The following is a 72,089-nucleotide window of genomic DNA, read 5'->3' on the forward strand; positions in this document are numbered from 1 at the left end:
TAACCCTAGCCCTAACCTTAGCCCTAACCCTAACCCTAGCCCTAACCCTAGCCCTAACCCTAGCCCTAACCCTAATGGGAAAATGGAAATAAAAACATTTTTTAAATTTTTTAATTTTTCCCTAACTAAGGGGGTGATGAAGGGGGGTTTGATTTACTTTTCTAGCGGGTTTTTTAGCGGATTTTTATGATTGGCAGCCGTCACACACTGAAAGACGCTTTTTATTGCAAAAAATATTTTTTGCGTTACCACATTTTGAGAGCTATAATTTTTCCATATTTGAGTCCACAGAGTCATGTGAGGTCTTGTTTTTTGTGGGACAAGTTGACGTTTTTATTGGTAACATTTTCGGGCACGTGACATTTTCTGATCGCTTTTTATTCCGATTTTTGTGAGGCAGAATGACCGAAAACCAGCTATTCATAAATTTCTTTTGGGGGAGGCGTTTATACCGTTCCGCGTTTGGTAAAATGGATAAAGCAGTTTTATTCTTCGGGTCAGTACGATTACAGCGATACCTCATTTATATCATTTTTTTATGTTTTGGCGCTTTTGTACGATAAAAACTATTTTACAGAAAAAATAATTATTTTTGCATCGCTTTATTCTGAGGACTATAACTTTTTTATTTTTTCGCTGATGATGCTGTGTGGTGGCTCGTTTTTTCGGGGACAAGACGACGTTTTCAGCGGTATCATGGTTATTTATATTTGTCTTTTTGATCGCGTGTTATTTCACTTTTTGTTCGGCGGTATGATAATAAAGTGTTGTTTTTTGCCTCTTTTTTTTTTTTTACGGTGTTCACTGAAGGGGTTAACTAGTGATATAGTTTTATAGGTGGGGTCGTTATGGACGCGGCGATACTAAATTTGTGTACTTTTATTGTTTTGTTTTTTTTTATTTAGATAAATAAATGTATTTATGGGAATAATATATATATATATTTTTTTTCATTATTTAGGAATTTTTTTTTTTTTTTTACACATTCGGAAATTTTTTTTTTTACTTTTTTACTTTGTCCCGGGGGGGGATATCACATCGGTGATCTGACAGTTTGCACAGCACTCTGTCAGATCACCGATCTGACTTACAGTGCTGCAGGCTTACCAAGCGCCTGCTCTGACAGGCACTTGGTAAGCCACCTCCCTCCCTGCAGGACCCGGATGCCGTGGCCATCTTGGATCCTGGCCTGGAGCAGGGAGGGAGGTAGGCAGACCCTCGCAGCAACGCGATCAAATCGCGTTGCTGCGGCGGCACAGGGAAGCCCGCAGGGAGCCCCCTCCCTGCGCGATGCTTCCCTATACCTCCGGCACACCGCGATCATGTTTGATCGCGGTGTGCCGGGGGTTAATGTGCCGGGGGCGGTCTGTGACCACTCCTGGCACATTGTGCCGGATGTCAGCTGTGATAGTCAGCTGACACCCAGCCGCGATCGGCCGCACTCCCCTCGTGAGCGCGGCCGATCGCTATGACTTACTATCCCGTCGAGGGTCAGATGGGCCCAGGGCACCTCGACGGGATAGTACGTCTAAGGTCAGAGAGGGGTTAAGGGTATGTGCACACGTTGCGGATTTGGCTGCGGATACACAGCGGATATGACGCTGCGAATTCGCAGCAGTTTTCCATGCGTTGTACAATACCATGTAAACCTATGGAAAACCGAATCCGCAGTGCACATGCTGCGGAAAATACTGCGCGGAAACGCTGCGGTTTATTTTCCGCAGCATTTCAATTCTTTGTTCGGATTCCACAGCGTTTTACACCTGTTCCATAATTGGAAACCGCAGGTGTAAAAACGAAGTTGAGATCCGCACATAAAACGCGGAAAAACAGAGGTAAATCTGCAGGTAAAACGCAGGGTGTTTTATCTGCGGATTTTTACAAAATCTGCGTGGAAAAATCAACATATGTACATACCCTCACAGCCTTGTTACCTCTAATTTATGAAGCAGCCAGAGATAATGATACTGATGAGTCACAACTCATGGGCCACTGCTGTGTGCTTGCCCCTATCTAAAATTTGCCAGCCCCTAGGTATTGTCATCATTATCAATTACCGTATATACTCGAGTATAAGCCGACCCGAGTATAAGTCAAGGCACCTAATTTTGCCACGGAAAACTGGATAAGCTTATTGACACGAGTATAAGCCGGGTATGCATTGTCCCCTCAACCCTGTCCTGGTATGTGTGGCACCTCCTGTTGTATGCATGGCTCCTCCATCCTCCCCCTGTTGTGTGCATATCTCCTTCTTCCTCCCCCTGTATTGTGCATGGCTCCTCCGTCCTCCTCCTGTTGTGTGCATGGCTCATCCGTCCTCTCCCTGTTGTGTGCATGGCTCATCCGTCCTCTCCCTGTTGTATGCATGGCTCCTTCCTCCTCCCCCTGTTGTGTGCATGGCTCCTCCGTCCTCCCCCTGTTTTGTGCATGGCTCATCTGTCCTCTCCCTGTTGTATGCATGGCTCCTTCCTCCTCCCCCTGTTGTATGCGTGGCTCCTCCATCCTCCCCCTGTTGTGTGCATGGCTCCTTCGTCCTCCCCCTGTTGTGTGCATGGCTCATCTGTCCTCCCCCTGTTGCGTGCGTGGCTCTTCCATCCTCCCCCTGTTGTGTGCATGGCTCCTCCGTCCTCCCCCTGTTTTGTGCATGGCTCCTCCATCCTTTCCGTTGTGTGCATGGCTCCTCCATCCTCCCCCTGTTGTGTGCGTGGCTCCTCCATCCTCCCCCTGTTGTATGCATGGCTCCTCAGTCCTCCACCTGTTGTATGCATGGCTCCTCCATCCTTCCCGTTGTGTGCATGGCTCCTCCGTCCCCCCCCCCCTGTTTTGTGCATGGCTCCTTTGTCCTCCTCCTGTTGTGTGCATGGCTCCCCAGTTCTCCCCCTGTTGTTTGCATGGCTCCGCTCGGCTCCCCCCATCCTTCTCCTTCTTTCTCTGTCCTCCCCGTCCTCCTCACCCTGCTGCGCTGCCGATGCACATCCCTGCATGTCTCTGTTGTCCCGGCGAGGCAGCTCTTCCTGTGTTCAGCGGTCATGTGGAACCGCTCACTAAAGTAATGAATATGCGCTCCACGCCTATGGGAGTGGAGACGCATCCATATTCATTACTTTAATGACCTGTACCATGTGACCGCTGAACACAGGAAGAGCTGCCTCGCTGGGACAACAGAGAGATGCAGGGAGGACTTGCAGTGATCGCGCAAGGAGTGGGTATGATGTGACAGCCGCCAGCTCCTGCCACTCCCCTCCAACCCTCTGGGGCAATGACTCGTGTATAAACCGAGGGGGCATTTTCAGCACAAAAAAAGTGCTGAAAATCTGGGCTTATGCACGAGTATATACAGTAGTTTATATTGAATAGCAGCCCAATATTAATTATTCATGACATCGCAATGGCTTAGAATGCTGACTGACAGGTGATGATGTCACAATCATCCCCCGCTTATGAAACGGAGGAGGGTTTGGACATAATCAGATTCTCTTGTGTGTTGCAGTCACAACTTGTGTTGCAAAATTTGCTAGAGAGTTTTAAAAAGTGATAGGAATTGTCAGCGCCCTCTGGTGGAGAGAACCAGGTAAGCTTAACCTTATTTTAGTTACTAAACGGTGGTCTACCACTGGATAACCCCTCTCATTAATCTGAGTGTATTATATACAAATAAAACACTCAACACCTTTTGGACGGATGCCGTTCCTGTAATGTAGGCACTGTGTTTCCCAGCAGTCAGAGTGTATAATGACAAATTATATTGTGGTACCATGTTAGCCAGAAAAATCGATATGAATACCTTTACGCCCATTGATGACAAAAGTTTTCTTGGAGTGATACCTTTATTGGCCTTCCAGAAAATAATATCTGTTTGCAGCTTTCAGAGCACAGAGGCTCCTTCTTCAGGCAGGATTACAAATGAGTTAATAAGAAAAAGGCAGAACATTTAAGGCGGGTGCACACGATCTGGAGGTAGCAGCACTTTGGACGTAGCACATGTTCGCTGCATCCAAAGCGCTGACGTCCATTGAGCACAGGTGATTCTGCATGTGTTCACTGAACCGCTGGTGGTACTGCGCAAGAGGCTGCGCGAGTGTGTGAGTGTGAGATTGTGTGAGTGTGAATGTGTGTGAGTGTGTGTGTGAGAGTGTGAGTGTATTTGAATGTGTGAATGTGAGTGTGTGAGTATGAATGTGAGCGTAAGAGTGTGTGTGAGTGTGAATGTGAGTGTATGTGAGTGTGTGTGTGTGTGTGTGTGTGTGGCACGTACGGCGTATAGAGTGCATGTGTGTGGTGCTCCGGTGCTCAACTGGTGGTATCGTGCAATTGGTTGGTACCAGCAGCAGTTTCCATATTGAGACACCCATCACTTGGGTGTCCCAATATTGCGGTCCTCTGCTTGGAATTCTGGGATATGGTGACATCTAGACAGAACAGGAAATTAAAGCATTACAAGGCAATTATACAAGTAGATTGATGTTCATATGGTGTTGTCCTTGATGTGTATGGCCGTGTCCAGAAAATGTATTTGGGGCTTTGAGAAGGTGAGGGTGAGCTTTATGGTTGGGCAGGACTTGTTGAAGTTAATGTGGAAGGTAAGCAGATCATCTTTTGAGCCTGTCCAGATTATTAGCAGATCATCAATGTAGCAGAAGGGTGCAAGAGGTTTAATAGAGCAAGATGACAAAAATTCCTCCTCCAGATCAGCCGTAAGTATGTTAGCATATTGTGGGGATATTTTGCTTTCCCATGGCGCTGCCCATACACTGTTGGTATAAATTGTTACCAAAGGAGAAATAGTTCTGATGGAGCACAATCCTGAAAAATTGTAGTGTTGGTTCTGTGGCTACATAGGTTTTTTTTAAGGAAATATTTGCATGCCGCAATTCCATCCTCATGAGGAATGTTGAAATATAAAAACTCTACATCCATGGTGGCTAGTATTGTGTCCTCCGGAAGAGGGCCCAGGGCTGACAATTTGAAGGGAATATCCATGATTTCATTTTAAGGACAACAGAGAGAAAAACAATTGTGAATTCAAACTTCCAGATGTTACAGCATAGTGGATGGGATTTCAAGAAATCCCATGTCCACTATGCATCCACACACACCTGCGGATCACCTGTGCAGACTGACATGCGGCACGTCTCTCCAGACCGCAGTATGTCAATTTCTCTTGCAAGAGAAATTTCACCAATAGAATGTATTGAACACAGTGAATCCTCATGGTTCAGTGAACCTCTTCTGAGGAAGAGATTATCGAAACGTGTGTCCAGGGGTACACTGGAGCTGTCTGGACCCTGGGTAACCTTCTAGCCTAGATTTATATATGCCTTTATGTGATACTATGCACTTGCCATTGCTTTGAGCTATGGTGTGCAAAAAAACTTCTTTTGTTTCTGGACTCTCCTATAAATTATTATTTTTTTTTACCTAGCTCATTATACCCTTTGTATAACACTTTATAGGAGTTACCAGAGACAAAACCCAGCAGTGTCCAGCTTATTTATTTAGGTCCTTGTCTACATCTAGTCATTTGCACCTTGCACTATATTCCTCTTTATTTGAATACACCTGTCTTTATATACTAATTCCGAGTGTATTTTTGCAAGTTTCTGTGATTTATATATAACTTTGGACATAACTTACTTACTTGCTCAGTGTTGGCTTGTTTTCCATTCCTGTTCTGTGTATTTACATCTCCATTTTTTTATCTTTTCATCATGTGTTCTAATAAAATGATTTACTTTTCATACAAATTATTGAAGGGCTACTTCTTTACATAGGTTGTCCCTTTTGTCACGGTCCTCCGTGTTACTTTGCAGGGCACTCTTGTGTTCTCATTAGGAGAAAGAGACTGATTTCTCTAGGATATATTTCAAATTACATTTTATTATTTTCATTTGCACTATTGATTTATGAGATAAATAATAAATAATTAGGAAAATAGCGCAGTATAACATTCTTACATGACACCAGCTTGTGTAGACCAGTCTGATGATGAGAGTAATTCAATGTTTTTTCTGTTTTCTTTGTCTATCTCCAGTGTTTACAGGGCTCTGTGATCATGGCCTCTGCCCAGAGTTGTACACATACTACCATTCAGATGTTTGATGATGAAGAAGAGGAAAAAGCTATGCTTGAAAGGCAGAACATTGATGACCGGAGTGCAACTTCTTACGTACGCTCCATCATTATTGTACTAATTCTGTCCTACATAAATCTAGTTATCTACATGGATTCCTTTACTGACGAAGGTAGGTAAAAGAGGAGTAAAAGGTTTTATATCTGGCGCAAGATTTTTTAATCCCATAGCTGTGAAGGTGTCTATAATAGCACCACGACTGTCTGACTCTTCATGGCATATGAGAATCCTATTGAAAAAAAAGTACTACAGTTCCTTAATTACAAATGATCATTTGTGCTCTTCTCTTGTTCATGTAGGCGTGATGCCAAATCTGCAAAGCCACTTTAAAATGGAGAGCAGTGGACTTGGATTAAAGAACATAGGTAAATGTCAACTTTAAATCATATTCTGCAAGTCACCATGAAAGCTGGAATCGGGTCTGAAATCCCTTACTCAAATTTGATAACATCTCAGTTTCAAAGAGCGAGAACAGGTGTATGTAGTGGGCTCTTCCCAGCAGATAACATAGTAACATAGTAACATAGTAACATAGTTAGTAAGGCCGAAAAAAGACATTTGTCCATCCAGTTCAGCCTATATTCCATCATAATAAATCCCCAGATCTACGTCCTTCTACAGAACCTAATAATTGTATGATACAATATTGTTCTGCTCCAGGAAGACATCCAGGCCTCTCTTGAACCCCTCGACTGAGTTCGCCATCACCACCTCCTCACAGATAATAGCTGTGACACACAGCCAGATTGTGCCTCTAACACCTGCAATTGGAGAGGGGTCCACCAGCAACTGTGAACCTGTTAAATTCCTGGCATTTTTTGACAGCGGCATTAACAACGCAATGTCATGGTGATGTGTCATTGTATATGTCCATCAGCCTATGGGTTGCTAAAACAGCTTCACGCAGCTGTCTCTAGAACTGGGGACCTAACTATCCCTGCTCCCAAAGGTACCTCTAAAGGTGAGGAGGTTTGGGCCACCAGCCTTACTGTTCTCCTGCTATTCCCTAAGTTGTCCTCTCCCCCAGGAGGCCTAGAATAGAAATATTAGTGTATTAACACATAAGACAGACAGGGATAACAGAAAGCAACAAACATGCAAAAACGCTCACCAACGGTAGAGAAGTGTTTAAAGAGGGATAGGAATGTACCAACCAAATAGGAATAGGACAATGAGGAAAGCATACACCCAAAACAGCATGCAACAATCTCTAGTAGCAACAATGATCTCCAATTCAGCACAGCATCTCCAGAGAGCTATGAAGCAAAGCTTTCACTGGCAAGGAAGAGAGGGTCTGGCCAGATTTTATAGGGAGAGGAAATTATGAGGTCAGGAGCAGCTGTGAGATGGAGCTGCAAGTTTCTGACTGGCATAGAAAGGGTCATAAACCTATTCAGCACCAAAGGAAACTAAATCCATTTAATATGAAACACAAACACATCGGCAAAATGGAAGATCTATGATTCACAATACGTAGTTACTTTCTAACTCCAGATCTCCCATGAGGACGTGACCCACTGGTGACAGACAGTCAGAAGTTGGGGATCTGTTGAAGACCTCGATGTCAATACAGAGCTGGACTTTTTTATTCTGTGTTATTGCTGTATATAGTACAAGTGATGATTGCAGGTTCTAGTTATCTAAGGGGACTTACAAATACAGTGAAAATAAAAAGTTTTAAACCATATGAAAAAAGAAACAAAAGTTTAAATCACTCCCACACCCTCTTTTCCCCCATTAAAAATAATATTAACATATTTTTAAATAAATACACATATGTGGTATCACACATCCATAAAGGTTCGATCTATCAAAATATAAAATAATTAACCCGATCAGTAAATACTGTAAATTAAAAAAAATGCAAAAATGCTGTAAGAAGTGATTAAAATGTCATATCTATCTCAATATGATATCAATGAAAATGTTGTCCCTCCATAAAAAATAAACCCTGCACTGTTCTATCAACTGAAAAATGAAGATGTTGCGGGTCTCGGAAAATATTTTTTCACAATTTTACCGCACTTGGAATTTATTTGCCTTTTTTCAGTACATTATGTGGTAAATTTCATGGTGTTATTCAAAAAGACAACTTGTCCAGACAAAAACAAGGCCCGATAGGTCTATGAATACAGAAAAAAAAGTTATTGCTCTTGGAAAGTGGGGAGGCAAAAGCAAAAACATGAAAGCTGGCCATGTCGAGATGGGGTTAAGTGATAATCTGTTACATTGACATCTTTTTTTTTTCCCCTTGCCATTTCAGTTCCCATATGCAGCCAAGTCCTGGCTGATCAAGTCTTTGGATACCTGGGTGACCGCTTTAATAGGAAGAACATAATGTGTGCAGGGATGTCCTTCTGGGCAATCATGAACCTCTGCATTACCTTCATTCCCAACGAGGTAAGTAGAACATGAACTGTTTTGGTAGAAGCTTATACTCTTCGTAGATCTTTCTTCTACAGATGCAATATTAACATAGTAAATATATTATTTTATGACTGAGGTCATATCCTTTTAGAGCCTTTTTTTGCGGATTCAGTGTTTCTTTGGAGGGAAAAACTGTGTTTCTTACAGCCAACTCAATAATATGTATCATAAGTAGTGTGGTAGACCTCGCCTAGTCCAACATGAGACACGTTTCTGTTTACAATGAAAACTTTGGCACTGATGCGAACAAAACTGGATTGGTATTTCTCTGCCCTTTGTTGGTATTGTCTCACTCAGAAACTTTAACTAATATGGCCACAGTTAAGGAAGGCTTAATTGTAAGGGTGGGCACGGCGCACTGACACTACTGAATGGCAAATCTGCTGTAGGCCTCTCACTTGTCAGCATTTAGATCAGTATTTTGTAAGAAAAAAAGAGGAGTGGGGCAAACGGGGGAAAAGCTAAAAATCTTTCTGTTATATTTTTTCTGCTGTTAAGTTCTAATCCTGATTTTTTTTACAAGTACTGATGCAAAATACTGATGTGTAAAAGTGGCCTTAAAGGGGTTATTCCCCCTTATCTGCTATTGATCACTATGGATCACTTTTGGGTCTGGCATCACAGTTACCACTCTCCGATTACTAAAGATGAGGTTCCAAATTAACTAATACCTCAAAGGCCTCGCTCACACTGCCATATAACAGGACTCTCTGATGTTTTGAAGCATACCGTGAGTGCTTCCGAGAATTGAGGTGCAGTCAGCCATTCAAGTCTATGGGAAGATAAACATTGGACTGCACTTGCACGTCATCACAGTGCAGTTCGATTACCGCTGATGCCAGAAATGGAGGAGATGGAGAAATTACTTTCTCTGTCTCCTCCGCACCTACGTTGGGATGCGATTCTCGCATGCTTTAGAATTGGATCACTGTGCACTGACACTCGGATCCCGCTCGCAGCAGTGTTTTAGCCGAGTGACATTTGCAAAATCAGCCCCATTCTCTTGCACAAGAGAATCAATGGCCGTGTGACCCAAGCCAAAGATTTTTAGATTTTTCATTGGGCAGGGTGCAGCCAAGCCCTTTGTTGTTGGCTTGGGGAATTAAAGTGTCTGTACTTGTGGGGTGCACATATTTAATGCTGAACATCTTGTTTGATCTGTGCACTACATTTATCTGTGTGACTGGCACCTAATATAAGCCTTATCAATGTGCATTCTGCATTTCTCTACATTGCACCTGTGCACACTCCATCATATGGTATTGACCTTGGGGGGTCATTTACATTAGGTCTATTCTTGGGTACTGCCTTTGTTAGGGCAGGATTCTATGCATGGGGCACGACAGGGGACAATAGGGTAACAAGAATTACCTTTTCCCCTTGCTCCAGAGTTCTCATCTATGGGCTACATGCACTACAATGGACACAGGTGAGACCTTTCCTTTTTTAACCTGCAATGTTGTCACTGTGGGCAACCTTATTGTTATTATCATGTATAGACCTGAATCTATGCACATTAGCTTCTATTTCTTTTAATGTTCTTGAGCATGACTCTTTCATGACTCTTTATCATTTTGCATTGAAGGTTAACCCCTTTACCCCCAAGGGTGGTTTGCACGTTAATGACCGAGCCAATTTTTACAATTCTGACCACTGTCCCTTTATGAGGTTATAACTCTGGAACGCTTCAACGGATCCCGTTGATTCTGACAATGTTTTCTCGTGACATATTGTACTTCATGATAGTGGTAAAATTTCTTTGATATTACCTGTGTTTATTTGTGAAAAAAACGGAAATTTGGCGAAAATTTTGAAAATTTCGCAATTTTCCAACTTTGAATTTTTATGCAATTAAATCACAGAGATATGTCACACAAAATACTTAATAAGTAACATTTCCCACATGTCTACTTTACATCAGCACAATTTTGGAACCAAAATTTTTTTTTGTCAGGGAGTTATAAGGGTTAAAAGTTGACCAGCAATTTCTCATTTTTACAACACCATTTTATTTTAGGGACCACATCTCATTTGAAGTCATTTTGAGGGGTCTATATGATAGAAAATACCCAAGTGTGACACCATTCTAAAAACTTCACCCCTCAAGGTTCTCAAAACCACATTCAAGAAGTTTATTAACCCTTCAGGTGCTTCACAGGAATTTTTGGAATGTTTAAATAAAAATTAACATTTAACTTTTTTTCACAAAAAATTTACTTCAGCTCCAATTTGTTTTATTTTACCAAGGGTAACAGGAGAAAATGGACCCCAAAAGTTGTTGTACAATTTTTCCTGAGTACGCTGATACCCCATATGTGGGGGTTAACCACAGTTTGGGCGCATGGCGGAGCTCGGAAGGGAAGGAGCGCCATTTGACTTTTCAATGCAAAATTGACTGGAATTGAGATGGGACGCCATGTTGCGTTTGGAGAGCCACTGATGTGCCTAAACATTGAAACCCCCCACAAGTGACACCAGTTTGGAAAGTAGACCCCCTAAGGAACTTATCTGGAGGTGTGGTGAGCAGTTTGACCCACCAAGTGCTTCACAGAAGTTTATAATGCAGAACCGTAAAAATAAAAAATCATTTTTTTTCACAAAAATTATCTTTTCGCCCCCAATTTTTTATTTTCCAAATGGTAAGAGAAGAAATTGGACCACAAAAGTTGTGGCACAATTTGTCCTGAGTACTCTGATACCCCATATGTGGGGGTAAACCATTGTTTGGGTGCATGGGAGAGCTCGGAAGGGAAGGAGCGCCGTTTGACCTTTCAATGCAAAATTGACAGGAATTGAGATGGGACGCCATGTTGCGTTTGGAGAGCCACTGATGTGCCTAAACATTGAAACCCCCCACAAGTGACACCATTTTGAAAAGTAGACCCCCTAAGGAACTTATCTAGATGTGTGGTGAGCACTTTGACCCAATAAGAGCTTCACAGAAGTTTATAATGCAGAGCCGTAAAAATAAAACAAAAATTTTTTCCCACAAAAATAATTTTTTAGCCCCCGGCCCCCCAGTTTTGTATTTTCCTGAGGGTAACAGGAGAAATTGGACCCCAAAAGTTGTTGTGCAATTTGTCCTGAGTGCGCTGATACCCTATATGTGGGGGAGAACCAGCGTTTGGGCGCATGGGAGGGCTCGGAAGGGAAGGAGCGCCATTTGGAATACAGACTTAGATAGAATGGTCTGCAGGCGTCACATTGTGTTTGCAGAGCCCCTAATGTACCTAAACAGTAGAAACCCCCCACAAGTGACCCCATATTGGAAACTAGACCCCCCAAGGAAGTTATCTAGATGTGTTGTGAGAACTTTGAGCCCCCAAGTATTTCACTACAGTTTATAACGCAGAGCCGTGAAAAAAAAAAATGTCCCCTCAAAATTATTTTTTAGCCCCCAGTTTTGTATTTTCCCAAAGGTAACAGGAGAAATTGGACCCCAAAAGTTGTTGTCCAATTTGTCCTGAGTACGCTGATACCCCATATGTTGGGGTAAACTCCTGTTTGGGCACACGGGAGAGCTCGGAAGGGAAGGAGCACTGTTTTACTTTTTCAATGCAGAATTGGATGGAATTGAGATCGGTCGCCATGTCGCGTTTGGAGAGCCCCTGATGTGCCTAAACAGTGGAAACCCCCCAATTATAACTGAAACCCTAATCCAAACACACCCCTAACCCTAATCCCAACGGTAACCCTAACCACACCTCTAACCCAGACACACCCCTAATCCTAATCCCAACCGCAAATGTAATCCAAACCCTAACCCTAACTTTAGCCCCAACCCTAACTGTAGCCTTAACCCTAACCCTAGCCCCAACCCTAGCCCTAGCCCTAACCCTAGCCCCAACCCTAACCCTAGCCCTAACCCTAGCCCTAACCCTAGCCCCAACCCTAACCCTAGCCCTAACCCTAGCCCTAACCCTAACCCTAGCCCTAACCCTAGCCCTAACCCTAGCCCTAACCCTAACCCTAGCCCTAACCCTAACCCTAGCCCTAACCCTAGCCCTAACCCTAACCCTAGCCCTAACCCTAGCCCTAACCCTAATGGCAAAATGGAAATAAATACATTTTTTTAATTTTTTAATTTTTCCCTAACTAAGGGGGTGATGAAGGGGGGTTTGATTTACTTTTATAGCGGGTTTTTTAGCGGATTTTTATGATTAGCAGCCGTCACACACTGAAAGACGCTTTTTATTGCAAAAAATATTTTTTGCGTTACCACATTTTGAGAGCTATAATTTTTCCATATTTTGGTCCACAGAGTCATGTAGGTCTTGTTTTTTGCGGGACGAGTTGACGTTTTTATTGGTAACATTTTCGGGCACGTGACATTTTTTGATCGCTTTTTATTCCAATTTTTGTGAGGCAGAATGACCGAAAACCAGCTATTCATGAATTTCTTTTGGGGGAGGCGTTTATACCGTTCCGCGTTTGGTAAAATTGATAAAGCAGTTTTATTCTTCGGGTCAGTACGATTACAGCGACACCTCATTTATATCATTTTTTTATGTTTTGGCGCTTTTATACGATAAAAACTATTTTATAGAAAAAATAATTATTTTTGCATTGCTTTATTCTGAGGACTATAACTTTTTAATTTTTTTGCTGATGTTGCTGTATGGCGGCTCGTTATTTGCGGGACAAGATGACGCTTTCAGCGGTATCATGTTTATTTATATCCGTCTTTTTGATCGCGTGTTATTCCACTTTTTGTTTGGCGGTATGATAATAAAGTGTTGTTTTTTGCCTCGTTTTTTTTTTTCTTACGGTGTTTACTGAAGGGGTTAACTAGTGGGACAGCTTTATAGGTCGGGTTGTTACGGACGCGACGATACTAAATATGTGTACTTTTATTGTTTTTTTTTTATTTAGATAAAGAAATTTATTTATGGGAATAATATTTTTTTTTTTCCATTATTTAGGATTTTTTTTTTTTTTTTTTTTTACACACTTGGAAATTTTTTTTTTCACTTTTTTACTTTGTCCCAGGGGGGGACAATACAGATCGGTGATCTGCTAGTTTGCACAGCACTCTGACAGATCACCGATCTGTCTGAGAGCAGTGCAGCGTTACCAAGTGCCTGCTCTGAGCAGGCACTTGGTAAGCCACCTCCTTCCCTGCAGGACCCGGATCCGCGGCCATTTTGGATCCGGGACTTGCTGCAGGAAGTAGGTGGGAGACCCCCGGAGCAACGCGATGTGATCGCGTTGCTGCGGGGGTCTCAGGGAAGCCCGCAGGGAGCCCCCTCCCTGCGCCGTGCTTCCCTGCACCGCCGGCACATCGAGATCATCTTTGATCGCGGTGTGCCGGGGGTTAATGTGCCGGGGGCGGTCCGTGACCGCTCCTGGCACATAGTGCCGGATGTCAGCTGCGATAAGCAGCTGACACCCGGCCGCGATCGGCGGCGCTCCCCCCGTGAGCGCAGCCGATCGCGCTAGACGTAATATTCCGTCCTTGGGAATTAAGGCCCACCCCACATGGACGGAATATTACGTCCAATGGCAGAAAGGGGTTAAAGGGAATCTGTCACCCCAAAATTCGCCTATAAGCTAAGGCGACCTGCATCAGGGGCTTATCTACAGCATTCTGTAATGCTGTAGATAAGCCCCCGATGTAACTTGAAAGATAAGAAAAAGAAGTTAGATTATACTCACCCAGGGGTATTCCCGCTGCGGTCCGGTCTGATGGGCGTCGCGGTCTGGGTCCAGCGCCTCCCATCTTCTTACGATTAAGTCCTCTTCTTTGCTTCTTGCCGTGGCTCCGGTGCAGGTGTACTTTGTCTGCCCTGTTGAGGGCAGAGCAAAGTACTGCAGTGCGCAGGTGCCGGAAAAGGTCAGAGAGTCCCGGTGGACGCCCATCGGATCGGACCGCCCCTGGGTAAGTATAATCTAACTTCTTTTTCTTATCTTTCAGGTTACATAGGGGGCATGTCTACAGCATTACAGAATGCTGTAGATAAGCTCCTGATGCCGGTGGCCTTAGCATATAGGTGAATTTTGGGGTGACAGATTCCCTTTAAGTGTTATTGGTCCTCTCATTGCTTGTTATATACATTAATTCTACGAGAGAGAACCGTGACTACTACTATTGGTGGCCACATTTAGCTGGTCTTATCATTTTATTTTATGAAGCAAAAATTAAAATGATTGTTACTCTTTAAATGATGTGTTGTGGATTTAATGTCTTTTTCAATACATTCCTCAAACACCAACTCTCATACCTCTGCAGAGCCAAGTAGGCAGTTGTCTAAGAAAAGTTCCTAAAAGATTAACTGAATTTTTATTTTCTGTTTTCACAGTATTTTCACCTTTTTTTGGAAATGAGAAGACTGATTGGAGTCCTGAAGGCATGCTGCTCCACATTGGCCCCCAGTATCATTGCTGACCTCCTTGTGGGAAGACAGCGTGGCTGCATGCTTTCCATCTATTACATCACTGAACCTGTAGGCTGGTAAGTATGTTACCTGAAGAGTGAATTCATGTGCGAACAGCTTCTTTTTCAGGCACATTCCTCCTGAAACCTACCTGAAATAGGAAAGAAGGACACTTATTGTAGTGTGCACATTGTTTTTATTTTTCACACACACTTCTGAGCACTGTTCCTACTGAGCCCTTTTACTGTTCCCACATAGTACAACACTATTCTCATGGGCCTCACAGTGTCCCACACACAAAGTGAGGTGCCCACAGTGGTCCCCTCCTCAATATAATGGCCTCCCCATTACATTCCACCACACACGGTATCAGAGGCGTAGCTAGGGTTTAGGTCCAGGGGGCGCAAAGCTTCTGAGTGGGCCCCTAACCAGGTAACCTTGATTACAACTCGATGACGCCCCCTAATAGTGGAGGAGAACCTCAGCAGATTACCGCGCTGTTACTGAAGACAATCTCTATATAACGACCAATATGGATATTACCGCCATATGGTAAGTGGTAAATACCAGCCCTACGGAACATATAAGAGATCACAGCACAGTTATAGATAATGACTTACCATTGATGTTCTTTATGATGGAATTGTCACTTTTCCCGTCTTTTCCATCTGGCCCAGACCGACATGACAACTTCTTCCAGCTACAACTCGTCTACAGAGAAAACAACAAAGACACGTTTCACTTCTCACATTCCAGCCATCATCATCTATTCCTAACCTTCCCAAACCCCTCATCCTGCTGATACCCCAATACCAGCCGCTGCTGCCGTATGTGTCCCTATTACTGCCCCTGATACCCCAATACTGAGCCACTGCTGCTGTATGTGTCCCTATTACTGCACCTGATACCCCAATACTGAGCCGCTGCTGCTATATGTGTCCATATTACTGCACCTGATACACCAATACTGAGCCGCTGCTGCCATGTGTGTCCCTATTACTACACCTGATACCCCAATACTGAGCCACTGCTGCCGTATGTGTCCCTATTACTGCACTTGATATCCCAATACTGAGCCACTGCTGCCATATGTGTCCCTATTACTGCACCTGATACCCCAATACTGAGCCGCTGCTGGCGAATGTGTCCCTATTACTACACCTGATACCCCAATACTGAGCTGCTGCTGGCATATGTGTCCCTATTACTGCACCTGATACCCCAATACTGAGCCGCTGCTGCCGTATGTGTTCCTATTACTGCACCTGATACCCCAATACTGAGCTGCTGCTGCCGTATGTGTCCCTATTACTGCACCTGATACCCCAATACTGAGCCGCTGCTGGCATATGTGTCCCTATTACTACACCTGATACCCCAATACTGAGCCGCTGCTGGCGTATGTGCCCCTATTACTGCACCTGATACCCCAATACTGAGCCGCTGCTGCCGTATGTGACCCTATTACTGCACCTACACTGTGGTTCTCTGTACCCTCTAAATTCTAAAGCACCCCTCTATAATATAGTAATGCCGGGTGCAAGTGCCCTAGAAAACAGAGCCCACATTTTGCCCCCTAGAAAGTAATAATGCCCTCTGTGTGCCCCTTTGATAGTCACAGTAACCTGAGTTCCCCTATTACAATAAGTGCCCACTTTAAATTTAATAATGTCCCGAGTCTCCCCCCCGTACAGCTCCCCTATACACAGTATAATGCCCCCTAACTGTATAGTACCACCCACACAGTATACTGACCCCTTAGTAGCCTTCAAACTGTTTGATGGCTCCAGCACTGTAATCCCCACACTGTATGATGGCCCCATAGATAACCGCCATATAGTATAATGTGCCAGATAGTCCTCAATATAGCACAAGGCAGCACCCCTATAGGCAGACCCTGTAGTTTAAAGCACCCCCATAGGCAGACCCTGTAGTATAAGGCAGCACCCCCCCATAGGCAGATCCTGTAGAATAAGGCAGCACCCCCATAGGCAGATCCTGTAGAATAAGGCAGCACTCCCTCCTATAAGCAGATCCTGTATATAAGGCAGCACTCCCCCCTATAGGTGGATCCTGTATATAAGGCAGCACTCCCCCCCCCTATAGGCAGATCCTGTAAATAAGGCAGCACTCCCTCTCCTATAGGCAGATACTATATATAAGGCAGCACTCCCTCTCCTATAGGCAGATCCTGTATATAAGGCAGCACTCCCCCATAGGCAGATCATGTAGAATAAGGCAGCACCCCCCATAGGCAGATCCTGTAGAATAAGGCAGCACTCCCTCCTATAAGCAGATACTCTATATAAGGCAGCACTCCCTCCCCTATAGGCAGATACTGTATATAAGGCAGCATTCCCTCCCCTATAGGCAGATCCTGTATATAAGGCAGCACTCCCTCCCCTATAGGCTGATCCTGTATATAAGGCAGCACCCCCCCCCATAGGCAGATACTCTATATAAGGCAGCACTCCCTCCCCTATAGGCAGATACTGTATATAAGGCAGCATTCCCTCCCCTATGGGCAGATCCTGTATATAAGGCAGCACTCCCTCCCCTATAGGCTGATCCTGTATATAAGGCAGCACTCCCTCCCCTATAGGCAGATACTCTATATAAGGCAGCACTCCCGACCCTATAGGCAGATCCTGTATATAAGGCAGCATTCCCTCCCCTATGGGCAGATACTGTAGAATAAGGCAGCCCCCATAAAAACACAGCAAATACTCACCTCTCTTCCTCCTTGTTCCAGCGGTGCTTCCTGCTCCTGTTCCCGCTCATCTGACAGCGGGCACTGGGTGTTGACGTCATCGCGCCCGCTTTCAGACGGTGTGGGGGATAATGGGAGGAGCGCAGCGCTCCTTCCCTCATCACTGCGGTGAGCTGTATCGGCTAGATGCCGATACAGCTCACCATGCGTTGACAGGCGGGGGGCCCACTGCTGGCACCGGGCCCCCCGCCTGCTCAGGGGCCCCATAGCGGAAGAGCAGGGAGATCGATTCTCCCTGCTCTGCCGCAGAATGCAACTGCATCGGCGCTGATGCAGTTGCTGTGGCTTAGCTCCCGGTGGGCCCCCTCAGAGCGCGGGGCCCGGGGCTATGGCCCCCTCTGCCCCCCCGGTAGCTACTGCACGGTATGCATCCTCCACAATTAATTTGTCCCTAAACAGTATGACACAATGTTATCCTCGTAATATCTTGCCCTCCACCAACAATATGTGTAATGCCCTCCACCAACAATATGATGCCACTCACTTATTAGTATGATGCCCCCCACTTTCCAGCAGGGACACCTGTGCTGTGCTGCTTAGTGGACTACAAGTTCCAGACACTCAAAGGGAGAGTTGCTGAGCGGAGAGATGGCTGTTAAGTTCGAGGCCGCTGAGAAGTCCATAGCTAAAATCACAGCTGTTTTTTACCACACCTGCCCGAATCTTTTTCACAGTACTATAAATGTATGGTTATATATATATATATATATATATATATATATATATATATATATATATATATATATATGTGTACTGTATAGCAAGAAAAAATGAACTTTGCAAGTTGGTAGGTCTTACCCCTCAAATTTGTACCTTTTGGCATAAGGATTGACCATGTAAAATATGTTGACATTAAATTTAGATATACCACTTGCTCAAGGTATATATATAAATATATATATATATATATATATATATATATATATAGATATAGATATAGATATAGATATATACATTTGGTATTGCCATGTTCAGAAACGTCCGATCTATCAAAATATAAAATCAATTAATCTGATCGGTAAATGGCATAACATACCATACATAACGTGGGATATGCATGACGATAAATACTAATCCAACATTTAAAACTGCAATATGATGTGCCATTGAGCAACTAGTAAATGATAACTAATCTTAAAAAAAGAAAATTATAAAATATCTATGACCAAAAAGGAACAAAATTAGGAGGTAAGACCTTCAAAAACTTGCATTTCCTTGGCACCCTAATATATATATGTATATATATATATATATTTATTTATATATATATAATGTTCAGAAATGATGACCATTTTGCTTCTTGTTTGTATAACAGTGGCCTCGGATTCATTATTGCATCTACAGTGACAAGAGCGGCAGGTGGAGACTGGCACTGGGCCTTTCGGGTAAGTACTAAGCCTAAGATTCTTGTAGATAATCTCTAAAGGTACCGTCACACTGAACGATATCGCTAGCGATCCGTGACGTTGCAGCGTCCTGGCTAGCGATATCGTTCAGTTTGACACACAGCAGCGATCAGAATCCTGCTGTGATGTCGTTTGTCGCTGCAGAAAGTCCAGCACTTTATTTCGTCGCTGGACTTCCTGCTGACATCGCTGAATCGGTGTGTGTGATGCCGATTCAGCGATGTCTTCACTGGTAACTAGGGTAAACATCGGGTTACTAAGCGCAGGGCCGCGCTTAGTAACCCGATGTTTACCCTGGTTACCAGCATTAAAGTAAAAAAAAAAAAAAACACTTCATACTTACCTTCCGCTGTCTGTCCCTCGGCGCTCTGCTTCTCTGCCCTGTGTAAGAACAGCGGCCGGAAAGCACAGCGGTGACGTCAACGCTCTGCTTTCTGGCCGCTGTACTTACACAGGGCAGAGAAGCAGAGCGCCGAGGGACAGACAGCGGAATGTAAGTATGAAGTGGTTTTTTTTTTTTTTACATTTACGCTGGTAACCATGGTAAACATTGGGTTACTAAGCGCGGCCCTGCGCTTAGTAACCCGATGTTTACCCTGGTTACCGGCATCTGTGTGACAGCTCTCCAGCGACCAAACAGCGACGCTGCAGCGATCCGGATCGTTGTCGGTATCGCTGCAGCGTCGCTCAGTGTGACGGTACCTTTAATCTGAAAGCTAATCTCTTAATAGAACTACTTCCATATCCACAGTTTACTAAAGGTAACCTGATACATTGTCCAATCAGTGGACAGCATGGTATAGAGGAGAAGCTGAGCAGAATGATATTGGTTTCTGGGAAAGATTCAGCATAACTTGTAATTTATTCTGTGAAATCCCTGGTGATTGTATGTATAGGAGTCCATTGGGTGGTCCTACTCTGTGACTGACCGCTACCTCTGCATGGGAAGATTATTAATCACTGAGTAGGACCACCCACTGGACTTATATACATACTAGCACCAGGGATTTCAATAAATATAATGCGCATTTTACTGAAACGTTTTGAACAATTATGTATCTCAATCTGCTCAGCTTCTCCTGCTCTAGAACATCCTGCATGGAGATCAGGTTCAATTTTCAGCATTATAAATTCCTTTTAAACTAGACTGTGGACACTTTCTTTATATGGTGATACCACTGTATATTAACTATGCAATGTCTCTTATGTCTCCCTCTTCTTTGACACAGGTTACCCCTGGTCTGGGCCTTATAGCAGTCCTGCTAATTATTAGCTTTGTGAAGGAACCGCAAAGAGAAATCTTTGACAGGAACAACAACAAACTACCAATCTGCAAGAAATGGATGATGGATATGAAACACCTGTTAAAAAAGTGAGTGTTTTCTGTGGAGTGACTGTTTTCGCTGATTTACCTCGTGACTTGTCTTATTGAAATGTTTTTTCCTTTTTCATTCTCTGCAGCAAAAGTTTTATGCTTTCTACATGTGGGATTGTAACTGTAACATTTGTGACAGCTGCCATTACCTTCTGGGCTCCTTCTTTCCTGATGCTTTCTGGGGCTGTCACCAAACAAAAGGAACCATGTCAGACTGACGTGTGCAACTATCATGACAGGTACAAGTTTAGAAAACCTTAATTTGACTTTCACTGGAGGGGTGTTGGTGATATAATATTTTGTCTATGCCAGACTGGGGTGTTGGTGATATAATATTTCCTCTATGCCAGACTGGGGTGTTGGTGATATAATATTTCCTCTATGCCAGACTGGGGTGTTGGTGATATAATATTTCCTCTATGCCAGACCGGGATGTTGGTGATATAACATTTCTTCTATGTCAGACCGGGGTGTTGGTGATATAATATTTCCTCTATGCCAGACCGGGGTGTTGGTGATATAACATTTCCTCTATGCCAGATCGGGGTGAGGGTGATATAATATTTCCTCTATGCCAGACCGGGGTGTTGGTGATATAACATTTCCTCTATGCCAGACCGGAGTGTTGGTGATATAATATTTCCTCTATGCCAGACCGGGGTGTTGGTGATATAACATTTCTTCTATGCCAGACTGGGGTGTTGGTGATATAATATTTCCTCTATGCCAGACCGGGGTGTTGCTGATATAACATTTCTTCTATGCCAGACCGGGGTGTTGGTGATATAATATTTCCTCTATGCCAGACTGGGGTGTTGGTGATATAATATTTCCTCTATGCCAGACTGGGGTGTTGGTGATATAATATTTCCTCTATGCCAGACTGGGGTGTTGGTGATATAATATTTCCTCTATGCCAGACTGGGGTGTTGGTGATATAATATTTCCTCTATGCCAGACCGGGGTGTTGGTGATATAACATTTCCTCTATGCCAGACCGGGGTGTTGGTGATATAACATTTCTTCTATGCCAGACCAGGGTGTTGGTGATATAATATTTCCTCTATGCCAGACCGGGGTGTTGCTGATATAACATTTCTTCTATGCCAGACCGGGGTGTTGGTGATATAATATTTCCTCTATGCCAGACTGGGGTGTTGGTGATATAATATTTCCTCTATGCCAGACTGGGGTGTTGGTGATATAATATTTCCTCTATGCCAGACTGGGGTGTTGGTGATATAACATTTCTTCTATGCCAGACCGGGGTGTTGGTGATATAATATTTCCTCTATGCCAGACCAACTTAATGGTATTAACAAAAAGTTGTATTTTATGGATGATGTCATATTTGCTCAATAATTTTAAATTTTTTCTCTTCTCTGCCGTGAGCAGCTTATTTTCCAAAAATATACACATAGCAAGGGATCATGAACACCCATGACATAACAAATTTACTGTAATTTACACCATAACTTGGCAGGCGTATATTTAATTTTCTGACACACTGACTGCCGTAGATATGGCAAACTTTTAAAAAGTTTTGCTTCTTAATATATTAGCCATAACTTATTTTTTTAAACAGGTTACTTATAAAGACAGGTGTAAAAAATTCCTGTCCTAGTAAATTTTCTCCAATTTGTTACATACCATGTTATAACAAAGTTCAATTGATACTTGCCATCTTCTCAGAATCGCCACTCCAGAGGGGCATTCACAGGTCAAAAAGATTCCCACAGAAATTTTTCTCATGTAGTCATGCCTCCATTTTAGACCACATCTCTCCATCCATTGACACCTTCCTCACCCTCCATGAATTTGCATTTGGCTGTCTCTGAAGCTTTAAGCCACATTAATATCAACTTTTTGGTAGGTTTTGAATGACTTACACTATGCCCTGGAGATTTGTCAACTAATTCAAGAGAACTTACCTTTTTCATATAGTCTCTACTAAAGTTGGCAAATATATCTGAACTAAACATTCAACATATCTCATGCCATTAAAACGTTAAGGTAAAGTTAGGGTACCGTCACACTATACCATTTCGATCGCTACGACGGTACGATTCGTGACGTTCCAGCGATATCGTTACGATATCGCTGTGTCTGACACGCAGCAGCGATCAGGGATCCTGCTGAGAATCGTACGTCGTAGCAGATCGTTTAGAACTTTCTTTCATCGCTGGATCTCCCGCTGTCATCGCTAGATCGGTGTGTGACACCGATCTAGCGATCTAGCGATGCGATCCAGCGATGCGTTCGCTTGTAACCAGGGTAAACATCGGGTTACTAAGCGCAGGGCCGCGCTTAGTAACCTGATGTTTACCCTGGTTACAAGCGTAAAACTAAAAAAAAACAAACAGCACATACTTACATTCTGGTGTCCGTCAGGTCCCTTGCCGTCTGCTTCCCGCACTGTGACTGCCAGCCGTAAAGTGAAAGCAGAGCACAGCGGCTGTGCTTTCACTTTCACTTTACGTCCGCCAGTCAGTGAGTGCGGGAAGCAGACGGCAAGGGACCTGACGGACACCAGAATGTAAGTATGTGCTGTTTGTTTTTTTTTAGTTTTACGCTTGTAACCAGGGTAAACATCGGGTTACTAAGCGCGGTCCTGCGCTTAGTTACCCGATGTTTACCCTGGTTACCCAGGGACCTCGGCATCGTTGGTCGCTGGAGAGCTGTCTGTGTGACAGCTCCCCAGCGACCACACTACGATTTACCTACGATCACGGCCAGATCATATCGCAGGTCGTGATCGTAGGTAAATCGTATAGTGTGACGGTACCCTTAGTTTCCTGTATGTTCCGCAGATTATCACAATGACTTCTGCTACAGTTAGGATCTAGACATAATTAGTAGAGATAAGGCACTGTACCCGTGAAGAATGTTCAATCACCAATTCTCTGAAGAAGCTACATTAGTTGAAGCAATACATCATTTGTAATCCATTACTTGGAGTTCCTTTACTAATCTCTGTAACACATTTCCTTGCAGCCTGATTTTCGGCATACTTGCTGTCTCCTCCAGCGCCTTTGGAATCGTAGCAGGAGTGAAAATTGCTGAGATATACAAAAAATATGACCCTTGTGGAGATCCAAAAGTTTGCGCAGTTAGCTTGCTGATCGGCTCCATTTTCTTGTATTTGGCGCTGTTTCTCGCAAATATCAGTTTCATGGCCTCTTATGTAAGTCCTGAATTACAGATTGCTGTAATACTTTATTGAATCTATATTAAAACCGATGTATTGAGCACTAGCTATCATTGTTACGGTACATAGTGGGGCGGACTAGGAATGTTTGGATTTGATGTGAATGAATAGATTAAAAAGCAAAACAATTAATGTTATTATAGTAATGTGCACATAGAATATCTCATACCCAAATATGGAGAAGCATCTACTATATAATTGTCTACGGGTCACTTCCGTCTTTCTGTCCTTCTGTCTGTCTGTCACGGATATTCATTGGTCGCGGCCTTTGTCTGTCATGGAAATCCAAGTCGCTGATTGGTCGCGGCAAAACAGCCACGACCAATCAGCGACGGGCACAGTCCGGAAGAAAATGGCCGCTCCTTACTCCCCACAGTCAGTGCCCGGCGCTCGCATACTCCCCTCCGGTCACCACTCACACAGGGTTAATGCCGGCGGTAACGGACCGCGTTATGCCGCTGGTAACGCACTCCATTACGCCGCTATTAACCCTGTGTGTCCCCAACTTTTTACTATTGATGCTGCCTATGCGGCATCAATAGTAAAAAATGTAATGTTGCAAATAAAAAACTAAAAACCTGCTATACTCACCCTCCGTTGTCCGCCGAGTTGCTCGCGCCTGCCGCCATCTTCCGTTCCCAGCGATGCATTGCGAAATTACCCAGAAGACTTAGCAGTGGGCTGTGCAATATGCTACATCACTGGGCAATATACTATGTGGCTGGGCAATATACTACGTGGCTGGGCAATATACTACGTGGGCTGTGCAATATACTACGTAGCTGGGCAATATACTACGTGGCTGTGCACTATACCACGTAGCTGGGCAATATACTACGTGGGCTGTGCAATATACTACGTGGCTGGGCAATATACTACGTGGCTGTGCACTATACTACGTGGCTGGGCAATATACTACGTGGCTGGGCAATATACTACGTGGGCTGTGCAATATACTACGTGGCTTGGCAATATACTACGTGGCTGTGCACTATACTACGTAGCTGGGCAGTATGCTACGTGGGCTGTGCAATATACTACGTGGACATGCATATTCTAGAATACCCGATGCATTAGAATCGGGCCACCATCTAGTTTAATACATAAAGTTATATATATCATATTCTTCACTCTTTGCAGGTCTTTATCGTCATCGTAGAGATATTACTTTCCCTGAACTTCGCCATTGCAGCTGACATCCACCTGGTGAGTAAAGGAAAATTCTAAACTATACTTGTAAAGTCCTCTCCTCGCGACTGAGCTGTTTACTTATGTCTCAAAGATTTTCATTTTTCTCTGTGGTCACTTTGTCCAAGTTCTCTTGTTTTGTTGGGTTTTGTGTCTTTCCTCTACTTACTCAGATTATCCTATTGCTTCAGTATGTGGTATCTCCCAGAAGACGTTCTACAGGACAGGCCATAGTTATTATGGTGTCTGGCCTGACGGAGACAGCTGAGAGCAGCAATGTCATCGGAAAGGTAAGTAGATGTTATTGCTTCCAGAATGAAATATGAACATCCGTTTTAGCATGAGGTCTTATTCATACAGTGCCTTGTGTGAAGCTGTATTTTAGTGGTAGCCTCCATTTCTGCATACAGAATCCAGAATATACAGATGTAGCAGGTGTAAAATTAACTTTCAGAGGTGAGCATAGCATGCGCCTGTAGTTACTGTAAAAGAGACTCTCATTTTCTTTGTATTGGGGTTTCCACATTAAAGGGAACCTGTCAGCAGGATTGTTCTCAGAAACCTACAGCCATTGTCAGGTTGGCGCCATTATACTGATTAAAATTATACCTGGTTGGTGAAATCCGTCTTGTGGTTGTTGTTTATTCTTTATTTTCAGGTGTGAGTTAATGATATGCATGTGCCCCAGGGCGGCCTGTTGGGGTCTTCATGTGGTGCTCTAATTACCTAGGTATTCACCAGTATGGCTTCTGACAGGTCACTGATCCCTCAGTGACCTGCCCCCTATTTTACATAATGAATATTATATATTTATCTTAAAAAAATAGCACCACCGAGGTATCATTTTAGTCAGTATAATGGCACCAACCTGACACTGTCTGTAGGTTACTGTGCACAATCCTGCTGTTAGGTTCCCTTTTAAGCAAAATGAACTAATGTTTATAGGAACTTTGTTTCCTATACATGAATGTTTATGGTGTAATAAATGGTTATTTGACTAATGCTACATCTGTAGGCTGCATACATTCAGTACAAACATGCAGACTCAGTACACATCCAGTACAAATCTATTACCCCGACAGAAAACAAATAGAACGTATATACAAGCAAACTATTCTAATCTTGTGGTCAAGAAAGGCCGTACTGGGCCTCTGGCCCTTGAGGGAGGCCGCCATGACAGGGTGACATGGGACAATAGGGAGCTCATAGGAAGGTTGGGGGTTATAGGGTTAATAGGAGCTGATGGGAGGGACAGAGTTTTTTGAATTTGAAAAGGAAGGAGGGGTCGGAGGCAGGGTGGGGGGGACCTTATAAAAGTGGGTGGCCACGTGAGGGGGGAAACCATTTGGGTACTCACCAGCCAGAGAAAGAAGCTCCTTTGTACCCATGCGATGGACGTCGAGGCCTTGCTGCAGCAGCTCCGGGACGCAGCAGACACCCAAGGGACAGACTGGCTGCAGGCTTCGGTGAATAGCCTGCTTCAGGGGTCGGTAGCTGGAGACTCCATCGCCCCTCCAGCAGGACTCCGGCCGTGGAGGTCCCGTCCTCCGGCGCGCCTAAGTCCTGAGGCTACCCCCCGGGTCCGGCGCCGCATTCGGAGCCCCTCCAGGGACCCTCCAGCCAGGGCCGGTGGACGCGTTCCCCCTGCTCCTCGCCCGCAGGCTGGGAGGAATCCACCCCAATGGCAGGACCTATGACAGGGGCCGGGTTCCCCCCCCCCGCGGCACAGAGGCGACGGGATTTGGGACCAGGAGCGGCAGGTGCCAGCGTTCCGGCTGGCCCTGCTCGGCGTGGAGGAGCGCAAGGAGCCAGCGGCCGGCAGCCCGCCAGCCTGTCTCCCAGCACACCGGATGGAGCGGCACACGGAGGATCTTCAGGCCATGGAGCGGTGGGGGCGGCTCCGGTGAGCAGCGGGCAGCGATCGGCTGCCTCGATCGGCAGCGCTGCAGCGTCGCCTGTTATGATCAGGTGGCGTTGGAGCAGCATGAAATGACCTTCGCTGGAGCAGTGGTAACTTTACTGACCGCAAACCCTGATCCTATCACCGCAACTAGAAGTAGCCGTGGGGTGTGCCTAACCAGACCTAGACACCTCGACACAGCCGGAGAACTAAATATCCCTAAAGATGGAAATAGGAAAACTCTCTTGCCTCAGAGTAGACCCCCAAAGGATAGGTAGCCCCCCACAAATAATGACTGTGAGTAGGAGAGGAAAAGACACACGCAGACAGAAAACAGGGATAAGCAAAGGAGGCCACATCTACCTAGATAGGAAAGGATAGTACAGGATACTATGCGGTCAGCATAAAACACTACAAAATATCCACAGCAAGAAAAATACAAAAAAACTCCACCACCTAACTAAAGATGTGGAGAGTATATCTGCGACTCCAGCGAATCCAACTAGACTGAGAAAAACAATAGGCACAGTCTAGCAGGAACAAAATAGAAACAAGATCAGCACAGAAGATAAACACACAGCCGTGTGTCTAAAAAATGAAGCAAACACTTATCTTTGCTGAAATGGCAGCAAGCAGGAGAGGCCAGGCAGGAACCAACACTTCCAAAGGAACATTGACTACTGGCAAGGACTAATGAGTCCTGCACAGCTAAATACCCCAGTCCGAATTGCAATTAGCAGAAACACCTGTGCAAGACTGCTGCTCAGGAATAACTGCATTACCATCAACAACCACCGGAGGGAGCCCAAGAGCAGAATTCACAACAGTCGCCGCTCGGCCAAGATGGCGCCGCTGCAGGGCGCACGGCGCCACGTGACAGAGGACTACGGCAAGATGGCGCCGTATCATGGAGTCCTGCGCCTGCACACCAGGGACCTCCCAAAGATGGCGGCGCCCTGTGGACCACGGTGGCAGCTCCGAGGGGCCCTGCAATTCTTGCCGGTTCGCCTGCTTCTGGCGGCGGGCAGCTGGTAAGGCAGGTTGACCCGGGAGCTGCGGAGCCACCAGCAGACGGAGCCAGCACGGGACCAGCACACCTTCGTCAGGACCCAGGACCTTCGGCTGCTGGGTTCACAGCGCCCAGGCAGCCAGGTGAGAGCCAGCAATTTCCTATATTTAACCCCCGCTTAGCTCCTAATCAGATTAGGGAACGGGAGTCATTTATGGGGGGGCTAGCAGGGGGATGGGCTTAATACTACATGGCCTTAGAGATTTAGCTAGAATATGGTACAGGGGCCCTCAGGGCGGGGGTCACCTGTAGCGGCGTGGTTAGATAGCGCGGAAGGGTCAGCTGGGATAGGGAGGTTAACAAGCTCTGAGGTAGTGTCGCAGTGTGGGGGCCAGGGTACAGCGGTCTCAGCTGCGTCGGGGGGGCGGCAGTGAAGCAGGAAGGGGGACGGGGTCAGCCGACTCAGGAGGTGCGACCCATAATGAAGGGGCTAGCAAAGAAAAGGAAAACGAGGAGACGGTGCGTTTGGATGATTCCGCTAGCAGTGAAGTATATGTATGTTTTGAGGGACCGCTGGGGTCACATTTGAAGGAGGAGGTGAAAGAAAAGATATGGAAAGGGGATTATGTGGATATTTTTTCATTATTACCGTTAGAGAGATTTAATATTGATAGGTTAAGAAGAGACGATTCCAAAAAAGATGACGAGGAGAGGAGGAGCTACCGTCTGATCCCTCGTTCGTTTTCTAACTGGTTGCAGGCATTTGCTATATTGGCGAGTGTGATAGGCGAAAAGGCACCCGAAAATTGTTCGGGACTTTTTTGCTATATGGATGCAATTGGGGAGGCTTACAGGGTATATGGCGGGCTAGGCTGGCTGAGGTACGACGAGCAGTTCAGGCAGCGCAAGGCGGTCCGACCGGGTATACGTTGGGATCATAAGGACATAGCATTATGGATGAGAATTATGGCACCGGTTAGAGCGAATCAGGGAACCCAGCCATTTCAAGGGGGCGCCGGGAGTTCAGGGCAGTCAGGACACTCGGTCGCAATGCAGAAGGGACTGTGTTTCTCCTTTAATGAGGGGACATGTAGGTTTGGGAGCAAGTGTAAATTCAAGCACGAATGCTCAGGTTGTAGGGGCACACATGGGGCGGCTAGATGTTTCAGAGGGAGAAAAACAAGAGGGGGAGACGGTGCTGAAAAAAGGGGAGACACCGGTGCGGCTGGACGCGATGGAGGTGTATCTAAATAGATACCCAGATGTAGCAGCAGCGTCACTTTTGAGGGAAGGTTTTGGTTATGGTTTCAAAATTCCGTTTATTGAGCACGATGTTTGTTTGTCAAAAAAGAACCTAAAATCGGCATTGCAGTTTCCTAGCGTGGTTTCTGAAAAATTGAAAAAAGAGGTTGATCTGGGTAGGATGGCGGGACCTTTTCCAACGGCTCCAATCAGTGATTTGAGGGTGTCACTGCTAGGAGTGGTTCCGAAGAAGGAGCCTAACAAATTTAGGCTTATTCATCATTTATCCTTCCCAAAAGGTCTGTCAGTGAACGACGGTATTGACCCTCAACTGTGTGCAGTTTCTTACATGTCTTTCGATGTGGCAATGAATCTGGTATGGCTGTGTGGTAGGGGGGCTTTGATGGCAAAAACGGATATCGAGGCGGCGTTTCACCTGTTACCAGTGCACCCTGAGAGTATGCACTTGTTAGGTTGTTTCTGGGACGGAGGTTTTTTCATTGATCGTTGTCTTCCCATGGGCTGCTCGCTATCGTGCGCCTATTTTGAGACGTTTAGTACGTTCTTGGAATGGGTTGTTAAGGATGTATCTGGTTTAAATTCTTGTTTACATTACCTTGATGATTTTATGCTTGTAGGCCCGCCACAGTCTGCGGCTTGCTCAATTCTACTGCACACGATGGAGAGGGTAGCAAAAGGTTTCGGAGTTCCGTTAGCGGCTGATAAAACTGTCGGGCCAGTGACGACACTGAGTTTTCTAGGCATAGAGATTGATACCGTGGCAATGGAATGTAGATTGTCTGATGACAAGCTAGTCGCTTTTCGGGAGGAAGTTAGAAAAGCAAGTACACGGCGCAAGATAACGCTACACGATTTACAATCGTTATTGGGCAAGCTGAACTTTGCTTGCAGGATTATGCCGATGGGCCGCGCATTTTGTCGGCGTTTGTCTTTGGCGACGGCGGGAGTAAAGTCTCCCCTACATTTCATCAGATTGACAAAGGACTTGAAACAGGATTTGAAAGTGTGGGCTCTTTTCTTAGAGGAATACAATGGTAAATCCATTTGGATTCAGACAGTTGAAAATGTGGTGGATTTAGGTTTTTTCATTAACGTGATTGAAAAGCGTGGTTTCAATTTGCGGTATCGCGGTCAGGTGTTGGTGGCGGAGTGGCCACTCAAGTGGCGAGAACAGGGTTTGTTACAAAACCGGATTTTACTTCAGTTATTTCCTCGAGTAGTGGCGTTGTCAGTGTGAGGCGAGACGGTGATGAATAAGAAAATCTGTTTTTCTTGCGAGCATGCGGGTGTCGTGGAAGCCATCAATACGTTATCTGCGGCGTCTCCAGAAGTAGTCAGGATACTGCAGCATCTGGTTTTCTTGGGCCCAAAAGCTTAACTTGTGGATTGCAGAGGATTGTAAGTCAACTGAGCCTACTAATGCTGATGATGTCCTTTTCCATTCACAGTGGCATCAGTCTCAGGGGCCGAGGCCTTACTTGGATTCAGCGGGCTGGGAATGTCCAGCAGAGCTGTGGAACCTGCCCTTAGGGCCGTAAGGGAGTTGTTTGCTAGATCGCTGTCAGAAAGGTCTTGGCTGCAGTATGATCAGGCTTGGAGTATATGGGAGAATTGGAAGGTGTCCTACGGGTCTGGTATGGATGATGAGAGCAGGCTGCTGTTGCTAGTAGGGCATGTGTGGGAATCGGGTTGGTCGGTGGCCAAAGTGAGTAAGTTCCTAGCTGGTTTAACATTTGGTTTTAAGGCTAGAGGTTTGCGGGATGAGACAAAATCATTTATGGTGACGCAAATAGTAAAGGGCTGGAAAAAAGGGCAGAAGTCGTTGGACGGCAGACGTCCGGTCTGTTTCAAAGTGCTGTTAAAAATTGGTAGGCAATTACGGGTTGTTTGTTTTTCAGATTGGGAGGTGATTTTATTTCAAGCGGCTTTTTCATTGGCGTTTTTTGGGGCATTCTGCCTGGGGGAGTTGGTCAGCCTTTCAAGATGCAAGGGAGGGGGTTTACGGAGGGAAGACGTGGATGTTATGTCAGATAGGGTGGTTGTGTTCATTAGGTCGTCAAAAACGGACGTAGCCGGGAAAGGTTGTAAATTAGTGTTATTTCAAGTTCCAAATTGTCCATTGTGCCCGGTAACCTGCGTGGGTAAGCTAATGAGAAGAAGGGGTGTATTATCCGACCCATTGTTGGTTCACGCAGATGGTTCTTTCTTGTCGTGCTTTCAATTTGTTTCAGTATTTCGGAAGTGTTTTTTAGACGGGGGGAATTTCACCGGCAAAGTACAGTGGGCATTCATTTCGTATAGGGGCTGCAACGGAAGCAGCCAGGAGAGGATTGGGGGATGAGGTGGTAAAAAGAATTGGGCGGTGGGAGTCAGAGAGATTCCGGTCTTATGTTCGCCCGGGTTTGGTTTAACTTCACGGGTTACGTATTCAGGGTTTTTTTTTCTTGAATTGATCGGTGTTAACCCCTTAATCCCATATGACGTACTATCCCGTCCAGGTGACCTGGGACTTAATTCCCATGGACGGGATAGTACGTCATATGCGATCGGCCGCGCTCACGGGGGGAGCGCGGCCGATCGCGGCCGGGTGTCAGCTGCCTATCGCAGCTGACATCCGGCACTATGTGCCAGGAGCGGTCACGGACCGCTCCCGGCACATTAACCCCCGGCACACCGCGATCAAAGATGATCGCGGTGTGCCGGCGGTGCAGGGAAGCATCGCGCAGGGAGGGGGCTCCCTGCGGGCTTCCCTGAGACGATCGGTACACGGTGATGTGCTCACCGTGTACCGAGCGTCTTCTCCCTGCAGTCCCCGGATCCAAAATGGCCGCCGGGCTGCATTCGGGTCCTGCAGGGAGCACTTCCGGGTCAGGATCAGGCTGCAGCTGCAGCTCTAATCCTGCCCGGCTGTATGTCAGATCACCGATCTAACAGAGTGCTGTGCACACTGTCAGATCGGTGATCTGTATTGTCCCCCCCTGGGACAAAGTGAAAAAGTAAAAAAAAAAATTTCCACACTTGTAAAAAAAAAAATAAAAAAAAAATTCCTAAATAAAGCAGAAAAAAAAAATATTATTCCCATAAATACATTTCTTTACATAAAAAAAAAACAAAAAAACAATAAAAGTACACATATTTAGTATCACCGCGTCCGTAACGACCCGACCTATAAAACTGGCCCACTAGTTAACCCCTTCAGTGAACACCGTAAGAAAAAAAAAAAAAAAACGAGCCAAAAAACAACGCTTTATTATCATAACGCTGAACAAAGAGTGGAATAACACGCGATCAAAAAGACGGATATAAATAACCATGTTACCTCTGAAAACGTCATCTTGTCCCGCAAAAAACGAGCCGCCATATAGCATCATAACCAAAAAAATAAAAAAGTTATAGTCCTCTGAATAAAGCGATGCCAAAATAATTATTTTTTCTATAAAATAGCTTTTATCGTATAAAAGCGCCAAAACATAAAAAAAATGATATAAATGAGGTGTCGCTGTAATCGTACTGACCCGAAGAATAAAACTGCTTCATCAATTTTACCAAACGCGGAACGGTATAAACGCCTCCCCCAAAAGAAATTCATGAATAGCTGGTTTTTGGTCATTCTGCCTCACAAAAAAATCGGAATAAAAAGCGATCAAAAACTGTCACGTGTCCGAAAATGTAACCGATAAAAACGTCAACTCGTCCCGCAAAAAACAAGACCTCACATGACTCTGTGGACCAAAATATAGAAAAATTATAGCTCTCAAAATGTGGTAACGCAAAAAATATTTTTTGCAATAAAAAGCGTCTTTCAGTGTGTGACGGCTGCCAATCATAAAAATCCGCTAAAAAACTCGCTATAAAAGTAAATCAAACCCCCCTTCATCACCCCCTTAGTTAGGCTAGGTTCACATTGCGTTAATGGGTTAACGCTAACGGACAGCGTTGCACGGCGAAAATGTCACAATTAACGCCGTGCAACGGGTCCGTTAGCACAACCATTGACAGCAATGTGATTTTCAGGTGTAGCGCATCGCTAGAGCGTGCCATTTTCGGCTCGCGCTAGCAAGGTGCCATTCTTTTGTGGCGCGCCTCAGACGCTGCTTGCAGCGTCCGCGGCGCGCCCGAGGTCCGATCCCCGATCTTCCAGAGCGGGGACGTTAACGCGACCACTAAACACGACACCTAAAAAGACATTGTGTTAGCGCAATCCGCTAGTGCTAAACGGATTTCCCTAACGCAATGTGAACCTAGCCTTAGGGAAAAATAATAAAATTTAAAAAAATGTATTTATTTCCATTTTCCGGTTAGGGTTAGGGTTAGGGTTAGGGCTAGGGTTGGGGCTAGGGTTAGGGTTTGGATTACATTTACGGTTGGGATTAGGGTTGGGATTAGAATTAGGGGTGTGTCTGGGTTAGGTGTGTGGTTAGGGTTACAGTTGGGATTAGGGTTAGTGGTGCGTTTGGATTAGGGTTTCATTTATAATTGGGGGGTTTCCACTGTTTAGACACATCAGGGGCTCTCCAAACGCGACATGGCGTCCGATCTCAATTCCAGCCAATTCTGCATTGAAAAAGTAAAACAGTGCTCCTTCACTTCCGAGCTCTCCCGTGCGCCCAAACAGGGGTTTACCCCAACATATGGGGTATCAGCGTACTCGAGACAAATTGGACAACAACTTTTTGGGTCCAAGTTCTCTTGTTATCCTTGGGAAAATAAAAATTTGGGGGGCTAAAAATCATTTTTGTGGGAAAAAAAAGGATTTTTATTTTCACGGCTCTGCGTTGTAAACTGTAGTGAAACACTTGGGGGTTCAAAGTTTTCACAACACATCTAGATAAGTTCCATGGGAGGTCTAGTTTCCAATATGGGGTCACTTGTGGGTGGTTTCTACTGTTTGGGTACATCAGGGGCTCTGCAAATGCAACGTGACGCCTGCAGACCAATCCATCTAAGTCTGCATTCCAAATGGCGCTCCTTCCCTTCCGAGCTCTGCCATGAGCCCAAACAGTGGTTCCCCCCCACATATGGGGTATCAGCGTACTCAGGACAAATTGAACAACAACTTTTGGGGTCCAATTTATTCTGTTACCCTTGTAAAAATACAAAGCTGGGGGCTAAAAAATAATTTTTGTGAAAAAAAAAAGAATTTTTATTTTCACGGGTCTGCGTTATAAACTGTAGTGAAACACTTAGGGGTTCAAAGTTCTCACAACACATCTAGATAAGTTCCATGGGAGGTCTAGTTTCTAATATGGGGTCACTTGGGGGGGGTTTGTACTGTTTGGGTACATCAGGGGCTCTGCAAATGCAACGTGACTCCTGCAGACCAATCCATCTAAGTCTGCATTCCAAATGGCGCTCCTTCCCTTCCGAGCTCTGCCATGAGCCCAAACAGTGGTTCCCCCCCACATATGGGGTATCAGCGTACTCAGGACAAATTGAACAACAACTTTTGGGGTCCAATTTATTCTGTTACCCTTGTAAAAATACAAAGCTGGGGGCTAAAAAATAATTTTTGTGAAAAAAAAAAAGAATTTTTATTTTCACGGGTCTGCGTTATAAACTGTAGTGAAACACTTAGGGGTTCAAAGTTCTCACAACACATCTAGATAAGTTCCATGGGAGGTCTAGTTTCTAATATGGGGTCACTTGTGGGGGGTTTGTACTGTTTGGGTACATCAGGGGCTCTGCAAATGCAACGTGACTCCTGCAGACCAATCCATCTAAGTCTGCATTCCAAATGGCGCTCCTTCCCTTCCGAGCTCTGCCATGCGCCCAAACAGTGGTTCCCCCCCACATATGGGGTATCAGCGTACTCAGGACAAATTGGACAACAACTTTTGGGGTCCAATTTATTATGTTACCCTTGTGAAAATACAAAACTGGGGGCGAAAAAATTTTTGCGAAAAAAAAATAAATTTATTTTAACGGCTCTGCGTTATAAACTGTAGTGAAACACTTGGGGGTTCAAAGCTCTCAAAACACATCTAGATAAGTTCCTTAGAGGGTCTAGTTTCCAAAATGGTGTCACTTGTGGGGGTTTTTAATGTTTAGGCACATCAGGGGCTCTCCAAACCAACATGGCGTCCCATCTTAATTCCAGTCAATTTTGCATTGAAAAGTCAAATGGCGCTCCTTCCCTTCCGAGCTCTGCTATGCACCCAAAAAGTGGTTTACCCCCACATATGGGGTATCGTCGCACTCAGGACAAATTGCACAACAACTTTTGTGGTCTAATTTCTTCTCTTACCCTTGGGAAAATAAAAAATTGGGGGCGAAAAGATCATTTTTGTGAAAAAATAAGATTTTTTATTTTTACGGCTCTGCATTATAAACTTCTGTGAAGCACTTGTTGGGTCAAAGTGCTCACCACACATCTAGATAAGTTCCTTAAGGGGTCTACTTTTCAAAATGGTGTCACTTGTGAGGGGTTCCAATGTTTAGGCACATCAGGGGCTCTCCAAACGCAACATGGCGTCCCATCTCAATTCCAGTCAATTTTGCATTGAAAAGTCAAATGGCGCTCCTTTCCTTCCGAGCTCTGCCATGCGCCCAAACAGTGGTTTACCCCCACATATGGGGTATCGTCGCACTCAGGACAAATTGCACAACAACTTTTGTGGTCTAATTTCTTCTCTTACCCTTGGGAAAATAAAAAATTGGTGGCGAAAAGATTATTTTTGTGAAAAAATATGATTTTTTATTTTTACGGCTCTGCATTATAAACTTCTGTGAAGCACTTGTTGGGTCAAAGTGCTCACCACACCTCTAGATAAGTTCCTTAAGGGGTCTACTTTCCAAAATGGTGTCACTTGTGGGGATTTCAATGTTTAGGCACATCAGGGGCTCTCCAAACGCAACATGGCTTCCCATCTCAATTCCAGTCAATTTTGCATTGAAAAGTAAAATGGCGCTCCTTCCCTTCTGAGCTCTGCCATACGCCCAAACAATGGTTTACACCCATATACGGGGTATCAGCGTACTCAGGACAAATTGGCCAACAATTTTTGAGGTTCAATTTCTTCTCTTACTCTTGGGAAAATAAAAAATTGGGGGCGAAAAGATCATTTTTGTGAAAAAATATGATTTTTTATTTTTACGGCTCTGCATTATAAACTTCTGTGAAGCAATTGGTGGGTCAAAGTGGTCACCACACATCTAGATAAGTTCCTTAGGGTGTCTACTTTCCAAAATGGTGTCACTTGTGGGGGGTTTCAATGTTTAGGCACATCAGTGGCTCTCCAAACGCAACATGGTGTCCCATCTCAATTCCTGTCAATTTTGCATTTAAAAGTCAAATGGCGCTCCTTCCCTTCCGAGCTCTGCCATGCGCCCAAACAGTGGTTTACCCCCACATATGGGGTATCAGCGTACTCAGTACAGATTGTACAACAATGTTTGGCATCCATTTTATCCTGTTACCCTTGGTAAAATAAAACAAATTGGAGCTGAAATAAATTTTGTGTGAAAAAAAGTTAAATATTCATTTTTATTTAAACATTCCAAAAATTCCTGTGAAACCCCTGAAGGGTTAATAAACTTCTTGAATGTGGTTTTGAGCACCTTGAGGGGTGCAGTTTTTAGAATGGTGTCACACTTGGGTATTTTCTATCATATAGACCCCTCAAAATGACATCAAATGAGATGTGGTCCCTAAAAAAAAATGGTGTTGTAAAAATGAGAAATTGCTGGTCAACTTTGAACCCTTATAACTCCCTAACAAAAAAAAATTTTGGTTCCAAAATTGTGCTGATGTAAAGGAGACATGTGGGAAATGTTACTTATTAAGTATTTTGCGTGACATATCTCTGTGATTTAAGGGCATAAAAATTTAAAGTTGGAAAATTGCGAAATTTTCAAAATTTTCGCCAAATTTCCGTTTTTTTCACAAATAAACGCAAGTTATATCGAATAAATGTTACTACTAAAATGAAGTACAATATGTCACGAGAAAACAATGTCAGAATCGCCAAGATCCTTTGAAGCGTTCCAGAGTTATAACCTCATAAAGGGACAGTGGTCAGAATTGTAAAAATTGGCCCGGTCATTAACGTGCAAACCACCCTCGGGGCTTAAGGGGTTAATGTTTATTCTCTTACAGAACACGAAAAAAGGCTGGTTTGGACTATGGGACACTCGTTCGTGTTCTGGGCGGCGGAGAGGGCAGCGGTTCGTCCGGATGGCCGGCAGTTGGGTTTTTCGCGTGACGTTGCAACGCTGAGATGGATTGGAAAAAGGGGGATGACTTGGAGTCAATTTTTGCCCGAGTTTCATCGTTTCGTGCGTTGAGATCAGGTCCCACAAATTTTAGTTATTCACCTGGGGGGTAATGACTTGGGGAAAAGGCCGTGTAGGGAACTTATAAAAGACATTAAGTTCGACATGTTGAGGTTGTGGGCAATGTTTCCCAAGGTTTTGGTGGTTTGATCGGACATCGTCCCGCAGAATGTTTGGCGGGGTGCTAGTTCACCAGAAGGGGTGAACAAAGCAAGGATCAAGGTGAACAAAGCTGTTTCGCATTTCATGGCAAGGAACAGAGCGGTAGTGGTGCGGCACATAAATTTGGAGTCCGGCACTGGAGGTTATTGGAGGTTGGATGGGGTGCACTTGAATGCGGTTGGTACCGATATGTGGTGTATGGCGATCCAAGAAGGCATCGAAACAGCTTTGAAAGTGTGGAGGGACATAAATGTCTAAGGGGTTAGAACATTTATGTTTGTGGCAGGGGGTGGTGGTCCTCGAAGTTGGTGGAAGTGGAAAATGGCGGATTGATGTGGGGGGGGGGATCTCAATAGGTCCTGGACTCCCCGGGATGATTTGAAATGGTCAAAGGGGTATAGATAATCCCATGGAGGGGATTATTAGGGGAACCACAAACAGGTGTGCGGTTTTGGCCTGGCGGGTGGAGTTTGCCTCCGAGCTGGTGCATAGCGGCTGGGGGTAAGGCGGATATAAGGCCAAAATAGGTGGGACGGTTGGCTGGAAAATGTTCAATACATGTTTCAGGCTTCGAGGATCATCCACTTCCGGGGTTTATTGTTATAATATTGTGGTATGTTTAAATGTTAATAAACGGCTGCTGTGGCCAATTAATCCAACCTAATTGTCGTGTGTTTTAATAGGGGGTATTCTCTTGCCGCAGGAGAAGGGGGAGGTGGCCGTTATCCTGGGGGTGTTATGAGGTAAGATAAAGGGTCTTACATTAGAGCTCACAGGAGTCACAGATACCCGTTGTCATGACAAAACTCCAAAGACAAGATGACCTGGTGCTCTGCCAGATTATCTGCTGAAGAAGGATGCCACCTGATCTGAGGCTGAGTGTATTATTGGAACCAGTGTTGTTCATGCTCTGGTGGGTGGGAGCTCCTCCACTATCTGTAGTGAGGCACCTTCTCCTTCCATGACCTTTTAGTCACCAAGTATACAGTGGCTGCGGTCCGGGAAAAATCTTTTGGTAAAAATTTGGTGCAATCTTCTTAATGTATTTACATGTATGAAAGTTATTATCCATCCCTTACATAACTATTACTCTATTCATATCTACAGATATCTGAATTTATCAAAGCAGGAAAGGATGATTCTGATCTATCGAAGTTCCACAGTCTGCAGTACGCCCTTGTGAATTGTCCATTTCTGATGGCGATTGGAGGAGGTTTATTTTTGGCAACTTCCCTCTTTCTTGAAAATGATCGCAAGCAAGCAGAGATGGAGTCTGAAGGTGCGTGTAGAAATATGTTCATTATCCTGTCATGTCTCTTGCAGAATTAAAATAAATAATAGCAGAGATTGAAAGTTAGCACTCACCGTCCCGTGTAAAAAAAGAGTTTTATTCTAACTAAGTTCAACCGTACTAGGACACATTGAAGCGTAGTTTGACACGAAACGGCTATCGTCGTCCATGTGGCTGAGATCCTCCTGCATGCATGTTTTCATTTTAGCTTGAATAAAACTTTTATTACAGGATGGTGAGTGCCACCTTTCTATCTGCTACTATTGGATATTTTCATATGGCGTAGCACCCGTGGTTCCTGCGCGTCAGATGGTTCCAGTGAGCGGTCCGGGAGTCAAGGACAGTAGTAAATATTGCTAGATTGCCTCTATTTTCTTTTTTCCCAGAATTAAAATAAAGCCCCACATTGGATTAGAATATGTTCTATTATCTGTAAATGTAGTACCCAGCATCTTCACATCTACATAACCTGTTGCTAGCTAGACACTGATAAACGCAACAGACACTATTAGGACATCATTATGACAATACTATACCTACTTTTATCCAAGATTAACATACTGAATTCTTCGGAATATAAGTTGCACTTTTTTTTCCCCAAATTTGGTCTAAAAATGGGGGTGCATCTTATAATCCGAATGTAGCTTACCAGCTGCGGTAGAGCGGGGTCCCAGGGTCACTGCTGCAGAAAGGTTCTGGTGGTGGTTGCAGGAGTGGGGCGTTGCTACTGGTCCAAGGCTGGTAGGAGGTGATGTTTATCAGTGCAGGGATGGAGAGCTCAGCTCTCGAGATCTCTGCTCCCAATATCTCAATTGCGCATTCACTGCCCCCAGCAGCCATTTTCCAGTAGGTCACTGCATTGAAAAGCATGGAAAGTACGGGGGCTCCCCGCTTTCACAAGATGTTGGTGGGGCTACCTAACTGCTGAACACTACTTCCTACCATCCTAGGGCTCGCAATTGCCCCACTCCTGCCTATGCCGCCACCAGCTTCCTTCACAGGGGACCCCGCTCCACTGTCACTAACCCCGAGGTAAGTTCCAATAAAAGCGAATTATAAGGTTAACCACCATTTTATATAAAAAAAATCTCTTTTCCTCTCCAAAATTTGGGGTGCATCTTATAATCTGCAAAATACGATATTTCCTTATTGGTTGTGAAAACGGTGTTTAACTCTGTAAAAATTGTATTTAAAAGAATAAAAAAGCAAACTAAAATAAGGTTCTGGGTAATTTTTGGTGATATCTTCTTGTAGCCATATAGTTCTGAAGATTAGTAAATACCTTGCTTGCTTTGCACCTCTCACTCCTGCTGTAAATAACACATTACCTCTTATTACTTTAGTTCTCATCACCACAGACTAGCTCCACCATTGCAGGGATTTGAAGACTGTTCTACAAATCAAAACCAAAGTGGCCTCTATGTTATGATCACATGACCTGCGCATAAGAAAAAAATGGACAGATTCCGGGCTCGGTTTCTGTTCTCACTATTGGATATGAGATTTACTGGACTTTCCGCAAGAGACAGATTCCGGGCTCGGTTTCTGTTCTCACTATTGGATATGAGATTTACTGGACTTTCCGCAGTCAGATGTACTCACTCAACAAGTGAGTTTCCTACTGCAAGAGACAGATTCCGGGCTCGGTTTCTGTTCTCACTATTGGATATGAGATTTACTGGACTTTCCGCAAGAGACAGATTCCGGGCTCGGTTTCTGTTCTCACTATTGGATATGAGATTTACTGGACTTTCCGCAGTCAGATGTACTCACTCAACAAGTGAGTTTCCTACTGCAAGAGACAGATTCCGGGCTCGGTTTCTGTTCTCACTATTGGATATGAGATTTACTGGACTTTCCGCAGTCAGATGTACTCACTCAACAAGTGAGTTTCCTACTGCAAGAGACAGATTCCGGGCTCAGTTTCTGTTCTCACTAATGGATATGAGATTTACGGGACTTTCCGCAATCAAATGTACTAACTGAACAAGTGAGTTTCCTAGTGCATCAAAAGCCAGATTCCGGGCTCGGTTCCTGTTCTCACTATTGGATATGACATTTACTGGACTTTCCGCAATCAAATGTACTAACTGAACAAGTGAGTTTCCTAATGCATCCAGAGACAGATTCCGGGCTCGGTTTCTGTTCTCATTACTGGACATTACACTTAAAGACTTTATGCAGTTAGACGTGTTCAAGGATCAACCTATGTCTACGTCACATGGCCTATCATCTTTGGGGCCACACTGAAGACTTTATGGCAGCACGGTAGCACAGTTCTTAGCACTGTTACGTTGCAGTGCTGAGGTCCAAATCTAACCCATAACAACATCTGCATGGAGTTTGTATGTTCTCCCCGTGTTTGCGTGGGTTTCCTCCGGGTACTCCGGTTTCCTCCCACACTCCAAAGACATACTGATAGGGACAAAATAAATTAATTATTTGACACCTTGAATGAAGTTAATAGTCAGTCTATAATGAAATAGCAGTATACCAAGCTTCTGTACATATCTTCACGGGGCTTTGGTTCCCCCAACAAATAGAAGCCTCAGATTGGCCCTTGATTCTAACAGATCCATACATTGCATTCTATGTCATGTGCCCTCGTATATGGCCAGCCTTTATTAAAGGAATTATAATTGTGTGACTTATTATAACTTTTGGTGGTGTGCATACATTATAGTGGCTTTTCTTTTCTTGTTTATTATCTATTATAGGAATTATAGAAGCAACCAATCATAAGGCTGAGTGGGGGTTCCAAGTGGTCAGACATACATTTTCTTAATGGTCATCTGACAGCATAAGAACTTCCCGGCTTACAGATGGGAACAATAGCCTGCACTATGCCTTTTAGGTACAGTGGGGCAAAAAAGTATTTAGTCAGTCAGCAATAGTGCAAGTTCCACCACTTAAAAAGATGAGAGGTGTCTGTAATTTACATCATAGGTAGACCTCAACTATGGGAGACAAACTGAGAAAAAAAAATCCAGAAAATCACATTGTCTGTTTTTTTAACATTTTATTTGCATATTATGGTGGAAAATAAGTATTTGGTCAGAAACAAACAATCAAGATTTCTGGGTCTCACAGACCTGTAACTTCTTCTTTAAGAGTCTCCTCTTTCCTCCACTCATTACCTGTAGTAATGGCATCTGTTTAAACTTGTTATCAGTATAAAAAGACACCTGTGCACACCCTCAAACAGTCTGACTCCAAACTCCACTATGGTGGAGACCAAAGAGCTGTCAAAGGACACCAGAAACAAAATTGTAGCCCTGCACCAGGCTGGGAAGACTGAATCTGCAATAGCCAACCAGCTTGGAGTGAAGAAATCAACAGTGGGAGCAATAATTAGAAAATGGAAGACATACAAGAACACTGATAATCTCCCTCGATCTGGGGCTCCACGCAAAATCCCACCCCGTGGGGTCAGAATGATCACAAGAACGGTGAGCAAAAATCCCAGAACCATGCGGGGGGACCTAGTGAATGAACTGCAGAGAGCTGGGACCAATGTAACAAGGCCTACCATAAGTAACACACTACGCCACCATGGACTCAGATCCTGCAGTGCCAGACGTGTCCCACTGCTTAAGCCAGTACATGTCCGGGCCCGTCTGAAGTTTGCTAGAGAGCATTTAGATGATCCAGAGGAGTTTTGGGAGAATGTCCTATGGTCTGATGAAACCAAACTGGAACTGTTTGGTAGAAACACAACTTGTCGTGTTTGGAGGAAAAAGAATACTGAGTTGCATCCATCAAACACCATACCTACTGTAAAGCATGGTGGTGGAAACATCATGCTTTGGGGCTGTTTCTCTGCAAAGGGGCCAGGACGACTGATCCGGGTACATGAAAGAATGAATGGGGCCATGTATCGTGAGATTTTGAGTGCAAACCTCCTTCCATCAGCAAGGGCATTGAAGATGAAACGTGGCTGGGTCTTTCAACATGACAATGATCCAAAGCACACCGCCAGGGCAACGAAGGAGTGGCTTCGTAAGAAGCATTTCAAGGTCCTGGAGTGGCCTAGCCAGTCTCCAGATCTCAACCCTATAGAAAACCTTTGGAGGGAGTTGAAAGTCGGTGTTGCCAAGCGAAAAGCCAAAAACATCACTGCTCTAGAGGAGATCTGCATGGAGGAATGGGCCAACATACCAACAACAGTGTGTGGCAACCTTGTGAAGACTTACAGAAAACGTTTGACCTCTGTCATTGCAAACAAAGGATATATTACAAAGTATTGAGATAAAATTTTGTTTCTGACCAAATACTTATTTTCCACCATAATATGCAAATAAAATGTTAAAAAAACAGACAATGTGATTTTCTGGATTTTTTTTTCTCAGTTTGTCTCCCATAGTTGAGGTCTACCTATGATGTAAATTACAGACGCCTCTCATCTTTTTAAGTGGTGGAACTTGCACTATTGCTGACTGACTAAATACTTTTTTGCCCCACTGTACATAACATCTAGGACACAGCCGTGCAAACTCTATATACATTGGTAGTAGTATGGGTCAAACTAAATAGCTCACTGGGGCTCGATAAGCATACACATTTACATTGTGAGATTTATTATCTGCTGGAACTGCGTTGGAGAAGTATAAGTGCTGTCATTGTGAAATGGAAACATCTAGGAGTAACAACATAGGCAACATATGTGAGTATACATCTCTGTATGACAAGGTGGGGCCCAAACACAAGTCCTGTACAGGGGCCCTAGGTTGTCAATGTTTTCCCCTGCTCCATTCATAACTGAACACACATCACTGTGTTGGATAGGTTGTATGAAAGATTCCTAAACCCCCCCAGAAAACTGACCAGCACCTCCAAAAAGAATAAAGAATATAGTATGAACAGGTGCAAGCTGCTTTGACTGCATAATATACAAACTAAAGAATACAGCGGCACTCTGTAAGCACTAAGATGTATGTGAGTCGCCTGCCTGGGCTGCGGGGTACTCGGTACAGGGTCCAGTCGCTCTTAAAGGGGATGTTACGGTGGCTGCGACCCGGTCTGTGGCCCTAGGCGCTCACTTAAAGGGGAACGGTCGTTTAAGGGGAATTGTGAATAAAGTCTATTGTTCGTGACGCCATCTGTGGTGTTCGGTCAGTGGGGACCGACACCGCTTAACCCCTTCCCGACCCATGACGCCACGTAGGCGTCATGAAAGTCGGTGCCAATCCGACCCATGACGCCTATGTGGCGTCATGGAAAGATCGCGTCCCTGCAGGCCGGGTGAACGGGTTAACTCCCATTTCACCCGATCTGCAGGGACAGGGGGAGTGGTAGTTTAGCCCAGGGGGGGTGGCTTCACCCCCTCGTGGCTACGATCGCTCTGATTGGCAGTTTCACTTTCAACAGCCAATCAGAGCGATTTGTAATATTTCACCTATTATAACGGGTGAAATATTACAATCCAGCCATGGCCGATGCTGCAATATCATCGGCCATGGCTGGAAATACTAATGTGCCCCCACCCCACCGATCGCCCCCCCAGCCCCCCAATCTGTTTGGTACACTGCTCCGGCTCCCCTCTGTCCTGTGCTCCGCTCCCCCCCGTGCTCTTGTCCGCTCACCCCCGTGCTCCAATCACCCCCCCGTGCTCCGATCACCCCCCCTGCACCCCGATCCCCCCGTGCTCCTTTCCACCCCCCGTGCTCCGTTCCACCCCCGTGCTCCGTTCTACCCCCCCCCCCGTGCTCCCGTTCCACCCCTCCCGCGCTCCGATTCACCCCCCCATGTTCCGATCCCCCCCCCGTGCTCCCCCCCACCCTATCATACTTACCGATCCTGCCGGGGTCCGTCCGTCTTCTCCCCGGGCGCCGCCATCTTTCAAAATGGCGGGCGCATGCGCAGTGCGCCCGCCGAATTTGCCGGCCGGCAGATTCGTTCCAAAGTGCATTTTGATCACTGAGATATAATCTATCTCAGTGATCAAAATAAAAAAAATATTAAATGACCCCCCCCCCCCTTTGTCACCCCCATAGGTAGGGACAATAAAAAAAAAAAAGAATTTTTTTTTTCCACTAATGTTAGAATAGGGTTAGGGTTAGGGGTAGGGTTAGGGTTAGGGCTAGGGTTAGGGTTAGGGCTAGGGTTAGGGGTAGGGGTAGGGTTAGGGTTATGGGTAGGGTTAGGGGTAGGGTTGGGGTTAGGGCTAGGGTTAGGGGTAGGGTTAGGGTTAGGGTTAGGGCTAGGGTTAGTGCTAGGGGTAGGGTTAGGGGTAGGGGTGGGGTTAGGGTTTCGGTATGTGCACACGTATTCTGGTCCTCTGCGGATTTTTCCGCTGCGGATTTGATAAATCCGCAGTGCTAAACCGCTGCGGATTTATGGCGGATTTACCGCGTTTTTTCTGCGCATTTCACTGCGGTTTTACAACTGCGATTTTCTATTTGAGCAGTTGTAAAACCGCTGCGGAATCCGCAGAAAGAAGTGACATGCTGCGGAATGTAAACAGCTGCGTTTCCGTGCAGTTTTTCCGCAGCGTGTGTACAGCGATTTTTGTTTCCCATAAGTTTACATTGAACTGTAAACTCATGGGAAACTGCTGCGGATCCGCAGCGTTTTCCGCAGCGTATGCACATACCTTTAGAATTAGGCCATGTGCACACGGTGCGGATTTGGCTGCGGATCCGCAGTGGATTGGCCGCTGCGGATTCGCAGCAGTGTTCCATCAGGTGTACAGTACCATGTAAACATATGGAAACCAAATCCGCTGTGCCCATGGTGCGGAAAATACCGCGCGGAAACGCTGCGTTGTATTTTCCGCAGCATGTCAATTCTTTGTGCGGATTCTGCAGCGTTTTACACCTGTTCCTCAATAGGAATCCGCAGGTGAAATCCGCACAAAAAACACTGGAAATCCGCGGAAAATCCGCAGGTAAAACGCAGTGCCTTTTACCCGGATTTTTCAAAAATGATGCTGAAAAATCTCACACGAATCCGCAACGTGGGCACATAACCTTAGGGTTAGGGTTGGAATTAGGGTTGTGGTTAGGGTTATGGCTACAGTTGGGATTAGGGTTAGGGGTGTGTTGGGGTTAGGGTTAGGGTTAGGGCTGTGATTAGGGTTATGGCTACAGTTGGGATTAGGGTTAGGGATGTGTTGGGGTTAGGTTTAGGGCTGTGATTAGGGTTATGGCTACAGTTGGAATTAGGGTTGTGGTTAGGGTTAGGGGTGTGTTGGGGTTAGGGTTGTGATTAGGGTTATGGCTACAGTTGGGATTAGGGTTAGGGGTGTGTTGGGGTTAGTGTTGGAGGTAGAATTGAGGGGTTACCACTGTTTAGGCACATCAGGGGTCTCCAAACGCAACATGGCGCCACCATTGATTCCAGCCAATCTCGTATTCAAAAAGTCAAATGGTGCTCCCTCAATTCCGAGCCCTGACGTGTGCCCAAACAGTGGTTTACCCCCACATATGGGGTACCAGCATACTCAGGATAAACTGCGCAACAATTACTGGGGTCCAATTTCTCCTGTTACCCTTGTGAAAATAAAAAAATGCTTGCTAAAACATCATTTTTGAGCAAAGAAAAGTGATTTATTATTTTCACGGCTCTACGTTGTAAACGTCTGTGAAGCACTTGGGGGTTCAAAGTGCTCACCACATATCTAGATAAGTTCCTTGGGGGGTCTAGTTTCTAAAATGGGGTCACTTGTGGGGGGTTTCTACTGTTTAGGCACACCAGGGGCTCTGCAAACGCAACGTGACGCCCGCAGACCATTCCATCAAAGTCTGCATTTCAAAAGTCACTACTTCCCTTCTGAGCCCCGACGTGTGCCCAAACAGTGGTTTACCTCCACACATGGGGTATCAGCGTACTCAGGAGAAACTGAACAACAACTTTTGGGGTCCAATTTCTCCTGTAACCCTTGGGAAAATAAAAAATTCTGGGCTAAATAATTATTTTTGAGGAAAGAAAACGTATTTATTATTTTCACGGCTCTGCATTATATACTTCTATGAAGCACTTGGGGGTTCAAAGTGCTCACCACACATCTAGATAAGTTCCTTTCGGGGTCTAGTTTCCAAAATGGGGTCACTTGTGGGGGGTTTCTACTGTTAAGCCACATCAGGGGCTCTGCAAACGCAACGTGACGCCCACAGAGCATTCCATCAAAGTCTGCATTTCAAAACGTCACCACTTCACTTCTGAGCCCCGGCATGTGCCCAAACAGTGGTTTACCCCCACATATGGGGTATCAGCGTACTCAGGAGAAACTGGACAACAACTTTTGGGGTCAAATTTTTCCTGATACCCTTGGGAAAATAAAAAATTGCAGGCTAAAAGATTATTTTTGAGAAAATATTTTTTATTTTATTTTCATGGCTCTGCGTTATAAACTTCTGTGAAGCACTTGGGGGTTCAAAGTCCTCACCACACATCTAGATTAGTTCCTTTGGTGGACTAGTTTCCAAAATGGGGTCATTTCTGGGGGATCTCCAATGTTTAGGCACGCAGGGGCTCTCCAAACGTGACATGGTGTCCGCTAATGATTGGAGCTAATTTTCCATTTAAAAAGCCAAATGGCGTGCCTTCCCTTCCGAGCCCTGCCGTGCGCCCAAACAGTGGTTTACCCCCACATATGGGGTATCAGCGTACTCGGGACAAACTGGACAACAACATTTGGGGTCCAATTTCTCCTATTACCCTTGGCAAAATAGGAAATTCCAGGCTAAAAAATCATTTTTGAGGAAAGAAAAATTATTTTTTATTTTCATGGCTCTGCATTATAAACTTCTGTGAAGCACCTGGGGGTTTAAAGTGCTCAATATGCATCTAGATAAGTTCCTTGGGGGGTCTAGTTTCCAAAATGGGGTCACTTGTGGGGGAGCTCCAATGTTTAGGCACACAGGGGCTCTCCAAACGCGACATGGTGCCCGCTAACAATTGGAGCTAATATTCCATTCAAAAAGTCAAATGGCGCGCCTTCCCTTCCGAGCCCTGCCGAGTGCCCAAACAGTGGTTTACCCCCACATATGAGGAATCGGCGTACTCGGGAGAAATTGCCCAACAAATTTTATGATCCATTTTATCCTATTGCCCATGTGATAATGAAAAAATTGAGGCGAAAAGAAATTTTTTGTGAAAAAAAAGTACTTTTTCATTTTTACAGATCAATTTTTGAAGCACCTGAGGGTTTAAAGTGCTCACTAGGCATCTAAATAAGTTCCTTGGGGGGTCTAGTTTCCAAAATGGGGTCACTTGTGGGGGAGCGCCAATGTTTAGGCACACAGGAGCTTTCCAAACGCGACATGGTGTCCGCTAAAGAGTGGAGCCAATTTTTGATTCAAAAAGTCAAATGGCGCTCCTTCTCTTCCAAGCCCTGCCGTGCGCCCAAACAGTGGTTTACCCCCACATATGAGGTATCAGCATACTCAGGACAAATTGGACAACAACTTACATGGTTCAGTTTCTCCTTTTACCATTGGGAAAATAAAAAAATTGTTGCTAAAAGATAATTTTTGTGACTAAAAAGTTAAATGTTCATTTTTTCCTTCCATGTTGCTTCTGCTGCTGTGAAGCACCTGAAGGGTTAATAAACTTCTGGAATGTGGTTTTGAGTACCTTGAGGGGTGCAGTTTTTAGAATGGTGTCACTTTTGGGTATTTTCAGCCATATAGACCCCTCAAACTGACTTCAAATGTGAGGTGGTCCCTAAAAAAATGGTTTTGTAAATTTCGTTGTAAAAATGAGAAATCGCTGGTCAAATTTTAACCCTTATAACTTCCTAGCAAAAAAAAATTTTGTTTCCAAAATTGTGCTGATGTAAAGTAAACATGTGGGAAATGTTATTTATTAACTATTTTGTGTCACATAACTCTCTGGTTTAACAGAATAAAAATTCAAAATGTGAAAATTGCGAAATTTTCAAAATTTTCGCCAAATTTCCGTTTTTATCACAAATAAACGCATAATTTATTGACCTAAATTTACCACTAACATGAAGCCCAATATGTCACGAAAAAACAATCTCAGAACCGCTAGGATCCGTTGAAGCGTTCCTGAGTTATTACCTCATAAAGGGACACTTGTCAGAATTGCAAAAAACGGCAAGGTCTTTAAGGTCAAAATAGGCTGGGTCATGAAGGGGTTAAAGGGGTCCTCTGGGGTGATGGTATGGCGGCTAGATGGGGACGCTTCCCACAGGTGAAGCGGGGTCCCCAGGGCTCCCAAGGTGTATGGGCCAGATGGTATAAGCCGACGAATAAGTGGAGGGCACAGAGTGGTAAAGTCTTTACCTGGTTTACTGGTGGTAGAAGTCCACAGTCCAGGGTACCAGGCACAGGTGGTGATGGGGTCCGGCCGGCTTGGAGGCAATAGGGGATCTCTTCCCCAGGTGAGGTCCGTAAGCCTTTCCAACTAGCGCTGTCATATGAGGTCCCTGCTGCCTGAAGATTACAGATTTTATTGAAAACACAGAACACCCGAAACTATCCAAGAATATGATATATATCACAACAATATTACATATAACGAACAGGCAATCGTGGTGTACTGTGAGGGTTGTCAGTGGAAACCACTACAGAGAGGAGACCAAAACCAAAGCAATACAGAACATGAGACCACCAGAAAGTATACAGGCTAGAGTAGAATTAAAATATGCCTTTATTTATAAAAAGTGGCAAATGGTTACATTAAATATAAAATAATACAAAGAGTGCGCAAGAGCAGGACTAGACAGGATATTAAATAGTACAGTATAATTATTCACAGCAACCCCAGAACATCTCAATAAAAGGATTATTATATGTTACTCGGCTGTGCATACCATATTGTGCAAAAGGGCAAATATTAAAACATCATGTGGAATGTGTAAAAAATCAATCAAAAAATCAATCAAAGGGCAAATTATTCACAAAAATAAGGTGCTAGTGTGCATCAAACACCAAGACAAAGCCAAATATAATGTGATATGTGTACCCAAAAATCAATCATTAATTAATTATTAATTAATCATAAGGTAGATAAGTAAAGTGCTAGAGTGCAATGACCGCAAATTAGGGTCAAGCAATGTGCAAGGTATACAAAAGGCATACAAAAATCCACAAGAGTAAAACTAGTGCAAAAAAATATATGTAAGATAGCACAGCGAGATATATGTAATATACCTGGGGGGTAAGCTGGGTCCCGTCCCTACTCTAGCCTGTATACTATCTGGTGGTCTCATGTTCTGTATTGCTTTGGTTTTGGTCTGAAGCTTACTGGCAAAGTCCTCTTTTCCCTTGTCCTGGGACAGGTACCTGCATGGCGGGAAGCTTGAGCCTTTTTACAGGGTCTCTATTACGACCCGTGCTCCCCAGATGCTGCTTTGCCTGAGGTGTGGTGCGGGCAAATCGCATACAGCTCAATGCCCTCCGGTTCTGCTCTGTGTCTTAAGAGTCCCACAAAAGCCTCGGACTCCCGGTACCCGGCCTCCATGGTTCAGCTCTGAGGGCGCCTGGTCACAGTTCCCCTCTGAGCCCTTTTCCACTCCTGTGCTCCTTCCCTAAATGCTCCACTGTAATTCCACCCTTCAGGTTCTCTCTCCTTTCCAGAGGCTGCAGCTCAATTCTGGCTGCCAGCCCCGCTGTCTGCTCTCTCAGACTTCCTTCTCTGTTCAGTGTCTCTCAGCAACTGCCTAACTCCTCTTCTATTCAGAATGTGGTGCATGTGTGTGCTTACCTGGTAAAGAGAATCCTCCTTGCCTCCAAGCGTGATATTACCCTCCCCGAAAGGAAGGCCACATCACTGTAACAATTGGTTCCCTGGGGTGTTACATATGCAAACAAGAATAAGACGGAGGTGTGGTCTAAATTTTCATTATGGGCACTAGGAAGAACTAATTTAATCAAAATAATGTTGATGCGACAAATATCCAATTGGAAAAACAGCAGCTACCAATGGAAGAAGGGTTTTTTTTGTTACCTAAGCCATGTATTTCTCAGCAGCACAACTCATTGCAGAACATAAGAAGTTCGTGGTTGCTAGATAGGGGTCAATTGAAACTGTAATGAAACATTTAGGAGTGGGAATTTTACCATTAGAAGGTGGGAAAGTCATAAGCTAAAAAGTGTGGCAGAAGGTAGCCAACTTTAGTTTTAATGCTTAACTCCTTAACGACCAAGGGTATTTCAGTTCTTGCGTTTCTGTTTTTTGCTCTCCTTCTTCCCAGAGCCATAACTTTTTTATTTTTAGGTCAATATGGCCATGTGAGGGCTTATTTTTGCAGGACAAGTTGTACTTTTGAATGACACCATTGGTTTTAACATATCGTTTACTGGAAAACAGGAAAACAATTCTAAGTGCGGTGAAATTGAAAGAAAAGTGCAATTCAACTGTTTTTTTTACTATGTTCACAAAATGCTAAAAGTGACCTGCTATTATGATTCTCCAGGTCATTACAAGTTCACAGACACCAAATATGTCTAGGTTCTTTTTTATTTAACCCCTTTACCCCCAAGGGTGGTTTGCACGTTAATGACCGGGCCAATTTTTACTATTCTGACCACTGTCCCTTTATGAGGTTATAACTCTGGAACGCTTCAACAGATCCCGATGATTCTGACATTGTTTTTTTCGTGAGATATTGTACTTCATGATAGTAGTAAAATTTCTTTGATATTACTTGCGTTTATTTGTGAAAAAAACGGAAATTTGGCGAAAAGTTTGAAAATTTCGCAATTTTCCAACTTTGAATTTTCATGCCCTTTAATCACAGAGATATGTCACACAAAATACTTAATAAGTAACATTTCCCACATGTCTACTTTACATCAGCACAATTGGGGGCTTATCTACAGGATTACAGAATGCTGTAGATAAGCCCCTGATGCCGGTGGCCGTAGCTCATATACGATTTTTGGGGTGACAGACGCCCTTTAAAAAGGTACTACTGGCCTCTCAGATCCTCAATATTAATCTGACCTGATAGCAAAATGACTATAGTTGCCCATAGGATATGTCCTCCACTTGACCAAGTAAGTCACAATAACATGTATGGGCATAACATCCTTTTCTTATAAGCACCACTTATTTGTACCATATAAATGAGATCATGTATATACTATTCATCCTATGGGCAAATATAGTCATTTTGCTATCAGGTCAGATTAATATTGAGGATCTGAGAGGCCAGTAGTACCTTTTTAACACCCCGCCCCCTTTTTCTGTTCGTTGGTTATAGGGAAAGGAAGAACAGAGAGAGAGAAAGGAGAGAGCAAGAAAGAAAGAACGGAGAAAGAAAGAAAGAAAGAAAGAAAGAAAGAAAGAAAGAAAGAAAGAAAGAAAGAAAGAAAGAAAGAAAGAAAGAAAGAAAGAAGAGAGAAAAAAGAACAGAGAGAGAAAGATAGAGGGGAAAGAAAACAGAGAAAGAAAGAAAGAAAGAAAGAAAGAAAGAAAGAAAGAAAGAAAGAAAGAAAGAAAGAAAGAAAGAAAGAAAGAAAGAAAGAAAGAAAGAAAGAAAAGAAAGAACAGAGAGAGAAAGAAAGAGGGGAAATAAATAGGGGAATGAAAGAAAGAACAGAGAGAGAAAGAAAGAGGGGAAAGAAAGAAAGGAGAGAGAGAAAGAAAGAAAGAAAGAACAGAGAGAGAGAGAAAGAAAGAGAGTAAAGAAAGAAAGAACAGAGAGAAAGAAAGAGGGTAAAGAAAGAAAGAGGGTAAAGAAAGAAAGAACAGAGAGAGAGAAAGAAAGAGGGTAAAGAAAGAAAGAACAGAGAGAGAGAAAGAAAGAGAAAGAACAAAAGAAAGAAAGAAAGAACAGAGAGAGAGAAAGAAAGAAAGAAAGAAAGAAAGAAAGAAAGAGAAAGAACGAAAGAAAGATAGAACAGAGAGAGAGAAAGAAAGAAAAAAAAAGAACAGAGAAAAAAGAAAGGAGAGAGAGAAAGAAAAAAAGATTAGAGAGGGAAAGAAAGAACAAAGAGAGAAAGAAAAAAAGATTAGAGAGGGAAAGAAAGAACAGAGAGAGAAAGAAAGATTCTATAAAGATACTACAGCAGCCCGGCTCCCATTGTAATGCCCACCTGAGCATCCTGCTGCAGGACATATCATGATTCGCTCACATGGCCGACATCCCCTATTCCAAGTTGATCCCGCTGTCCGCGCTGTCGGAAGACACAGTGATGGATCTGAAGCATTCCCTGTAGTGCCTCCATGATTCCGTCACAATCTCCTCCCGAAATTACATAATTTCCGGTCAGCTTCCAGCACGTCACTTCCGGTGGAACGTCATGTGCGAGTTTTAAAGTGCTCCTCGGGGCTCCGCCATGTACTCCTGTGTCCACAGGAAAAGTACGCTCCCAGCCAGGACAGCCTCTCAAAATCGGGACTGTCCCGCTGCATCCGGGACAGTTGGGAGGTATGAAATTTGCTCCCCACCATACACCGACATCGTACACGGCTCCACACACCTCATACACACACTGTTCCGCTTTGTATGCCTCTTACACACACGGCTCCGCTCCGTACACCTTGCGCACACACGGCTCCACTCAGTACACACATGGCTCCACTCCGTAAACCTTGTACACATGCGGCTCTGATCCAAACACCTCATACTCATGCTGCTCCGCTCCGTACACACACGGCTCCACTCCGTACAACAAGTACACACATGGCTCCATACACCAAGTATACACACGGCTCCACTTCATACACCTTGCAAACACACGGCTCCGTTCTGCACAAATCATACACACACGGCTCCACTCCGTACACTAAGTAGACACACAGCTCCACTCTGTACACCAAGTACACACATGGCTCCGCTCCATACACCTCGTAGACACATGGCTCCGCTCCGTACACCTCGTACATACACGGCTCCACTCCATACACATGTACACACGGCTCCACTCCGTACACCAAGTACACACATGGCTCCGCTCCATACACCTCATACACACACGGCTCCACTCTGTACACCAAGTACACACACGGCTCCGCTCCATACACCTCGTACACACATGGCCCCGCTCCATACACCTCGTACACACACGGCTCCGCTCCACACACCTCGTACACACACTGGTCCGCTCCGTACACCTCGTACATACACGGCTCCACTCCGTACACCAACTACACACACGGCTCCGCTCCATACACCTCATACAGACACGGCTCCACTCTGTACACCAAGTACACACACGGCTCCGCTTCATACACCAAGTACACACACGGCTCCGCTCCATACTCCTCGTACACACATGGTTCCGCTCCGTACACCTCATACACACACGGCTCCACTTCGTACACCTTGTACACACACGGCTCCGCTCCATACACCACATACACACACAGCTCTGCTCCGTACACTTCGTACACACACGGCTCCGCTCCAAACACCAAGTACAGTCATGGACAAAAATTTTGAGAATGAGACAAATATTAATTTTTCCAAAGTCTACTGCTTCATTTTTTCTAATGGCAATTTGCATATACTCCTGAATGTCAGAGTGATCAGCTTAACAGCAATTACTGTACTTGCAAAGTCAATATTTGCCCAGAAAATGAACTTTAACCCCCAAAACACATTTCAACATCATTGCAGTCCTGCCTTAAAAGGAGCAGCTAACATCGTTTTAGTGATTGATCCATTAACACAGGTGTGGGTGTTGATGAGGACAGGGCTGGCGATCAATCAGTCATGATTAAGTAAGAATGACATCACTGGACACTTTAAAAGGAGGCTGGTGCTTGGTATTATTGTTTCTCTTGAGTTAACCATGGTTATCTCTAAAGAAACACGTGCAGCCATCATTGCACTGCACAAAAATGGCCTAACAGGGAAGAGTATCGCAGCTACAAAGATTGCACCACAGTCAATAATCTATCGCATCATGAAGAACTTCAAGGAGAGAGCTTCCATTGTTGTCAAAAAGGCTCCAGGGCACCCAAGAAAGACCAGCAAGCGCCAGGACCGTATCTTAAAACTGTTTCAGCTGCGGGATCGGACTACCAGCAGTGCCGAGCTTGCTCAGGAATGGCAGCAGGCTGGTGTGAGTGCTTCTGCACGCACTGTGAGGTGGAGACTCTTTGAGCAAGGCCTGGTTTCAAGGAGGGCAGCAAAGAAGCCACTTCTCTCCAGAAAAAACATCAGGGACCGACTGATATTCTGCAAAAGGTACAGGGAATGGAATGCTGAGGACTGGGGCAAAGTAATTTTCTCTGATGAATCCCCTTTTCGATTGTTTGGGACATCTGGAAAACAGCTTATTCGGAGAAGAAGAGGTGAGCGATACCACCAGTCTTGTCTCATGCCAACTGTAAAGCATCCTGAAACCATTCATGTGTGGGGTTGCTTCTCAGAAAAGGGAATCGGCTCACTCACAGTCTTGCCTAAAAACACAGCCATGAATAAAGAATGGTACCAAAATGTCCTCCAAGAGCAACTTCTCCCAACCGTCCAAGAGCAGTTTGGCGCCCAACAATGCCTTTTCCAGCATGATGGAGCACCTTGCCATAAAGCAAAGGTGATAACTAAATGGCTCATGGAACAAAACATAGAGATTTTGGGTCCATGGTCTGGAAACTCCCCAGATCTTAATCCCATTGAGAACTTGTGGTCAATCATCAAGAGACGGGTGGACAAACAAAAACCAACAAATTCTGGCAAAATGCAAGCATTGATTATGCAAGAATGGACTGCTATCAGTCAGGATTTGGTCCAGAAGTTGATTGAGAGCATGCCAGGGAGAATTGCAGAGGTCTTGAAGAAGAAGGGTCAACACTGCAAATATTGACTTGCTGCATTAACTCATTCTAACTGTCAATATAACATATTGGTACTCATAATATGATTGCAATTATATTTCTGTATGTGATATAAACATCAGACAAACACTAATAAAAACCAGAGGGCAGCAGATCATGTGAAAATATAATTTTGGTGTAATTCTCAAAACTTTTGGCCATGACTGTAAGTACAGATCTCCTGTGAATATTGGCACTTATGGTGATAGTATGGTGCTTTTTTTTGATTACTAATCAGAATTGTAGTATTCAGTCACTATGTGGTGGTAATATGTGGTCTGGACATGGTGTTGCGGTATTTGTTCCTTGTATGTGATATTATTGGTCATTTTAAAAATTGAAAAATAAATAAAAATATACCTAAATTGTATTGCATATTTTAACAAATATTTAATAGGTTACAGAAGAGTAGGGCCCAGCAAAAAGTGTCTACCGTGTTATGGTGGCGGCTTAAAAAATCTTTTGGCCAAAACAAAAGATGCTGGCTATGTATGTGATCTGGTGATGGGAACTGTTAATGTGTGATAGGTGAGAAGTGGAGTTTTTCCAAGAGAGAGCGGTGGGACTGTGGACAGTTCGAGGGGTGGAGCGTGGAGGCGGGGCTGGGGTGGAGCCTGGTTGGAGTCTCAAGGGGGCCCTGAAAATTTTGCCAGTATGGGGCCCCAAAATTTCTAGTGGCAGCCCTGTTGTCTGTAGCAGTAGGACTCCGATACAATCCTCCACTGTCTTTGAGTCAACTACCAGTGTTACTATCTTTTACTAGTGTTACTACATTTTTCTGACATTAGTAACCTACGAAACAGATATGTGTGCCACCTGAGTGTGGCTGAGCATCACTTTAAATTTTTTGGGGGGTTTTACCTCTTATATAGAGCCAATAATTCAACACTCGCTTTACAGACATTTACAGACATTATTGGCACTGTCACCATTGAGACTCACAATCTATATGTATGTCTTTGTAGCATGGGTAGAAAAATAAGAAAAATAATTACTGGGAGTAATTGATTGACTGAGGTGCAATCTTTGTAGCTGAGATACTCTTCCCTGTTAGGCCATTTTTGTGCAGTGCAATGATGGCTTGGCAAATATTGACTTTGCAAGTACAGTAATTGCTGTTAAGCTGATCACTCTGACATTGAGGAGTATATCCAAATTGCCATTAGAAAAAATGAAGCAGTAGACTTTGGAAAAATTAATATTTGTCTCATTCTCATAATTTTTGTCCATGACTGTAGTATGCAGTGTCTGTGTACAGATAATACAGTGATCACTAGTGACATTATACACAGGAACTCTGTATATAGTATACAGTGTATAGTGTCAGTGTATAGGTAACACTGACTCACCAGTGATGTCTCTAGGTGAAGTCCTTCATCTTTCATCCAGCACAGACCGCCATCACTTCATCCAGCCAGGACTTGTCTCTGCAGGAAATGACACAGTTATCTCGAGCTCCGCTTGTAGAACACATTACTTAATTTTTCCCAACTTCTACATTAAACCACATAAAGAAAAAGAGGTGACATAGGGTCACTCTACACAGTCACAGGACCGCCCCCTCATTTAAAACAGTATACTCAAAAAATAAACTAAATACATCACTGCAGTAATAATATCCCTAAATTTGTCCCTATGGTAATAATATTCCCCATCCTGGCCACCGTGTGTCTCATTCCTGGCATCAGCCATATGTTCTCCCATCCTGCCCTCATGAGTATCCATTCTGCCCCATATGATCTCCCCATCCTGACCCATCTGTCTCCATCATATCCATCCTGCCCCATGATCCTGCACGACCTGTCTCCAATTCTGCCCCCAGTGTCTCCAATCATGCCCCATGTCTTTCATCCTGCCCTGTGTCTCCATTCTGCCCCCTATGTCTCTAATCATGCCCCCATGTCTGCAATCCTGCCACTTGTCTCCAATCATGCCCCCCTGTGTCTCCATTCTGCCCCATCTGTCTCCAATCCTGCCCCATCTGTCTCCAGTCATGCCCCCTTTCATCCTGCCCCGTGTCTCCAATCATACCCCGCATCTCCATTCTGCCCCTGTGTCTCGCATTCTGCCCCAGTGTCCAGCATTCTGCCCCTGTGTCCAGCATTCTGCCCCTGTGTCCAGCATTCTGCCCGTGTCCAGCATTCTGCCCGTGTCCAGCATTCTGCCCCTGTGTCCAGCATTCTGCCCATGTCCAGCATTCTGCAACTGTGTCTAGCTTTCTGCCCGTGTCCAGCATACTGCCTCTGTCCAGCATACTGCCCCTGTGTCCAGCATACTGCCCCTGTCCAGCATTCTGCCCCTGTGTCCAGCATACTGCCCCTGTCCAGCATTCTGCCCCTGTGTCAAGCATTCTGCCCCTGTGTCCAGCATACTGAGCCTGTCCAGCATTCTGCCCCTGTGTCCAGCATACTGCCCCTGTGTCCAGCATTCTGCCCGTGTCCAGCATACTGCCCCTGTCCAGCATTCTGCCCCTGTGTCAAGCATACTGCCCCTGTCCAGCATTCTGCCCCTGTGTCCAGCATTCTGCCCTTGTGTCCAGCATACTGCCCCTGTCCAGCATTCTGCCCCTGTGTCCAGCATACTGCCCCTGTATCCAGCATACTGCCCCTGTCCAGCATTCTGCCCCTGGGTGCAGCATACTGCCCCTGTCCAGCATTCTGCCCCTGTGTCCAGCATATTGCCCCTGTCCAGCATTCTGCCCCTGTGTCCAGCATACTGCCCCTGTCCAGCATACTGCCCCTGTCCAGCATTCTGCCCCTGTGTCCAGCATACTGCCCCTGTTTCCAGCATTCTGCCCCTGTGTCCAGCATACTGCCCCTGTCCAGCATTCTGCCCCTGTGTCCAGCATTCTGCCCCTGTGTCCAGCATCTCTGCCCCAGCGTGTCCAGCATTCTGCCCCGGGACCCCCTGCATCGCCGCTCTAAAAAAAAACAAAAAAAACACGAGTTCTTACCTGGCCGTGCTCCTGCGGCAGGCGAAGCTCACTCCCTCCACGCAGGTGAAGGACACACTCGCCGGCGGCTGACAATGACGTCAGACGCCGGCGAAGTGCGCACTGCGGCCGCTCAAGTCAGCTGCCAGCCTCCGACTGGCAGGGGCCCGCACGTCAATAGCGTACCACAGCGCCTGTAGGGGGGGCCCGGTGAGCAGATGAGACGGGGCCCGATGCGGGCCCCCTCTGCCCACCGGGCCCCATACACCAGTCATGGCTGTAATGCCCTGATGGCAGCCCTGACAGACAACACACATGAAGGAAACCCAATGCGCAATCTACACATTTACAAAAATGCATTTGCACACACAAACAAAGTGACATCAATTTCACCACAGTAGAAATAGTCTAATAGGGACCGACAGGTCTTCCACTACACCCAACCCATCAGATGGACTCCCAACCAGGAGTGTTCACATTTAAAAAAATTAGTAGCAGACACCAACAAAGTGGCATCAATTTTAACTCGGCAGAAATATTGTTGCAGAGTGCGTCTTCTTGCAGTCACCGCTGTACTTAGGAAAGCTTCAATCAGCAAGATATCTTGAATAAACAGTATTTACTTCATACTAGATAAACATGAGATACAATTCAGTGTCACACAGTCCGTGCACTGAAGACAACACATTCATGAAGAAAAGCAAAACCGAAAGTAAGAAAAGCAACCAACCACTGAGAGCTTCCCTCCCCACATTACAGCAAGTATATTATTTTACACACTATCGCCATCTGCTGTCTGGTTAATATAAAGTCCTCCTTTTACTTATAATAAGTCCCAATCTGTTGCATATGCCAACACCCTTTCTCAACAGTAAGGACTTATTCAATCAAACCCAACTTTTTTATTAGTCTCTGATGTTTATCAGCATTCAACGCCTTCGTGAAAATGTCTGCTGTCATTTCTTCAGTAGGACAGTACTCTAACTTCAAGACTCCTTGTTCCTGATGATCTCTCAAGAAATGATATTTCACATCAATATGTTTGGTTCTTGGATTGACTCTTTCCATCTGAGCAAGAACAAGACATCCTTGATTGTCCTCTTTTAGTTTTGTTGGTGCCAACTGTGGTTGTCCTAATTCTGTCAACAATTGTCTTAACCACAGTACTTCTTGACTCGCATGCGCTGCGGCAACATATTCTGCTTCTGTTGAAGATAGTGTCACAATTGACTGTTTCTTACTTGTCCAACTTATTGGTCCACCTGAGAGGAAAAAAATATGTCCACTGGTAGATCTTCTGTCAGTTGGATCTCCAGCCCAATCTGCATCAACATATCCTGTTAAAATGCAATCATTGCTTGTGGGTAATTTCAGCTTAACATTGCTAGTTCCTTTCAAATAACGTATTACTCTCTTCACAGCATTCCAATCAGCTTTATTTGGTTTTGATACCTTTCTACTCAGGATTCCTACTGCTGCTGCGATGTCTGGTCTTTTCCTATTGCTGTTCTGTATTCTTCATTATTTGGTAGCATATTTTGTTCACTGTTCATCTCTTTGAGATAATTAGTTTCCATTGGAGACTTTACTGTTTTTGCATCCTTTAATTCAAATTTTTCTGTTATGTCTTGAATCATATGATTTTGATTCAGTAGGAAACTTCCATCTTCTTCTCTTTCTACTTGTATTCCTAGGTATTGTTTTACATTTCCCAAGTCTTTGATTTCGAAATGTTGCTTCAGGATTTTTAGAATGTTTTCGTTATCCCTTTCTTGTTCAAAACAAATCAAAATGTTGTCTACATATATGAGTATGTAAATCCATCTATTAATCAGCCTTTTTGTGTATAAGCATGGATCAGCTTTGCTTCTTTGAAATTTTTCATTTGTAAGTACTTCCGTGATTTTGTCATTCCACGCTTTAGCTGCTTGCTTTAAACCATATATGCTTTTCTGTAGTTTACAAACTTTGTTTGGATTTCTTTCATCTTTGAATCCTGGAGGTTGTTCCATATAAATGTCTTCTGTTAAATCTCCATTCAGAAAAGCTGTCTTTACATCCAGATGTCTCAGTTGCATGTGTTTCATTGCTGCAACTGTAAGTAAAGTTCTTATTGTAGTGTGTTTGACAACTGGAGCAAATGTCTCATCATAGTCTTCTCCATATTTTTGAGAATACCCTTTAGCTACGAGTCTTGCTCGGTATCTTTCAGCTGTGCCATCTGTTTGGTATTTAACTTTAAAAATCCATTTACATCCTATGGTTTTTATTCCTTCTGGTAAATCTGTCAGTGTCCATGTATTTGAATCTTGCATGGATTTAATTTCTGTTTCTGTTGCTTCTATCCATTTATTAGCTTCTTCCACTGGAAGTTTAGATATTTCCTCCCAAGAAGTAGGCTCATAGATTTTTCTTGTGCTTGTCTTGTATGAGAGACGTTTCGGTGGTTTTCCTTTGTTCTCTCTCATTGAACATCTTGGTTCTGTGTCTGTTTGTAGTTGTGATTCTTCACTTTCAGTATTTTGTTCTTCATTAACTTCTACTTCTTTCTCATCAGATATTTCTTCAGTTGTGTCATTATTGGTTTTCTCATTTTTTGTTTCAACTGAAATCATAATATCTTCATTCAAATCTTCAATGAATGTCACACTGTTACTCACCGTAACTCTGTCTGTTTTGGGATCTAGGATTCTGTATCCTTTGCAATTTTCACTATATCCAAAAAATATTCCTTCCATGGATCTGTTTTGAAGTTTGGAACGTTTTTCTGTTGGAATGAATATGAAAACTTTACATCCAAAAACTTTTAAATGATTGACACTTGGTTTCATACCTTGCCACAGTTCATATGGAGTTTTCGTCAGTTTTCTGGAAAAAAGTCTGTTCTGTAGATAAGTAGCTGTCATTGCTGCCTCACCCCAATATTTCTCTGGTAGTTTGGAATCCGTCAGCATACATCTTATCATCTCTGTTAGAGTTCTGTTTTTCCTTTCTGCTACTCCATTTTGTTCAGGTGTGTATGGAACCGTTTTCTGGTGTTCTATTCCATTTTGTCTTAAGTAGTCTTCTATTCTGTGACCTGTAAATTCACCTCCATTATCACTTCTGATGACAATTGGCTTCCTTTGAAATTTGTTACTTGATCTTGTTACATAGTCTACAAGTTTATCAAAAACTTCACTTTTGTTTTTAATTAAGTATGTGACTGTGTATCTTGAGTAATCGTCTATAAAAGTCAACATGTATCTATTGCCTCCTGATGTAGTCACTTTCATGGGTCCACATACGTCAGTATGCACCAAATCAAGTGGTCTTTCGCTTTTCATCTCACTTTCTTTTGGAATAGATATCCTTGTGGCTTTGGATTTTATACAACAATCACATCTTATGGTAATTGAGCAATCTGATATCTTTAAATCTTTTGTCAATTCTTTTCTCTGTAGTTCCCTTATACTGTCAGGGTGTCTATGTCCTAGACGTCTATGCCACATGTGAATACAGTTTTTGTGATCATGTGTACATACCTTCATCTGTTCCTTTGGTGTGTCAAAATGATATAATTGTTCATCTGCCTTGACTTTGGTTATCACCTTGTTTCCTGCAATAATTGCACACTCATTGTCTTTGAATTTCACTGTAAGTCCTTTTGCTGTTAAACGTTTCACAGATAATAATCCGCCTTCCAATTTTGGAACATACAACACATCTTGTACAAGTATCTTTGAATCTTGCCCGAACTTGTTTGAACAATTTAGCATACCTTGTCCGATACCTTCTGCGGTTATTTTGCTTCCATCTGCGAGATAAATGGCTTCTTTCTTATCTAAATCAAGATCAGTAAAGAAATTCTTGTCACTTGTCATATGACTCGTTGGTCCTGAATCAATAAACCAACCAAGTGATGATTTCTTGTCTGTTACTTTAAATGTGCCATTCCAATTATTCTCACATGAATCGGAAATTGTGTTTTTTACTTTCTCTGTATGCTTTTTATGTTGTAATTTTTGTTGTTCTGCTTTCCATATGGTACAGTCTTTCTTTAAATGACCTTTTTTCTTACATCTGAAGCATTCTCTTGTCTCTTTATTATAGGGTTTTTTGAATTCTGTAGCTTTAAGAGCGTTTTCACTGTCCTTTTCAGTAGAAGAATCATTTCTTTGTTCTTTTCTTCTCTGATATTCATCTATTAGTCTTGTTTTCACAAAATCTAATGTAATGTCAGTTTCTGGTCTCGTCTCAAGGGCATTTATCAAGGCTGTATATGAATCTGGTAAACTGCACAACAATATAGCTGCTACATGACTTTCTTTAATATCTTCACCAATAGATCTTAGCTGTGATATCACTTCCATCATTGAGAATATGTGCTTCTGCATATCGTCATTTGCACTCAATCTCATACTGTACAGCTTTCTTAATAAAAACAACTTGTGATTCAAGCTAGGTCTTTCATACAGTTTTCTTAATGCTTCCCACATTCCCTTAGCTGTTTCTTCATTTCTTATATGTATTAATTGAGCATCATCCACTAATAAGCTAATGGTGGCTCTCGCTTTTATATCCTTCTTATCCCATGTCTGATTATCTTGATCTGGTCTTGCTGTAACAATTACTTCCCATAGATCATCCTTAGATAACAACATCTCTACTTTGAATTTCCATAACTGATAATTTTCACTATTCAGTTTAGCTACTGTAAATTTCAGTTCTGTGTTACTCATCATCTTTATATAGTCTAACTAGTTTAGAGAGTTGTACTGAAGATATTCACCTGTATGTCCTGTGAATTCTCTGCAATTATATCCAGCTCCTGGGATGCTGAATTCCTCTGTCACTCTGTATCTGGATTTAGTTCCTTCTGTTTACAGAGCTTATCTGTGTGCTCCGTTATCTGGGCTATAAACCAGGATCCTTCTGCCTGAGCTTGTAGTGCAGACCTGTAGTGTCTGGGGTGCCTGGAGTGCCTGGGGTTATCTGGGATTATCTGGGGTGCCTGGGATGTCTGGGGTTATCTGGGGTTATCTGGGATGCCTGGGCCCATAACCTGTTGCAGAGTGCGTCTTCTTGCAGTCACCGCTGTACTTAGGAAAGCTTCAATCAGCAAGATATCTTGAATAAACAGTATTTACTTCATACTGGATAAACATGAGATACAATTCAGTGTCACACAGTCCGTGCACTGAAGACAACACATTCATGAAGAAAAGCAAAACCGAAAGTAAGAAAAGCAACCAACCACTGAGAGCTTCCCTCCCCACATTACAGCAAGTATATTATTTTACACACTATCGCCATCTGCTGTCTGGTTAATATAAAGTCCTCCTTTTACTTATAATAAGTCCCAATCTGTTGCATATGCCAACACCCTTTCTCAACAGTAAGGACTTATTCAATCAAACCCAACTTTTTTATTAGTCTCTGATGTTTATCAGCATTCAACGCCTTCGTGAAAATGTCTGCTGTCATTTCTTCAGTAGGACAGTACTCTAACTTCAAGACTCCTTGTTCCTGATGATCTCTCAAGAAATGATATTTCACATCAATATGTTTGGTTCTTGGATTGACTCTTTCCATCTGAGCAAGAACAAGACATCCTTGATTGTCCTCTTTTAGTTTTGTTGGTGCCAACTGTGGTTGTCCTAATTCTGTCAACAATTGTCTTAACCACAGTACTTCTTGACTCGCATGCGCTGCGGCAACATATTCTGCTTCTGTTGAAGATAGTGTCACAATTGACTGTTTCTTACTTGTCCAACTTATTGGTCCACCTGAGAGGAAAAAAATATGTCCACTGGTAGATCTTCTGTCAGTTGGATCTCCAGCCCAATCTGCATCAACATATCCTGTTAAAATGCAATCATTGCTTGTGGGTAATTTCAGCTTAACATTGCTAGTTCCTTTCAAATAACGTATTACTCTCTTCACAGCATTCCAATCAGCTTTATTTGGTTTTGATACCTTTCTACTCAGGATTCCTACTGCTGCTGCGATGTCTGGTCTTGTAACGGTCGCTAGATACAGTAGTTTTCCTATTGCTGTTCTGTATTCTTCATTATTTGGTAGCATATTTTGTTCACTGTTCATCTCTTTGAGATAATTAGTTTCCATTGGAGACTTTACTGTTTTTGCATCCTTTAATCCAAATTTTTCTGTTATGTCTTGAATCATATGATTTTGATTCAGTAGGAAACTTCCATCTTCTTCTCTTTCTACTTGTATTCCTAGGTATTGTTTTACATTTCCCAAGTCTTTGATTTCGAAATGTTGCTTCAGGATTTTTAGAATGTTTTCGTTATCCCTTTCTTGTTCAAAACAAATCAAAATGTCGTCTACATATATGAGTATGTAAATCCATCTATTAATCAGCCTTTTTGTGTATAAGCATGGATCAGCTTTGCTTCTTTGAAATTTTTCATTTGTAAGTACTTCCGTGATTTTGTCATTCCACGCTTTAGCTGCTTGCTTTAAACCATATATGCTTTTCTGTAGTTTACAAACTTTGTTTGGATTTCTTTCATCTTTGAATCCTGGAGGTTGTTCCATATAAATGTCTTCTGTTAAATCTCCATTCAGAAAAGCTGTCTTTACATCCAGATGTCTCAGTTGCATGTGTTTCATTGCTGCAACTGTAAGTAAAGTTCTTATTGTAGTGTGTTTGACAACTGGAGCAAATGTCTCATCATAGTCTTCTCCATATTTTTGAGAATACCCTTTAGCTACGAGTCTTGCTCGGTATCTTTCAGCTGTGCCATCTGTTTGGTATTTAACTTTAAAAATCCATTTACATCCTATGGTTTTTATTCCTTCTGGTAAATCTGTCAGTGTCCATGTATTTGAATCTTGCATGGATTTAATTTCTGTTTCTGTTGCTTCTATCCATTTATTAGCTTCTTCCACTGGAAGTTTAGATATTTCCTCCCAAGAAGTAGGCTCATAGATTTTTCTTGTGCTTGTCTTGTATGAGAGACGTTTCGGTGGTTTTCCTTTGTTCTCTCTCATTGAACGTCTTGGTTCTGTGTCTGTTTGTAGTTGTGATTCTTCACTTTCAGTATTTTGTTCTTCATTAACTTCTACTTCTTTCTCATCAGATATTTCTTCAGTTGTGTCATTATTGGTTTTCTCATTTTTTGTTTCAACTGAAATCATAATATCTTCATTCAAATCTTCAATGAATGTCACACTGTTACTCACCGTAACTCTGTCTGTTTTGGGATCTAGGATTCTGTATCCTTTGCAATTTTCACTATATCCAAAAAATATTCCTTCCATGGATCTGTTTTGAAGTTTGGAACGTTTTTCTGTTGGAATGAATATGAAAACTTTACATCCAAAAACTTTTAAATGATTGACACTTGGTTTCATACCTTGCCACAGTTCATATGGAGTTTTCGTCAGTTTTCTGGAAAAAAGTCTGTTCTGTAGATAAGTAGCTGTCATTGCTGCCTCACCCCAATATTTCTCTGGTAGTTTGGAATCCGTCAGCATACATCTTATCATCTCTGTTAGAGTTCTGTTTTTCCTTTCTGCTACTCCATTTTGTTCAGGTGTGTATGGAACCGTTTTCTGGTGTTCTATTCCATTTTGTCTTAAGTAGTCTTCTATTCTGTGACCTGTAAATTCACCTCCATTATCACTTCTGATGACAATTGGCTTCCTTTGAAATTTGTTACTTGATCTTGTTACATAGTCTACAAGTTTATCAAAAACTTCACTTTTGTTTTTAATTAAGTATGTGACTGTGTATCTTGAGTAATCGTCTATAAAAGTCAACATGTATCTATTGCCTCCTGATGTAGTCACTTTCATGGGTCCACATACGTCAGTATGCACCAAATCAAGTGGTCTTTCGCTTTTCATCTCACTTTCTTTTGGAATAGATATCCTTGTGGCTTTGGATTTTATACAACAATCACATCTTATGGTAATTGAGCAATCTGATATCTTTAAATCTTTTGTCAATTCTTTTCTCTGTAGTTCCCTTATACTGTCAGGGTGTCTATGTCCTAGACGTCTATGCCACATGTGAATACAGTTTTTGTGATCATGTGTACATACCTTCATCTGTTCCTTTGGTGTGTCAAAATGATATAATTGTTCATCTGCCTTGACTTTGGTTATCACCTTGTTTCCTGCAATAATTGCACACTCATTGTCTTTGAATTTCACTGTAAGTCCTTTTGCTGTTAAACGTTTCACAGATAATAATCCGCCTTCCAATTTTGGAACATACAACACATCTTGTACAAGTATCTTTGAATCTTGCCCGAACTTGTTTGAACAATTTAGCATACCTTGTCCGATACCTTCTGCGGTTATTTTGCTTCCATCTGCGAGATAAATGGCTTCTTTCTTATCTAAATCAAGATCAGTAAAGAAATTCTTGTCACTTGTCATATGACTCGTTGGTCCTGAATCAATAAACCAACCAAGTGATGATTTCTTGTCTGTTACTTTAAATGTGCCATTCCAATTATTCTCACATGAATCGGAAATTGTGTTTTTTACTTTCTCTGTATGCTTTTTATGTTGTAATTTTTGTTGTTCTGCTTTCCATATGGTACAGTCTTTCTTTAAATGACCTTTTTTCTTACATCTGAAGCATTCTCTTGTCTCTTTATTATAGGGTTTTTTGAATTCTGTAGCTTTAAGAGCGTTTTCACTGTCCTTTTCAGTAGAAGAATCATTTCTTTGTTCTTTTCTTCTCTGATATTCATCTATTAGTCTTGTTTTCACAAAATCTAATGTAATGTCAGTTTCTGGTCTCGTCTCAAGGGCATTTATCAAGGCTGTATATGAATCTGGTAAACTGCACAACAATATAGCTGCTACATGACTTTCTTTAATATCTTCACCAATAGATCTTAGCTGTGATATCACTTCCATCATTGAGAATATGTGCTTCTGCATATCGTCATTTGCACTCAATCTCATACTGTACAGCTTTCTTAATAAAAACAACTTGTGATTCAAGCTAGGTCTTTCATACAGTTTTCTTAATGCTTCCCACATTCCCTTAGCTGTTTCTTCATTTCTTATATGTATTAATTGAGCATCATCCACTAATAAGCTAATGGTGGCTCTCGCTTTTATATCCTTCTTATCCCATGTCTGATTATCTTGATCTGGTCTTGCTGTAACAATTACTTCCCATAGATCATCCTTAGATAACAACATCTCTACTTTGAATTTCCATAACTGATAATTTTCACTATTCAGTTTAGCTACTGTAAATTTCAGTTCTGTGTTACTCATCATCTTTATATAGTCTTACTTGTTTAGAGAGTTGTACTGAAGATATTCTCCTGTATGTCCTGTGAATTCTCTGCAATTATATCCAGCTCCTGGGATGCTGAATTCCTCTGTCACTCTGTATCTGGATTTAGTTCCTTCTGTTTACAGAGCTTATCTGTGTGCTCCGTTATCTGGGCTATAAACCAGGATCCTTCTGCCTGAGCTTGTAGTGCAGACCTGTAGTGTCTGGGGTGCCTGGAGTGCCTGGGGTTATCTGGGATTATCTGGGGTGCCTGGGATGTCTGGGGTTATCTGGGGTTATCTGGGATGCCTGGGCCCATAACCTGTTGCAGAGTGCGTCTTCTTGCAGTCACCGCTGTACTTAGGAAAGCTTCAATCAGCAAGATATCTTGAATAAACAGTATTTACTTCATACTGGATAAACATGAGATACAATTCAGTGTCACACAGTCCGTGCACTGAAGACAACACATTCATGAAGAAAAGCAAAACTGAAAGTAAGAAAAGCAACCAACCACTGAGAGCTTCCCTCCCCACATTACAGCAAGTATATTATTTTACACACTATCGCCATCTGCTGTCTGGTTAATATAAAGTCCTCCTTTTACTTATAATAAGTCCCAATCTGTTGCATATGCCAACACCCTTTCTCAACAGTAAGGACTTATTCAATCAAACCCAACTTTTTTATTAGTCTCTGATGTTTATCAGCATTCAACGCCTTCGTGAAAATGTCTGCTGTCATTTCTTCAGTAGGACAGTACTCTAACTTCAAGACTCCTTGTTCCTGATGATCTCTCAAGAAATGATATTTCACATCAATATGTTTGGTTCTTGGATTGACTCTTTCCATCTGAGCAAGAACAAGACATCCTTGATTGTCCTCTTTTAGTTTTGTTGGTGCCAACTGTGGTTGTCCTAATTCTGTCAACAATTGTCTTAACCACAGTACTTCTTGACTCGCATGCGCTGCGGCAACATATTCTGCTTCTGTTGAAGATAGTGTCACAATTGACTGTTTCTTACTTGTCCAACTTATTGGTCCACCTGAGAGGAAAAAAATATGTCCACTGGTAGATCTTCTGTCAGTTGGATCTCCAGCCCAATCTGCATCAACATATCCTGTTAAAATGCAATCATTGCTTGTGGGTAATTTCAGCTTAACATTGCTAGTTCCTTTCAAATAACGTATTACTCTCTTCACAGCATTCCAATCAGCTTTATTTGGTTTTGATACCTTTCTACTCAGGATTCCTACTGCTGCTGCGATGTCTGGTCTTGTAACGGTCGCTAGATACAGTAGTTTTCCTATTGCTGTTCTGTATTCTTCATTATTTGGTAGCATATTTTGTTCACTGTTCATCTCTTTGAGATAATTAGTTTCCATTGGAGACTTTACTGTTTTTGCATCCTTTAATCCAAATTTTTCTGTTATGTCTTGAATCATATGATTTTGATTCAGTAGGAAACTTCCATCTTCTTCTCTTTCTACTTGTATTCCTAGGTATTGTTTTACATTTCCCAAGTCTTTGATTTCGAAATGTTGCTTCAGGATTTTTAGAATGTTTTCGTTATCCCTTTCTTGTTCAAAACAAATCAAAATGTCGTCTACATATATGAGTATGTAAATCCATCTATTAATCAGCCTTTTTGTGTATAAGCATGGATCAGCTTTGCTTCTTTGAAATTTTTCATTTGTAAGTACTTCCGTGATTTTGTCATTCCACGCTTTAGCTGCTTGCTTTAAACCATATATGCTTTTCTGTAGTTTACAAACTTTGTTTGGATTTCTTTCATCTTTGAATCCTGGAGGTTGTTCCATATAAATGTCTTCTGTTAAATCTCCATTCAGAAAAGCTGTCTTTACATCCAGATGTCTCAGTTGCATGTGTTTCATTGCTGCAACTGTAAGTAAAGTTCTTATTGTAGTGTGTTTGACAACTGGAGCAAATGTCTCATCATAGTCTTCTCCATATTTTTGAGAATACCCTTTAGCTACGAGTCTTGCTCGGTATCTTTCAGCTGTGCCATCTGTTTGGTATTTAACTTTAAAAATCCATTTACATCCTATGGTTTTTATTCCTTCTGGTAAATCTGTCAGTGTCCATGTATTTGAATCTTGCATGGATTTAATTTCTGTTTCTGTTGCTTCTATCCATTTATTAGCTTCTTCCACTGGAAGTTTAGATATTTCCTCCCAAGAAGTAGGCTCATAGATTTTTCTTGTGCTTGTCTTGTATGAGAGACGTTTCGGTGGTTTTCCTTTGTTCTCTCTCATTGAACGTCTTGGTTCTGTGTCTGTTTGTAGTTGTGATTCTTCACTTTCAGTATTTTGTTCTTCATTAACTTCTACTTCTTTCTCATCAGATATTTCTTCAGTTGTGTCATTATTGGTTTTCTCATTTTTTGTTTCAACTGAAATCATAATATCTTCATTCAAATCTTCAATGAATGTCACACTGTTACTCACCGTAACTCTGTCTGTTTTGGGATCTAGGATTCTGTATCCTTTGCAATTTTCACTATATCCAAAAAATATTCCTTCCATGGATCTGTTTTGAAGTTTGGAACGTTTTTCTGTTGGAATGAATATGAAAACTTTACATCCAAAAACTTTTAAATGATTGACACTTGGTTTCATACCTTGCCACAGTTCATATGGAGTTTTCGTCAGTTTTCTGGAAAAAAGTCTGTTCTGTAGATAAGTAGCTGTCATTGCTGCCTCACCCCAATATTTCTCTGGTAGTTTGGAATCCGTCAGCATACATCTTATCATCTCTGTTAGAGTTCTGTTTTTCCTTTCTGCTACTCCATTTTGTTCAGGTGTGTATGGAACCGTTTTCTGGTGTTCTGTTCCATTTTGTCTTAAGTAGTCTTCTATTCTGTGACCTGTAAATTCACCTCCATTATCACTTCTGATGACAATTGGCTTCCTTTGAAATTTGTTACTTGATCTTGTTACATAGTCTACAAGTTTATCAAAAACTTCACTTTTGTTTTTAATTAAGTATGTGACTGTGTATCTTGAGTAATCGTCTATAAAAGTCAACATGTATCTATTGCCTCCTGATGTAGTCACTTTCATGGGTCCACATACGTCAGTATGCACCAAATCAAGTGGTCTTTCGCTTTTCATCTCACTTTCTTTTGGAATAGATATCCTTGTGGCTTTGGATTTTATACAACAATCACATCTTATGGTAATTGAGCAATCTGATACATCCTATGGTTTTTATTCCTTCTGGTAAATCTGTCAGTGTCCATGTATTTGAATCTTGCATGGATTTAATTTCTGTTTCTGTTGCTTCTATCCATTTATTAGCTTCTTCCACTGGAAGTTTAGATATTTCCTCCCAAGAAGTAGGCTCATAGATTTTTCTTGTGCTTGTCTTGTATGAGAGACATTTCGGTGGTTTTCCTTTGTTCTCTCTCATTGAACGTCTTGGTTCTGTGTCTGTTTGTAGTTGTGATTCTTCACTTTCAGTATTTTGTTCTTCATTAACTTCTACTTCTTTCTCATCAGATATTTCTTCAATTGTGTCATTATTGGTTTTCTCATTTTTTGTTTCAACTGAAATCATAATATCTTCATTCAAATCTTCAATGAATGTCACACTGTTACTCACCGTAACTCTGTCTGTTTTGGGATCTAGGATTCTGTATCCTTTGCAAGTAAGAAAAGCAACCAACCACTGAGAGCTTCCCTCCCCACATTACAGCAAGTATATTACTTTACACACTATCGCCATCTGCTGTCTGGTTAGTATAAAGTCCTCTTTTTACTTATAATAAGTCCCAATCTGTTGCATATGCCAACAAATATTATAATAGAGACTCACAGATCTTACACTACACCAACCCAGCAGATGGACACCCAAGTTCACATTTCCACAAATTAGTGTTAGCATCTCCAGCAGCAGCAGCAACAGCAGGCACATAAGCCCCACTAAAGATATCAGAGACTGCAATTATGCAAGACCAATACAGTACACTAAAAACTACAACATCCAGTAACAGAAGTTGTCAGTTGGCTTTGGATAGGACATCAAGTTAGTGGTTTACTTGTGCTTTCAGAAACATTAACACTTACTCCACATACACCTCGAACACCAAGCCTAATCCCCCTTCCACCACGACCTCGCTTTTTCCCAGTCATGTTGCTCAGATAGTGTGCTAGGAGTTCACTATTCGCAATTAAAAATTAGATTTTTTACTCTGCACAACCTCTGCACAAAGCTGAATTTCAGCGGCACAAAATTAGAAGGTGAAATATGGCGTGATGAATTGCGTTACTCACAAAAGAAAGAATTGTTTCAGTGTGAATGAGGCCGGTATGACAAACAAGATCTGCTCCAAAAAATTTCAAAGTGAGATGTCCCCTACTGTACGACATT

General features: G+C 43.3%; 1 protein-coding gene across 1 annotated transcript; it reads left to right on the forward strand.

The window, feature by feature from the left end:
- Nucleotides 1-4,490: 4,490 nt before the first annotated feature.
- On the forward strand, nt 4,491-38,817 carry LOC138671583 (protein spinster homolog 1-like). Its single transcript, XM_069759761.1, has 13 exons — nt 4,491-4,580; nt 6,032-6,242; nt 6,430-6,495; nt 8,394-8,530; nt 14,857-15,008; nt 19,017-19,086; nt 20,337-20,479; nt 20,569-20,721; nt 23,477-23,666; nt 24,831-24,896; nt 25,052-25,168; nt 38,591-38,762; nt 38,807-38,817. Exons 1-13 carry the CDS (start codon nt 4,491-4,493, stop codon nt 38,815-38,817), a joined length of 1,578 nt encoding a protein of 525 aa, XP_069615862.1.
- The last annotated feature ends 33,272 nt before the right edge of the window (nt 38,818-72,089 follow it).

This window comes from Ranitomeya imitator, chromosome 3, assembly GCF_032444005.1.
Source record: "Ranitomeya imitator isolate aRanImi1 chromosome 3, aRanImi1.pri, whole genome shotgun sequence".
NCBI lineage: Eukaryota > Metazoa > Chordata > Amphibia > Anura > Dendrobatidae > Ranitomeya > Ranitomeya imitator.

Bases quoted from the DNA above. Each gene is read 5' to 3' on its own strand.
- LOC138671583 (XM_069759761.1), top strand. From the start codon at position 4,491: ATGGCCGTGTCCAGAAAATGTATTTGGGGCTTTGAGAAGGTGAGGGTG. The intron at 6,243-6,429 runs GTAGGTAAAAGA...TTGTTCATGTAG, and splicing joins GGATTCCTTTACTGACGAAG to GCGTGATGCCAAATCTGCAA. The intron at 8,531-14,856 runs GTAAGTAGAACA...CTGTTTTCACAG, and splicing joins TTACCTTCATTCCCAACGAG to TATTTTCACCTTTTTTTGGA.